Source organism: Hemiscyllium ocellatum, chromosome 37 (assembly GCF_020745735.1).
Source record: "Hemiscyllium ocellatum isolate sHemOce1 chromosome 37, sHemOce1.pat.X.cur, whole genome shotgun sequence".
Taxonomy (NCBI): domain Eukaryota; kingdom Metazoa; phylum Chordata; class Chondrichthyes; order Orectolobiformes; family Hemiscylliidae; genus Hemiscyllium; species Hemiscyllium ocellatum.
Genome location: NC_083437.1, coordinates 1695927 through 1768015, shown reverse-complemented (window position 1 = coordinate 1768015; position 72089 = coordinate 1695927). Strand labels below are relative to the sequence as shown.

Sequence of the window (72089 nt, the reverse complement as noted above, 5' to 3'; positions counted from 1 at the left end):
TATAGTCCCTTCCACATTATCCGACCTACTCTCCCACTCTTACGCGCACTCCCTCAGAATCTCCAACTTGCTCACAGTTACTCCCTCATGGTCAATCCTTGACTCTCACACTAACTCTCACCTCCTCACAGCCAAACTCACCCCCTCAAATCCACACTCACTCCCTCGCAGTCTCATTCACTCCTTCACTGTTAAACTTCCTCCCTCAGTCACACTCACTCACGCGCAGTTCCACTCACTCACATTCACACTCACTCCATTCACACTCACTCCATCACTGTCTCTCTCACTCCCTCAGTCACTCTCACTTCCTCATTCTCACTTCCTCACAGTTGCAATTCCCTCCTCACACTCAGCCCCTCACACTCACCCGCTAACAGTCACTCCCTCAGTCAAACTCACTGCATCATGTAACACAGGCACTCTCAATCTCCCTCCCGCACTTTCACACTCACTCTCTCATAGTCCTCTCTTAACTGTCTGATTTACTCTCCCAATCTCACACATACACTCTCTCAGCCTTTCTTAGAGTCATAGGTTCATAGCGATGTACAGCATGAAAGTAGACCCTTTGGTCCAACCCGTCCCTGCTGACCAGATATTCCAACCCTATCTAGTCCCACCTGCCAGCACCCGGCCCTTATCTGTCCAAACCCTTCCTATTCATATACCCAAGCAAACGTTGTAATTGTACCAGCCTCCACCACTTCCTCTGGCAGCTCATTCCATACGCATACCACCCTCTGCGTGAAAACGTTGCCCCTTAGGTCTCTTTTATATCTTTCCCCTCTCACCCTAAACCTATGCCCTTTAGTTCTGGACTCCCTGACCACAGACTTTGTCTATTTATCATATCCATGCCCCTCAATAAGGTCACCCCTCAACTTCCGATGCTCCAGGGAAAACAACCCCAACCTGTTCAGCCTCTCCCTGTAGCTCAAATCCTCCAATCCTGGCAACATCCTTGTAAATATTTTCTGAACCCTTTCAAGTTTCACAACATCTTTCTGATAGGAAGGAGACCAGAATTGCACACAATATTTCAATAGTGGCCTAAACAATGTCCTGTACAGCCACAACATGACCTCCCAATTCTTGTACTCAATACTCTGACCAATAAAGGAAAGCATACCAAACGCCTTCTTCACTATCCTATCTACCTGTGACTCCACTTTCAAGGAGCTATGAACCTGCACTCCATGGTCTCTTTGTTCAGCAACACTCCCGAGGACCTTACCATTAAGTGTATAAGTCCTGCTAAGATTTGCTTTCCCAAAATGCAGCACAACACATTTATCTGAATTAAACTCCATCTGCCACTTCTCAGCTCATTGGCCCATCTGGTCAAGATCCTGTTGTAATCTGAGGTAACCTTCTTCACTGTTCACTACACTTCCAATTTTGGTGTCATCTACAAAAATTCTAACTGTACCTCTTATGCTCGCATCCAAATCATTTACATAAATGACAAAAAGTAGAGGACACAGCACTGATCCTTGCAGCACTCCACTGGTCACAGGCCTCCAGACTGAAAAACACCACATTCTGTCTTCTATCTTTGAGCCAGTTCTGTATCCAAATGGCTAGTTCTCCTTGTATTCCGTGAGACCTAACTTTTCTAACCAATCTCCCATGGGGAACCTTGTCGAATATAGATCACATCTACCACTCTGCCCTCATCAATCCTCTTTGCTACTTCTTCAATTAATTCAATCAAGTTTGGGAGACATGATCTCCCACACACAAAACCATGTTGACTATCCCTAATCAGTCCTTACCTTTTCCAAATACATGTACATCCTGTCCCTCAGGATTCCCTCCAACAACTTTCCCACCATCGACGTCAGGCTCATTGGCCAATAGTTCCCTGGTTTGTATTTACCGCCTTTCTTAAACAGTGGCACCATGTTAGCCAACTTCCAGTTTTCTGCTACCTCAACTGTGACTATCGATGAAACAAATATCTCAGCAATAGGCCCAGCAATCACTTCTCTAGCTTTCCACAGAGATCTAGGGTACACCTGATCAGGTCCTGGGGTTTATCCACCTTTACACATTTCAAGACATCCAGCACTTCCTCCTCTGTAATATGGACATTTAGCAAGATGCCACCATCTATTTCCACAAAGTCTATATCTTCCATGTCCTTTTCCACAGTAAATATTGATGCAAAATACTCATTTCATATCTCCCCAATTTCCTGCAGCTCCACACAAAGGCCACCTTGCTGATCTTTGAGGGGCCCTAATCTCTCCATAGTTACCCTTTTGTACTTAATATACTTGTAAAAACCCTTTGGATTCTCCTTAATTCTACTTGCCAAAGCTTTCTCATGTCCCCTTTTTGCCCTCCCGATTTCCCTTTTAAGTATACTCCTACTGCCTTTATACACTTCGCAAGTTTCATTCGATCTATCCTGTCTATACCTTAAATATGCTACCTTCTTTTTCTTAACCAAACCCTCAATTTCTTCAGTCATCCAGCATTCCCTACACCTACCAGCCTTCCCTTTCACCCTGGCAGGAATATAATTTTTCTGGATTCTCGTTATCTCATTTTTGAAGGCTTCCCATTTTTCAGCTGTCCCTTTACCTGCGAACATCTGCCCCAATCAGTTTTTGAAAGTTCTTGCCTAATACCATCAAAATTTCTCCAATTTAGAACTTCAACTTTTAGATCCTTTTCCATCACTATTTTAAATCTGATAGAATTATGGTCATTGGCCCCAAAGTGCTCCCCCACTGACACCTCAGTCACCTGCCCTGTCTTATTTCCCAACAATAGGTCAAGTTTTGCACCTTCGCCAGTAGGTACTGATCCACATACTGAATCATAAAATTTTCTTGCACACACTTAACAAATTCCTCTCCATCTAAACCCTTAACACTATGGCAGTCCCAGTCTATGTTTGAAAAGTTAAAATCCCCTACCATAACCACCCTATTATTCTTACAGATAGCTGAGATCTCCTCACACGTTTGTTTCTCAATTTCCCTCTGACTGTTTGGGGTCTATAATACAATCCCTTTCTTATTTCTCAGTTCCACCCAAATAACTTCTTGGATGTATTTCCAGGAATATCCTCCTTCAGCACAGCTGTAATGCTATCTCTTGTCAAAAATGCCACTCCCCCATCTCTCTTGCCTCCCCTTCTATCCTTCCTGTTGCATTTGTATTCTGGAACAGTCCTGTCCTTCCCTGAGCTATGTTTCTGTAATTGCCATGATATCCCAGTCCCATGTTCCTAACCATGCCAAGAGTTCACCTGCCTCTCCATTAGGCCCCTTGCATTGAAATAAATGCAGTTTAATTTATTAGTCCTACCTTGTCCCTGCCTGCCTTGACTGCTTGACTCACTTCTGTTCTCTACTGTACCAGTCTCAGATTGATTTCTTTCCTCACTATCTCCCTGGGTCCCACCCTCACCTTACCAGTTAAAATCCTCCTGAGATCTCTAGCAAATCTCCCTGCAAGTATATTAGTCCCCTTACAATTTTAGTGCAATCTGTCCTTCTTGTACAGGTCACTTCTACCCCAAAACAGATTCCAATGATCCAAAAATGTGAATCCTTCTCCCATATACCAGCTCCTCAGCCGTGCATTCATCTGCTCTATCCTCCCATTCCTGCCCTCACTAGCTCATAGCACTGGGAGTAATCCAGATATTACTACTCTCAAGGACCTCTTTTTTTAAATTCCTGCCTAACTCTCTGTAATCTCCCTTCAGAATCTCAACCTTTTCCCTCCCTATGTCATTGGTTCCAATGTGGATAATGACTTCTTGCTGGCCCCTCTCCCTTTTGAGAACATTCTGCACCCTCTCTAAGAAATCTTTGATCCTTGCACCAGGGAAGCAACACATCATTCTGATTTTTCACTGCTGGCCACAGAAACATTTGTCTGTACCTCAGACTAGCGAATCCCCTTACACAATTGATCTCTTGGAACCCAATGTACCCATCGTTGCATTAGAGCCAGTTTCAATACCAGAAACTTGGTTGTTCGATCACCCCCTACATTTTTCCAAAACAGCATACTTATTTGAAATGGGTATAGGCACAGAGGACTCCTGCACTAGGTGCCTACCTCTCTTACCTTTCCTGGAGTTAACCCATCTATGTGACTGTATTTGAGACGTTTCCCCCTTCCTATAACAGCCATCCATCACATACTGTTGCTGTTACAAATTCCTCATTGCTTCTAAGTGTCTCTCCAACCGATCCATTCAATCTCATAAGATTCGCTCACACTGACTCCCTCATAGTCACTCCCTCACTCTTACACTAATTCTCATTCACCCCCTCACTGTTACACTTATTCCATCAGTCAAATTCACTCCCTCACTGTCTCTCTCATTCCTTCATAATCACTCTCACTTTCTCATGCTCACTCCCTCACAGTATGAATCACTCCATTACTCACCTCTCACACTCACCCCCTCACACTCACCCCGTCACACTCACTCCCTCACAGTAAAACTCACTCCACAAACTCACACCCTCGCTGTCTCCCTCACAGACACTCACACTCTCTCATGCACACTCCCTCAGTCATGCCCTCACTCTTGCTCACTCGCTATTGCACTACCTCCCACATTGTCACACTCACTTGCTCGCACTCTCTTCCTCACTGTCAGAATTACTCCCCCACTCTCTCATACACTACCTCAACCTCTCTCACTCACTCATATGCAGTCCCACATAGTTACTCCCTCCCTTTCCCTCACACTAAATCTCACCCCCTCAGTCACACACACTCCCTCTCACATTTTCCCTCAATCCCTCATACTCACTCCCTCACAGTATTAGCTCATTCCCTAATAATCACACTCATCTCCTCACAATCACCCTCTCACAGTCACACCCTCAAAGGCACATTCGCTCTCTCACAGTCACATTCACTCCCTCACTGTCACTGTTGCTCCCCCATGGTCATGCTCACTCCCTCACAGCCTGATATTCTTTCTCACACTTGCTCCCTCACAATCTCACTCACTCTCTCACTGTCACCATCATTCACTCACACTCACTCCCTCACAGTCTCACTTGCACCCTCACAGGCACTTTGAGTCTCATTGTTACTCTCATTCCCTCATAATTTGTGGGAGGTACTCATGCGACTCAGCCACTGCAGGCAAGGATGCCCTGAGACATGGTACATTGGTGAGACCAAGCAGAGGCTATGGTAATGGATGAATGGACACCACACAACAATGAACAGACAGGAGTGCTCCATCCCTGCTGGGGAACACTTCAGCGATCTGGGATATTCGACCTAGGACCTTCAGGTGACCATCATCCAAGATGGACTTCAGGACAGGCAACAATGAAAACTGGCCGAGCAAAGGCTGATAGCTACGTTCGGTACCCATGGGGATGGCTTCAACTGGGACCTTGGGTTCATATCACACTACAGGTGACTCCATTGCACTATACACACACACACAGACACATAGACACACAAACAAACACAAACACACGCACACTCCTACAGACACGCACACACTCCTTCAGACCCGTACACTCATGCAGACTCTCTTTCATATGCACACACATACACTCCCACACTCCCACATGCCCCCTCTCACAGACTTATACCCCTTTACACTCACACTCACACGCATGCACATACACACACACACACACATTCTGTAACAGACACTCATAACCAACCTCCCCCACCCTCCTACACACACCCCCACACCCACATTCACATATACGCATACAAGTTTGTGGGGTGAATTTGTATTTGCAGAATTACATTTTATTTTGCTCAAAAACTGCATGAATCCATGTAAGATTCTATAAATCCCTTTTTTAGATTAGAATCAGTCTGAACATTGGGGCCTTACACAGGGCACCTCACACCTTCAATGCGTTATCTGGGCCGTCATGTTAAAGTTCACTTGAGAATGTAACTTTTTAAAAAATTTCTGTGATATACATGCAAAAGAACTGAAAGCAACATGTTCATTCTAAAAGAGGAGAGACTTAACAAACAATCCAGGTCTTTTTCAATATATAATTTCAGTTACAATACACTGTAAACTTTTGCTATAAATTCTGTGTCTTGCAATCTTATACTCTACAGCCACCTGATGAAAGAGCAGCGCTCCAAAATGAACCTGTTGGACTATAATCTGGTTTGTGTGATTTTTAACTTCATTCCCTAATAGAACATAGAAAAGTACAGCACAGAACAGGCCCTTAGGCCCACGATGTTGTGCCAAGACTTAATCTGAATGTACAATATTGTAACTTAACGTATGTACCCCTCAACTCACTGCTATCTATGTGCATGTCCAGCAGTTGCTTAAATGTCTCCGATGACTTCGCTTCCACCACCTCAACTGACAACGCGTTCCATGCATTCACAACTCTCTGCGTAAAGAACCGGCCTCTGATGTCTCCTTTATACCTTCCACCTAATAACTTCAAACTTTGACTTCTCGTACCAGTCAATCCTGCCCTGGGGAAAAGTCTCTGGCTATTGACTCCATCTATTCCACTCATTATCTTGTATACCTCGATCAGGTCTCCTCTCTTCATCCTTCTCTGCAGAGAGAAAAGTCCGAACTTATTCAACCTTTCTTCATAAGGCAAGCCCTCCAGTCCAGGTAGCATCCTGGTAAACCTTCTTTGCACCCTCTCCAAAGCCTTTCCTATAGTAGGGCGACCAGAACTGGAGACAATATTCCAAGTGTGGTCTCACCAGGGACTTGTAGAGCTGCAGCAAAACCTCACGGCTCTTAAACTCGATACCTCTGTTAACGAATGCCAAAACACCATATGCTTTCTTAACAACCCGATCCACTTGGGTGACAACTTTGAGAGATCTATTTGAGAGATCTATGTACTTGCACACCCAGATCCCTCTGTTCCTCCACACTGCCAAGAATCCTGTCTTTAATCCTATATTCAGCATTTGCGTTCGACTTTCCAAAATGCATCACTTCGCATTTATCCAGGTTAAACTCCATCTGCCATTTCTCAGCCCAGCTCTGCATCCAGTCTGTGTCACGCTGCAGCCTGCAGTAGTCCTGTACACCATCGACGACACCTCCAACCTTTGTGTCATCTGCAAATTTACTAACCCATACCTCAACCTTCACATCCAAGTCATTTGTAAAGTCATTGTCACAATCATTCCCTCACAATCTCATTCCCTTCCTCACTACTTCAATTACTCCCTCACTGTCACTGTCGCTTCCTCACTGTCAAACACACTCCGTCACAGCTCATTCTCTCCCTCAAACGTCGTACCTCACAGTCCAACTCATCCCCTAACACTTCCTCAGTAACAGTCTCACTCACTCATTCTCTCCCTCGAAGGTCGTACCTCACAGTCACACTAATTCCCTCAAATTCACATTCACCCCCTCACTGTCACACTCACTCCATCACTCTCACGCTCACTCTCATTCCCTCATCACATTTAAAACCCCATGGTCTTATTCATTCACTCACAGTTTCATTCGCTCCTTCATGGTCTCTCCTTTACTGCCACGTTCAGTCTCTTGTCATCCCTCCCTTTCTGTCGCATACACTCCCACACCATCAGACTCTCACACTCACTTCCCCACTCCCACTCCTTCACTGTCACATTCCTTCACAGAATCTCTCACTCCCTCACAACCACACTCACCCCTCACAGTAACACACACTCCCTCACATTCTCACTCACTGCCTCAATGTCACATTCACCTACTCACACTCACTCCATCACAGTATCACTTCCTCCCTCACAATCTCACTCAGTCCCTCACAGTCGCACACACCCACATTCTCAAACTCACTCTACTCTCTCAGTCATACACAACCTCTCAGTCTGACTCACTCCCACAGATTTTCACTCACTCATCTCTTCATCACTACCAGACACACTGCATCACTGTCACACACACACACACACTGTAAGACTCACTCCCCCACTCTCACACTCACTGTCACTCCCTCAATCTCAATCACTCTCTCACTGTCACACTCACTCCTTCAAAGTGTGACACTCCCTCAGTCTCACTCAAATGCTCAGTCACACTCTCTCTCTCACACTGACTTCCTCACAGACTCACTCACTCCCTCACTGCCACACTCATTCCCTCATAGTCTCTTTCTCACTGTCACAAACACTACTTCACTGTCAGACTCACTACCCACTCTCACATATTCACTGTCAAACGTAAATCCTCTTAGTCTCTTTCACTCCTTCACACTCACTCCCTTGTAGTCACTTCCTCACTCTCGCACTCACTGTCACTCCCTCACAGTCACACTCACTCCCTCACAGTCACACTCACTCCCTCACAGTCATTCCCTGAAAGTCACATTCGCTCCCTCACTGTCACTCTCAATCTCCCGTCACATTCATACTCTCACAGACTCAATCACTTGCTCACAGTCTCACTCATTCCCTCACAAACACTCCCTCACAGTCTCAATCACACTCTCACAGTTAGTCGTAATCATTCACTGTCACTCATTCCCTCAAAGTCTTACTCACTTGCTCACACTCACTCTCTCTCACACTCACACTCACAGTCTCACTCAAATCCTCACTGCCTTACTCACATCTTCACAGTATCACTCACTGCCTCACTATCACTATTGCTCCCTCACTGTCACACACATTCCCTCACACTCTCACTCCCTCCCTCACAGTTGCACTCATCTCCTTACAGTGTCACTCACTTCCTCACTTTCACATCACTCCCCCACTGTGGCACACACTCTCCTACTATCATACCCAATCCCCCAAACTCACCCCTCACTATCACACCTACTCCATCACTGTCACACTCATGCATTCCCTCACAGTCACTCCCTCACAGCCACGCCCTCACAGTCACACACACTCCCCCACTGTCATTCTTACTCCACCACTGTCATACTCACAGTTACACTCATGTATTCACACTCAACGCCTCACTGTCACACTGAACCCCTTACAGTAACTCTCTCCCTATCATTATCACACCCTCCTTTTCACAAAAATTCCATCATAGTTACATTCACTCCCTCACATGGGCCTATATGTCCAGGAGATTTGTGAACTTGCAAATCCCATGTTGTTTTTTTTTGATGTGGAGATGCCAGTGTTGGACTGGTATGGATGAAGTTAAAAATCACACAACACCAAGTTATAGTCCAACAGGCTTATTTGGAAGTACAAGCTTTCAAAGCGCTGCTCCTTCATTAGGTAGCTGTGGAACAGGATCATAAGACACAGAATTTTTAGCAAAATATTATAGTGTCATGCAACTGACACGATAAATTGAGCAAACCTAGATTGCTGTTATGCTTTTCATCTTATAGAATAGGTTGCAGGTTTTGGTTCATTAATATGTAAATCCCAGAACTTCTTTTAAGTCAAATTCTGGAGATAACATAAGGTTTTATACATTTAAAAAAAAGTGACATTTCAGCTCAGACAATGCATTAAAGGTGTGAGGTTAGAGTCTGTCTATCTGTATCTCCATCTTGAGTCAGGCTGATTCCATTTGGATTTGATAATTTTTTGTTTCGTGATAAAACAAGTCTGACTGCAGGTCAAACTCTGAGACACATTCTAAACAAGGCTGTACACCTGCAAGACAAGAGCTGACTGTCATCCCACCTTTTGTATATTGCTGTTGATTTACCTCTTTGAAGTTTGGGAAATTAGATAGATACTGCTGGAAACATATAATTATCTAATGGTAATAGCTTTCCACAGATCCTGCAATTAGCATCTTAATCAATAGAAACTTGCAGATTCTTTCTAATAGAATTCTCCATATCCTGCTTCTACATAGCAAGCTGACATTTCTAAATTACAGCAATGTATGAAGAAAAAAAGCTTTTCATTTGAATTTACCCCTCTCCTGGGTTGACAGAACTCCTGAGTAAAATTGAGCTTTTTTCTGCTCCTGCACCCAGTTTAATATTTTACAATTTAGTTTATATTCTCTTCCGCAGCCTTACACCCAAATAGCACTGGTTCACATCCACTGTATTCTGTCCAAAGGAGGCTGAGTGACGATAATATACAAAGTGTGATGTGTGTTTTAAGCTGCAAAACCGAGATGAAAGATTCCAAAGGTGTCAGTAAGCTATTTCAGGTTTGGTCACGGCAGCCATTTCATATTTGCACTGCATTGACATTGATTTTATAAATAGGGAAATACAAGGAAAAGTGGGGACTTGAGAAATTGTGTATATCTGAGTGCAGCGTAGATTCATGAGAATGATAGCTGGATTGCAAGGGTTCAATGGTGAGGGAGTGAAATGCCTCAGACCCAGGCTTGTATTCCTGAAGGATCAGAGGGAATGGAAATCATTGCAATAGATAGAGAGGGAGGCCTCTTGCTGCTTCTGGATCTAGCATGAGGTTTATCTGTTGAAATATCTTGCAATACTCTGAATCACTTTAAAGACTAAAATGAAAGAACAAAGCCTCACATTTCTCTACACGTGAGGAGATAAGGCAAGAAAGGCGGAATTCCTCCCTAAAGGCCATTATTGAGTAAGATGGGTTCTTCCAACAATTGGGGAGTTATGTTACACTCTAAATTGTTCACGAGAAATGGAAGGCAAGTGAGGATTTGAAGAAGACAGGTGTGGGAATCGTGAGGGAAGTGGAAGAGAGGGAGGTGGATTGAGAAAAGGAGATGAATTGTGCCAGGGCCAAGTCCGGGTGGGTGACCCAGAGTTGAAAGTAAGGACAGAGTGACTTATACCCAACTCCTGAGCTCGGGCCTGGTCCCCTCCCCTTCCCTGAGGTGCTGAATCTGTTCCTCTCCACCTTCTTCAACAAAGACAAAGAACAATATAGTTCAATTTGCTGCTTGGCATTTCATAATTAACATTTTACTTATTTACAAATTGAAGTAGAATGATGCCTTTTTTCCCTGGCCACTGAGTTGAGAGAGACATTGAAATGTGTTCCTGTAACTGCCTGTGGGATATGGTTAGAGAAACCAGCACTACCTTCAGTTTATTACCATAACGACAGGCTGCTACATTGTTGAAACATTGAACTGAAATAAGAAAATCCTGGATGGATTGATTAATGAGTGAATTTGATTAATTGATTAATTTGGCTAAAGGGATACTCCAACACATTCTTTAGTTGCTGTCTGAATTTAGTCTGGGTCGTGGCATAAATTGCGGTGTTTGTGCAGCAACTGAGGAGCTGCAGCATGAAGCCCAATTCCCAAACAAACCAATCTAGATACACAGAGTGATATCCAATTCGCCACATCCGGTTCCATATAGAATACACCATTAAAGTTGACCATAACAGGATGAAATTGGCTGAGATCACAAACAGTAAAATGATGGATTTTTTTCGACTTTTCATTTCTGTGTCACACTGACCCTCCCCATTGGCATGAGCCCGGAGTCTTCTGCGGGCTCTGCTGGTCACTGAAATGTGTCTGACGGTAAAAACATTGAAAAGCAGAACCAGGAGAAATGGGAGAGTTGGGTTTAGAATATAATGAAGGAACTCGATTGTGACCCAGACACGAGAGAAAAGACCATTATATGTTATATCACAAAACAAGGGGTTGTTCGCCATCCAGTACCGAGCTGTGAGCATAAAATACCAGAAAATGTTTTTTAAACAGCTCAGTAAGGTCACTGTTCCCAGAACCACAGCCGTCATTTTCTCATTGCAATATTGACTTTTCAGTTTCTGGCAACAAATGGCCACAAATCGATCAAAGGTGAAAGCGACGGTGAACCATACGGAACAGTCAGTGGCTGCATAAAGCAGAACGGCGTGGATATTGCACAGGGGAATGGACTTCAGGAAATAAAACTGTTCCGGATAAACAATGGGAATGTGCCTCAATATCAAGTCGAGGATAATGACCAGTAGATCCGCCACTGCCATGGCCCCCAGGTAACGTCTGACACATGGAGATAATCCGCAATCTTTATAAAGCAGGACATAGATTGTCACTATGTTAACTGCGAGGAAGGAAAACAAACAAATTATACATCAACCTGGAGGCAAAGTTACCAGTTTGATTGATGCCTGAGTGAGATCTGCAAATGCATCACAGTATGCAGAGATTCACTGAAATAATTGGAGCTGAAACAATAAATGGTAAGCTCTGAATTGCTTAGAGAAATCTGACATAAAACACAAGAAACACTCAACCTCCAAACACGCAGACACATTCTGGACAGATGGTTCTAGAACATACCCACACACTCGATGACTCGAGAGCAGATACAGGACACTTCTTTACAGTTCCTACTATGGAGGGTGAAATCGTTACCATCCTGAAAGATTCTCTCCTAGTTCCTTGAAGACAAATGCAGGTCGGAAATTCTGTCTTGTGGTCTAAATTGTGGTTGATCCTCTGTCATAAAGAAATGTAGACAGAGAGAAAGCATATTGATCCCTTTAGCTACTTGAAGGGATTTTGAAATTGTGTCTCCTTCAAAGAACGTGATTTCTTCCCTCGAGATATTCCCTCGATATTAAATGCTGAATGTAGAATGTTCTGGAGAACTTCGGTTTGGGATATTCTTGGGAGTGTCAGTTATAAAATGTTGTGGAGAAGGTCTAGAATTTGATCGAGTCATAAAAATCCACATCACAAAGACCTTTCTGTCTATTGCAGTTGGTGAGATCCACTCAGTCTCACGGTGAAAATCTATCCCCAAACTTGACTCACCTGGCAGTTTACATGCAGATACAATAAGATTAAGAAAATATCTTGATTTGATATAAGATCCTCTTTTATGATCACATTGATACCATCCCTTTTTGGAATTCTCCCCCACTTCCTTTTCATTTTTGTATAACACTCTCAACTGTAAAATATTCTAGATATTCAGTTCCCAATATCGGTAACCCTGCTGCCTTCTCTCTCGAATGTATTAAATAATATTCATTTCCCTCAATATATGTACTAAATTCTTCAAACATATTTGAGAATACACATTGAAATGGAATTCCTTTCATTCAGTTCTTTAAGCCATCATTCTCTGCTCCTTGACGTCTTCTGTATTTTGACCGATCAGGAAAAAGTCCAACATCATCATACTCAAGATTCATATCAGGTGGGTAATGTTTCAGGAGCACCATCCGCATTCCCGAGGATATCCTGTCCCACTGGCAGACAGACCCACCAGTGGTGATGGCACTGTAGAATACAGTCAGGAAAGGAGTTACCCTGGAATATTTGAGTGGCACCGTGGCTCAGTGGTTAACACTGCTGCTTCACAGCACCAGGGTCCCAGATTCGATTCCAGCCTTGGGTGGAGATTGCACATTCTCCCAGTGTCTGTGTGGGTTTCCCCTGGGTGCTCCGGTTTCCTCCCACAGTCCAAAGATGTGCAGGTCAGGTGAATTGGCCATGCCAAATTGCCCACAGTGTTAGGGGCATTAGTCAGAGGGAAATGGATCTGAGTGGGTTACTCTTCAGAAGGTTGGTGTTGATTGAAGGCCCTATTTCCACACTGTAGGGAATCTAATTGAATTGAATAGAATATTACAGTGCAATCCTTTTATCCTTGATGCTGCACCAACCTGTAGAACCAATCTGAAGCCCATCTTTACTACTCTATTCTATTTTCATACATATGTCTTCTCAATGACCATTTAAATGCCCTTAAAGTTGGCGAGTCTACTACTGTTGCAGGCAGTGCATTCCATGTCTCACTACTCGCTGAGTAAAGGAACTACCTCTGACATCTGTCCTATATCTATCACTCCTCAATTTAAAGCTATGTCCTCTCGTGCTAGCCATCACTATGCGTGGAAAAAGGTTCTCACTGTCCATGTAATTATCTTGTATATCTCAATTATGTCACCTCTAATGAAAACAGCCTCAAGTCCCTCAGCCTTTCCTTATTAGACCTTCCCATTATACGAGGCAACATGCTAGTAAATCTGATCTGAACCCTCTCCAAAGTTTCCACATACTTCCAATAATGTGGTGACCAGAATTGTACGCAATACTCCAGGAGTGGCTGCACCAGAGATTTGTACAGCTGCAACATGACATCCAGGCTCTGAAACTCAATCCTGTACTAATATAAGTTCATGTGCCTTCTTAACAACCCTATCAACCTGGATGGCAGCTTTCAGTGATCTATGTTCATGGACATGGAGATCTCTCTGCTCTTCCACACTACCAAGAACCTTATCATTATCCCAGTACTCTTTATTCCTGTTACTCCTTCCAAAGTGAATAACCTCACACTTTTCCACATTTGCCACCATTCAGCCCAGCTCTGCAGCTTATCTACGTCTCTTTGTATCCTGCAACGTTCTTCAGCACTGTCCACAACTCCACTGAACTTAGTGTCATCCACAAATTTACTAATCCCATCCTTCTATGCTCTCATCCAGGTCATTTATACAAATGACAAACAGCAGTGGCCACAAAACAATACTTGCGGTACAGCACTAGTAACTGAATCCAGAATGAACATTTCCCATCAACTAACGCCAATTTCTGATCCAGACTGCTAAATCACCCTCAATCCCATGTCTCCTTATTTTCTGCAATAGCCTACCATGGCAAATCTTACCAAATGGAAATGGAAGGGATCATTCAACCTTTCAAAGCTACTGCACCAGAATACAGAGAGGACTGTTTACTGAGCCAGAAGCAGGAATAAATTAAAGATTAATTAGTCTTTTTCAGTTTAACAGAAATAACTGCTGCAGTGATGCAGTGCTGGATCCTCAATTATTTGCAACAAATATCAACAGTTTTGATAAAGAAATAAATGAATTTCACAAAATTTGTGTTAAACACTAACATAGGCAGGAAACAAAGTCCTCAAGAGGAGGTAGAGAATTTGCAAATGGATAGGCAATGGCAAAAATATTGGCAGCTGGAATATGTTGAATGTAACTATGAGCACGTCATTCTTTTTTCAAGAAGAATGGAAGATAGTATTTTACTGAATTTTTCAGAGAGATCACAGAACTTTATGATACAGTGTGTACCAGAGGGTTTGTGTTGACCATTCAGACATTTGGTGTGCTTCTCCATCTCCCTGATGGTCTGTTCCTTGTTGTTCTCAGTGGCTCCATTGCTCTTAGTACACATCGGATATTTTGATGTGATTGGTTGGCATTGGGGTGTGATGAGGAGAAGTGTGTTTTGAACCTTTATCTGAGAGGCCATCCTTTTTGTCTACATGGAGACCAGAATATGATGGGAATGGCTGACTACCTCTGAATGAAGAGGCTGTGACATCTGCTTGGACAACATGATATAACTGTACGTGGTCACACTCCATCATTAATGGAGTGAGCAAAGATGATCCAACCATAATGATAAGAACATAAAATAAAGATCAGCTGAAATGGTTAGTTACCTCACATTCTTGGAGTAAAAAATGAGGTCTGCAGATGCTGGAGATCACAGCTGCAAATGTGTTGCTGGTCAAAGCACAGCAGGCCAGGCAGCACCTCAGGAATAGAGAATTCGACGTTTCGAGCATAAGCCCTTCATCAGGAACATTCTTGATCCACCTCATAGAACCAGCCCGCACACGATAAACCCAGATGAGATATCTGTTTGGCATGGAGCCTTGTGCAGACCAGGCTAGTGTGTCGCTCAGTACAACCCAGCAATCCATTCAGAGTGGAACACTGTGCAAACAATTGAAGTGTTTTGATCAAAAAACCTGGACTAGATATCTTTGCAGTATGAATCACCACATGGACATTGCTTGGTAACACAGTGTTAGCTTGCTGCCCAGCATCGGGAAACTGTGTAGCTCCCATCCATTTACAGCTCCATATGTCCATTGTGCCATGACAAGGGATACTGGGAGTGTGAAAATTACTGCCAGAGAGAATTGATATAGGCAGAGGTGGGAGGTTGAGAAACAATGTAATGAAAGGATCTGTTTACAGATTTCAGAATGCTGAAATGAAGACATTTCGATAGCACATTCCAACATTAGCCAGTGTTTTCAGGAATGATGGAGATATTGGCCTGAATTTGGATGATAGAGAGCACATTTCTTCTGAAGCTTTGAAACTGGGAGTGGGGTCAGCAGAACCTTTGACTTATTGGGCTGAATCAAGCAACAATTTTTCTCAGTGTCATTTCCAAAGAGTTTGACAGAGGGAACATCTACACAAAGGTGACTTTTCTGATGAAGCATTTTGGAAAAGGTTGCGATGAATGTTATTGCACCTTCTCTAACTTAGAACATTTTTTGATGTCGTCTTCCAAATGATAGTGCAAATGGACTCAAAATTCTGGAAACAAACCCAGTGGCAGCATGCAGGCCAGCAATGTTCATCTCCTTTTGTGAATATCTCAGGAAGAAAATTGCAAGGAATCAGGCAAAATTACTCTGAATCTTCAAAGACATTTTTTGAACAATAAAACAAATCACAAAATATGAGGGATTCACAGTTAGATTACTTACAGTGTGGAAACAGGCCCTTCGGCCCAACAAGTCCACACCGACCCGCCGAAGCGCAATCCACCCATACCCCTACATATACCCCTTACCTAACACTACGGGCAATTTAGCATGGCCAATTCACCTGACCCGCACATCTTTGGACTGTGGGAGGAAACCGGAGCACCCGGAGGAAACCCACACAGACACGGGGAGAACGTGCAAGCTCCACACAGTCAGTCGCCTGAGGCGGGAATTGAACCCAGGTCCCTGGCGCTGTGAGGCAGCAGTGCTAACCACTGTGCCACCGTGCCACAGTCTTTGATGCCGTCTCAGAAAAATCATAATCTGGAGGTGCTGGTGTTGGACCAAGGTAGACACAATCAGAAATCACATGACACCAAGTTATGGTTCAACATTTTGACTGAAATCAGAGCGCTGCTCCTTCATCAGGTGAAAAGGCTGTCTTGTAACGTCTGACTTTCATATTAAAAAAAGTCTTGGAAAGTTTGTATTGTAACCGTTGACTTCCATTAAAAAAACGCTTCATTCCTGAAGAAGGGCTCTGGCCTGAAACATCAATTATCCTGCTCCTTGGATGCTGCCTGACCTGCTGTGCTTTTCCAACCCACACTCAACTCTGACCTCCAGCATCTGCAGACCTCACTGTCTCCATATATAAAAAAGACTGCTGCTTTTGCAGTGACGTACGCTTTTACAGCCAGCACAAAGTGGCATTGCGTTGTTTCAAACACAAAAGGGAAAACAGATTTATCCCGTTTTTAATGGCTTCAATTCAAACAACAGAGACCTAACTGCCCTGAGATACAGACACAGAGATGCACACATTGATACACTAAAACACAGAAAAGTCAGACAGATAGACACACAAATGCTCACAGGGATATTTACAGGCAAACACAGGAAAAAGCACACAAAAAAAAGATGCATGCACACAGACAGAAACAAATATACACACATAGGCTTAAGACATAGACAAACACAGACACACATACGCACAACCATAAACACATGGACATGTGCGCACACATGCATAGTGATAGCAGTGTCTTATGGATAGAGGTTGAGAAGTTGTTGATTTCTGAGTGGATCAAGTGTTGAGGAAAAGGCAGGAGAATGATCCTGAGAAACATATTAGCCATGATCGAATAGCAGACCAGACTTGATGCGCCAAACGACCAAATTCTGATTCCATTTATTATGTTGTTAAGGAATCTTGAAATGTGTCCCAAAAATCCATTTCAGGGTCAGGTTGCTGAATATTTGTTTAGAGAATCAATGGTAAGTTGGAATAGATTTCGGGGCCTGAATTCTCTATGTCTGTTACTAATTGTTGTGTCCTTGTGTTTCAAAAGAGGTGCTGATTTGGTGTGAGATTGGCACACTTTGAACATCAGGGCTCCCCCTTTGAGATAAGGATGTCCATTTCTTCTTCAGGCTGTGCTATCTGTGATGTCCTCATCCCAATGGAACAATGAAGACTGTGTCATTGAAGATATTCAAGGCTAAAGTCGACTGATCTTTGATGAATAACAGAACATCCAGAAAAGGGATGTTTAGCCACAATCAGATCAACCATGAGCATTCTGAATGGTGCAGCAGGCTCAAGGGGCAGAATGGCCATTTGATTCTCTCAACCCATGTGTTGTGCTCTCACTCAACCCCTTGAGGCTGTTACAGAGTTAGAGGAGGATCCCAATCAGCCACTCAGGATCATTACAATGAGACAGGAGGAGACCATTATGCCGCTCGATGGAAGCCATTTAGCCCTTGGTGTAATTGCACAGCACAGGATAAGACCATTTGAACTTTTTAGGCTGCTGGACAGGAATTAAGGATTAATGGAGTATCTCTGGGATCTTTGTGACGTCATCGATGATTAAAATTTTTGTTAATGTTGTCGATGAATGGGCCAAATTGATTGGAGCTAATTTAGCTTATCCACCAAGATAGTCATTCAATAAGTTGTTAGACAAAGGTAGAGAGAATGCAATGGGATATAGACAGTGGCGGTGCATGAGCAAACTTTCATCAGAAACAATATAATGTGGATTCTGGGGAATTTGTACTTTGACAGAATGATAAAGTGACAGTAACATGGAGAGAGATTGCATAACTTGGCACAGGAGGGATTTATGTGTCATGGCACATGGTTCACAAAACATTGGTCCGCATCTGCAATAAGTAATTAGATAAGTATCTGGAATGATTTTCTTTTTGCAAAGTTTATCTGATATAATCATTTGAGCATTTTACTCCACCTATACTCCATCTACTCCACGCTTAATACAAATAACAAGAACAAAGAAAAGTTACAGTCCAGGAACAGGCCCTTCGGCCCTCCAAATCTACTGACTAAACCTGAGCCGATCCGAATCTACTGTCTAAACCTGTTGCCCAATTCCTAAGCGTCTGTATCCCTTTGCTCCCCACCTACTCATGCATCTGTCTAGACACATCTTAAATGAATCCATCGTGCCTGCCTCCATCACCCCTGCTGGCAACATGTTCCAAACACCCATCACCCTCTGTGTGAAGTACTTGCCGCATGTATCCCCCTTAAACTTTCCTCCTCTCACCTTGAAAGCATGGCCTCTTGTTATTGAATCCTTCACCCTGGGAAAAAAGCTTGTCTCTATCCACCATGTGTACACCCTTCATGATTTTGTAAATTAGGGAAATGGGTCTTGGTGGGTTACTCTTCGAAGGGTTGGTATGGACTGGTTGGGCCGAAGGACCTGATTCCACACTGTAGGTAATCTAATCTAATCTAATCTAAACCTCAATCAGGTCCCCCCTCGAATCCCCTTTATTCTAATGAAAATAAACCCAACCTACTCAACCTCTCTTCATAGCTAGCACCTTCCATACCAGGCAACACCCTCAGAAACCTTCTCTGCACCCTCTCCAAAGCGTCCATATCCTTTTGATAATGTGGCAACCAGAACCGTACACAGTATTCCAAATGCGGCCAAACAATGTCTTGTATAATTTTAACATGACTTGCCAGCTCTTATACTCAATACCCCGTCCAATGAAGGCAAGCATACGATATGCCTTCTTGACCAGTCTATCCACCTGTGCAGCAAACGTCAGGGTACAATGGACCTGCACTCCCAGATCCCTCTGCCCATCAACTTTTCCCAAGGCTCTTCCATTTATTGTATAATTCGCTCTAGAATTAGTCTTGTCTAAATGCATCACCTCACATTTGTCTGGATTGAAAATCATCTGCCACTTTTCTGCCCAACTCTCCAGTCTGTCTATATCCTTCTGTATTCTCTAACAGTCTTGTATGCCTTCTGCTATTCCACCAATCTTCGTGTCATCTGCAAACTTGCTGATCATACCAAAAGTGCCCTCTTCCAGATCATTTATGTATATTACAAACAACAATGGCCCCAACACTGACCCCTGTGGAACACCACTGGTCACCTTTCTCCATTTTGAGAAACTCCCTTCAACTACTACTCTCTGTCTCCTGTTGCTCAACCAGTTCTTTATCCACCTAGCTAGAACACCCTGCACACCATGTGACTTCACTTTCTCCATTAGTCTACTTATCAAATGCCTTAGTAAAGTCCATGTATATTCCATCTACAAACCCTTCCTTTATCTATCAACTTGGTCACTTCCTCGAAGAACTCTACTAAGTCGGTAAGGCACGATCTCTCCCGCACAAAACCATGTTGCCTATTATTTGCCTGATAAGCCCATTCTTTTCTAAATATAAATAGATCCTATCCCTCAGCACTTTCTCCAGCAACTTTCCCACCAATGACATCTGGCTCACTGGTCTGTAGGTACCCAGAATATCCCTACTACCCCTCTTGTAAAGGGGGACAGTATGAGAAACTTTCCTGTCCTCCAGCACCTCACCTGTATTTAAAGATGCCACAAAGCTATTTCCTCTCTCACCTTCCTCAGCATCTTGGGATAGATCCCATCTGGTCTTGGGGATTTCTCCACTTTAATAACCTCTAGCCTACCCAACACATCTTCACTACTTCTGTCAATGTGATCCGGACTAATCAAACTTCTATCTCTAATCTCAACACTCATCATGCTCCTCTCAAGCTTGCTTTGCCCTTCACTAAAATCATGGTTGATCTGATCTCAGCCTCCATTTTATTTCCTGAAGGTAGGATGTTAGTGAGGGAGCACTTTGGGACCAGTGACCATACTGCTTTTTTAAAAAAAATAGTTACAGAAAAGGTTACATGATCCAAAAGTTAAAGGTTTGAATTGTGGCAAGGCTAATTTTGGTGGTAATAAGCATACATTTTCAAGATTTGATTGTGGGAGGTGGTTTGCAGGTGAAGAGAGGTCTGGCAAGTGGGAAGCTTTCAACAGCGAGATAATGAGAGTTCAAGGTTGGTATGTTTCTGTTAGTGTAAGGGGCAACGCTGGCAGGAGGAGGGAACACTGTATGACTAGAAATATTGTGGCTCTGGTCAAGAAATATAAGGAAGCATATGTCAGGTATAGACTGTAGGATCAGTCAATCCCTTGAGGAGTGTAGCGGATGTAGGAATACACGTAAAGGGAAATGAGGAGGTCAGAAAGGAGACATGAGATACTTTTGTCAGATAAGTTAAAGGAAAATCCAAAATGATTCTACGAGTATGTTACAGGTAAACGTGTTGCTGGGGAAAAGTTATTCCATCAATGTGTGGAACCAAAGGAGATGGTGAGATCAGAGGAGATGTGTTGAATATTTACATATTACATCAGTTTTTACAGGAGAGAAAGACATGGAAATCTGGGAACTTCAGGAAAATAAATATTGATGTTTTGAAAAGAGTTCACATTATGGAAGAGGAGGTGTTGTATATCTTAAAATGCATAAAGGTAAATTGATCTCGGACAACCTGATCAAGTGTATCTCATAACATTGTGAGTAGATTGGGAAGGAATTATGGGGTCCCTAGTAGAAATACTTATATCATTGACAGTCACAGGTGATGTGCTGCAAAGGTGGAGGGTAGCTTATGTTGGACCATTATCCAAGAAAGACTGTGACAGAAAGCAGAGAACAGCAGACAGATAAACCTCATGGTGGGTAAGTTATTGGAGGCAATTTTGAGAGACAGGATTTGTATGCATTTGGAAAGGCAAAGACTGATTTTGAATTGTTAGCATGGCTTTGTGCATGGGAAGTCAGTTTGTGCAAACCCGATTAAATTTTTGGGGAGGTGATCAAGAGTTAGATGAAAGTAACACAGCAGACATTGTCTACATGGATTTTAGCGAGGCCTTGCCACAGCAACCAATGATAGGTCCACGTTTGTTCTCTACTTGGATGAGATTATAGGAAGCATGGGTGGTCAGATGACAACAAAAGCGTTGGCATTGTTAACAGCAGAGTCTGATGGGTGACCTAATTGAGATCTTGATCATCTGGACTAGGGAACGGAGGAATGGCAAATGGAGTTTAATGCAAATAATTGTGATGTGTTGCATTTTATTACACAAACCAGGGCAGAATTTACACTGCTGGTAGGCAACTGGAATTGTGTCATCGAACAGAGACCCAGGAATGCAGGGTGATAGTTCCTTGAAAATTGAGTCACAGGTAAACAGGGCAGTGAAGAAGGTGTTTGCAACGCTTGTCTTTATCCATCAGGCATTGAGATGTCAAGTTACGGCTTCACAAGACAAAGGCAATGTGACATTTGGAGTATTGTGTATAATTCTTGTCACCGTGCTTTGGGAAGGATGTTATTAAACTGCAAATGGTGCAAAAATATTGAAAATGATGTTGGGGATGAGACTAAAACTTTTGAATTACAAGCATAGATGGGGACTGTTTTCCCTGTTACACTGGAGTCTGATGGGTGACCTTATCGAGGTTTATAAGATCATGAGGAGCATGGATAAGATGAATAGCTAAATCTTTTGCTTTGGTAGAGAAATTTAAAACTAGACCCCATGGGATTAAGGTGAGAGCAAGAGATTTCAAATGGACCTGAGCGGCAAATCTTTCACATAGAGGGTAGTGCATATATTGAACAAATTGTCAAAGGAAGTGGTAGAGGCAAGTACAATTACAATATTTAAGTCTTTTGGACAGGTACATGAGTAGGAAAGGTTTAGAGGTAAATTGAGCAAACACAGTCACAGGAGAAATCTGTTGAGCATGGACCAAAGGGTTAGTTTTCAGATGATATGACTGCAGAACTCTGAGACTGTCACTGTTCTTCCATGATCAATTATTTGTGTCCCTCAATTCATTTTCAAGTCCGAGATTCTCTTTAAATACTTTCAGTGATCGAGCTCTCCAACTTCTTGAATATTGAAAACCTGACATTAATGTGATGCCCCCTCGACCACCCCCCATCACCAAACCATCATTTCCCAGACCATACAGAACCTCATCACCTCAGGAGATCTCCCACCCACAGCTTCCAACCTCATAGTTTAGGAACCTCGCACTGCCCGGTTCTACCATCTTTCCAAGATCCACAAGCCTGACCACCCTGGCTGACCCATTGTCTCAGCATGCTCCTGCCCCACTGAGCACATCTCTACCTACCTCAACACTGTCCTATCCCCCCTAGTCCAGGAACTCCCCACATACGTTTGAGACACCACCCACGCCCTCCACCTCCTCCAAGACTTCCGTTTCCCCGGCCCCCAACGCTTCATCTTCACCATGGATATCCAATCCCTCTACATTCCATGCACCATGACCAGAGGGCCTCCTCCAAGCCCTCCATTTTTTTTCTCTCCCGACGTCCCCAACAGTACCCTTCCACTGACACTCTCATTCATTTGGCTGAACTGGTCCTCACTCTGAACAATTTCTCCTTCGAATCCTCCCACTTCCTCCAGACCAAAGGGGTAGCCATAGGCACATGCATGGGCCCCAGCTATGCCTGTCTCTTTGTTGGCTACGTAGAACAATCAATCTTCCGTAATTACACCGGTACCACTCCCCATCTCTTCCTCCGCTACATTGATGACTGCATTGGCGCCACCTCGTGCTTCCGCGAGGAGGTTGACCAATTCATCAACTTCACCAACACATTCCACCTGACCTTAAATTTACTTGAACCATCTCTGAAACCTCCCTCCCCTTCCTGGACCTCTCCATCTTCATTAATGACGACCGATTTGACACTGACATTTTTCACAAACCCACGAACTCCCACAGCTACGTGGATTACACCTCTTCCCACCCTACCTCCTGCAAAAATGCCATCCCGTATTCCCAATTCCTCCGCCTCCACCGTATCTGCTCCCAAGAGGACCAGTTCCACCACAGAACACACCAGATGGCCTCCTTCTTTAGAGACCGCAATTTCCCTTCCCATGTGGTTAAAGATGCCCTCCAACGCATCTCGTCCACATCCCGCACCTCCGCCCTCAGACCCCACCCCTCCAACTGTAACAAGGACAGAACGCCCTTGGTGCTCACCTTCCACCCTACCAACCTTCACATAAACCAAATCATCCGCCGACATTTCCGCCACCTCCAAAAAGACACCACCACCTCCCCACCCCTTTCCGCGTTCCGCAAAGACTGTTCTGATTAGATTAGATTACTTACAGTGTGGAAACAGGCCCTTCGGCCCAACAAGTCCACACCGACCCGCCGAAGCGCAACCCATCCATACCCCTACATATACCCCTTACCTAACACTACGGGCAATTTAGCATGGCCAATTCACCTGACCTGCACATCTTTGGACTGTGGGAGGAAACTGGAGCACCCGGAGGAAACCCACGCAGACACGGGGAGAACGTGCAAACTCCACACAGTCAGTCGCCTGAGGCGGGAATCGAACCCAGGTCCCTGGCGCTGTGAGGCAGCAGTGCTGACCACTGTGCCACCGTGCCGCCCCTCTCCGTGACTACCTGGTCAGGTCCATGTCCCCTCTACAACCCACCCTCCCATCCTGGCACCTTCCCCTGCCACCGCAGGAATTGCAAACCCGGTGCCCACACCTCCTCCCTCACCTCCATCCAAGACCCTAAAGGAGCCTTCCACATCCATCAAAGTTTTACCTGTACATCCACCAATATCACTTATTGTATCCGTTGCTCCCAATGCGGTCTCCTCTACATTGGGGAGACTTGACGCCTCCTAGCAGAGCGCTTTAGGGAACATCACCGGAACACCTGCACCAATCAACCACACCGCTCTGTGGCCCAACATTTCAACTCCCCCTCCCACTCTGCCGAGGACATGGAGGTCCTGGGCCTCCTTCACCACCGCTCCTTCACCACCAGACACCTGGAGGAAGAACGCCTCATCTTCCGCCTCGGAACACTTCAACCCCAGGGCATCAATGTGGGCTTCAACAGTTTCCTCATTTCCCCTTCCCCCACCTCACCATAGTTCCAAACTTCCAGCTCAGCACTGTCCCTATGACTTGTCCTACCTGCCTATCTTCTTTTCCACCTATCCATTCTAACCTCCCCCGCCCCCAACCTATCACCTTTATCCCCTCCCCCACTCACCTATTGTACTTTATGCTACTTTCTCCCCACCCTCCTCTAGCTTATCTCTCCACCCTTCAGGCTCTCTGCCTTAATTCCTGATGAAGGGCTTTTGCCTGAAACGTTGATTTTACTGCTCCTTGGATGCTGCCTGAACTGCTGTGCTCTTCCAGCACCACTAATCCAGAGATTAATGTGATGCTGTAGACCACAGCAGCAGCAGAAGCAGAATTGTATCTCTACACAACCTGTAACTTTTTGCCCAGGATGATCCCTCAATTTACCATTACCATAAAGCCGATCCACGTTTCAGTGACGACTAGGGAGGAGCATGCCAGGGCCAGAACCATGTGTACCTTAACACTGATGACAGTCTGTAAAGTTATGGGCTTGACTGCTTGCATTGCAAACAATGGACCTAACAGCTGATCGAAGTTAATTAAGAGAGAGTAGTGAATCTGGTTTATCTGGATTTTCAGAAGATTTTTCACATCCAGTTTTAGCACAGATGTAAGACAGAAGTGTAAAATTGAAATGCCTGGTCCATTTTAAAAATTCAGAGGGAACTTCCGCATGTGGCTGAATACATGATCAGTTGTCATTCTCTCTGCCTTGAAGATCTTCAGTTTTTACCCAGTTGAGAGTGACTCCATTCTCTCAGTTTCTTCATCTCTGTCATTGCTGTTCCAGTTATGTCATATTCCAGGGGGAAGCCGCTAATATGACCACCTTTTCCCACAAAAAAAGAAAACTGCAATTGTGGTGGACAGGGCCTTCAGCTTTAACAGACCCATCTCCCATGCTTCTGCCTATACTCCTTTCCCTCCTTTCAGAAAAATGTTACCGATCCCTTTGTCTTCATTTTCCTCTACACTAGACTCCACATTCAAAGAATCATCCTCCACCACGTTGACCAACTCCAGCAAGGCAGCATCATCAAACTCATCTTCTCTTTCCATCCAATGTCAGCATTTCACAGGGACTGTGTCCTCTGTGACACCCTCCATCATCTTAAATCCTTCCCCTCTCCCCCATGGCACTTTCCCATACATTTGCAGAAGCTGCAACACTTGCCTATTCACCTCTTCCCTCCTCACTGTCCAAGAGTCCAAAGACACCTTCCAGGTGAAGCAGCATTTCACTTGTACTCTTTCAATACAATCTGCTCTCTTTGCTGCTCGCAATGCAGTCTTCTTTACATTGGCGAGGCCAAATATAAATTGTTTTGAGGAGCACTTCCACTCTATTTGTAGGAATAACCTAGACCTTCTCAGTGCTTCCCATTTCAATAAACTGCTTTGCACTCATGCTAACATTTCAGTCCTGGGCTGCTGCAATGTTCCAATGAAGCACAACCCAAGCTCAAGTAACACCTCACTTTATGCTTTGGTGTGTTACAGCCTATATTCAATTCCATAACTTCACAGCCTAACCTCATTCTGGTTGGTCTCTAACTTTCATACATTCTTCCTCCTGGGTTCCCTATGATCTTGTCATGTTTGTATCTTGTTTATCTTGCAGTCAGTAGGGAGAACCATTTCCCCCATTCATACCTTAATTGTGGTCATTTTACATTTGTTTCCCTTTCACCATAATTAAAAGCCTATTTGTCTTTTGCATTAGGCCAACACTCCCTTTGTTTCTCGTCATGCTTCCCCTAACCCTGCCAAGGGATTAAAAAGCTCTTTTTTTTAGTCCTTATCAGTTCTCAAGAAGGGTAATGCTGGGTTTGAAACATTAACTTTGTGTCTCCATCTCTCCAAATGCTGCCAGTCCTACTGAATTTCTTCAGAGCAAATTTTAAATAAAACACTGTGGACACTAGACATCTGAAACAGAAACAAAAATTATTGTAGTAACTGGGAACTTTGCAGAAGGGTCACTGGACCCGAAAGATTAACTCTTCAGATTCTGCCAGACACATTTAGTTTCTTCAGAAATTTCTGTTTTCTAACAAGTTTCAATTATGTGTGTCAAAGGTGCTCAAACATCCTATTCAACATGGAGAACCATACACGGGGAAGTAAACAATAGTACAAGATGCATACATTCATTGGTTCTGAAACTACGTGAGGCTGACATCACTGATAATACATGGCACAGGATGACACGATTGGAAGAGAAAAAATTCAGATGAATATGTTAAAGTGTTTTGAGGATTGTGACAAATTGGACGTGTGACATGTTGGAGAGACCATCAGAATACTAAAATTATTAAAATGGAAGCGTTACCACACCAGAAATGAGAGTAGCTCACTGGGTACAGGGGTGATGGCAGAATGGGTCACTGTGTGAATTGGAGGACAGTCATATAATTGCATTGCAGATATTGCAGCTCAAAATTGGGTATTCATGTGGTACTGTAGACCACAGCAGCAGCAGGAGTACAATCATACTCAAAAACAATCTAACTTTTTGCCCGGGAAATTTCCTCAGTCTATCATTGTCATCAGTTAATCTGTGGGTGCATATTGTCACGATTAGAACCATGTGTGCTTTGAACTGATGACAACCTGTTAAAGCTACTACATTTGATTGCTTACATTGCAAGCAGCAGAACTAATGTATTATAAACAGTGCAAGATGATCCCAAGACCAATAGATCTACTGTCTACTGTCCTGCCATATTCAGTCCTAAATGGCGATGGACTATCCAACATCTCACTGGACGAGAGATCTCTACAAATATCACAAACCTAAATAATGGAACAGCCTTGCACATCAGTGAAAACAGTGTCACTCCAAAAGCTAGTGTGCTTCCAATTAAACCTGTTGGACTGTAACCTGGTGTTGTGTGATTTTTAACTTTGTACACCCCAGTCCAACACTGGCATCTCCAAATCATGACTACTATTGACACCACTAACCGCCGGCTTAAAGTGGAGAGGATCTCCAAGAAGATTGCACACATCGACACAGACGTCAAGTTTATCACCTAATTAAGGAGCGTTGCTCTGAAAGCTAGTGTGCTTCCAATTAAACCTGTTGGACTATAACCTGGTGTTGTGTGATTTTTAATTCTGCAATCATAATTACTTATGCAAGGTAAATGAACTCACACCAGTGTATAATTGTTTCAACCAAGAGCTGAGTCAACAAGAATGAAAACTATGTGAAGGAAATATATAATTGTTTTTGTATTAGCTAAAATGTGCATACAAGAATGAAGTGTGCCTGCAAACAATGGTAGATGTTACAGACAAATAGATAAGGTGCTGTGAGGATGTAGGTTAAGCCAGATATGCTTGTACAAACAGTGGTTATAAGCAGCTGTTACCCACTTCTACAAAAACAAATCACAATTAAAAGGTCATAAGGCTCAATATGGATGAGGAATGGGAGGAAATGTTGCAAGTAAGGGAAACAGATGGTAGTGAAGGAGGATGTACCTAACAATGGACTACAGCAAGATGTGGTGAAATGGCCAAGTAAAACTTGTACTTTGTTATGCACAAGGCTGGATAAGGAGATAAACAATAGCAATGGGCACCGGGCTTAGAGTAGTGGGAGGAAGGAAGGAGAAATAAATCCTATATAAGATATGTACTTGCTGAACTCTGCGTGTCTATTTTAGGTACCATACTTGCAAGTGTATGATAAACGGAACTGCTACTTCAGATCTTGTCTCGGACTGAAATTATTGAAGTGAGTGGGTTCTATTTCCCGCAGCTGCAAACCAACAATCATCTTTACCACTCATGAAAGATTCCTGTTGAAGATTCAATGGAACCTCCCCATTGCCTAAAGCAAAAGGACAAAACCCATTTGCAAGGAGCATGTGTAAACGGAATAATTTCAGACGCAGACTAACATTTGATAAAAACTCTTTTTTTTGTTTGGCATGTATTTGACTGTTATTTGGACAAAGCTCTTTTGAGTTGATAATCAGCAGCATTTTTTCTGTTTGCCTTCAGCCATGCGTGTGCTGACGTGTGTGTTGAAGTGTGCAACTCTGCGTCTTTGAGTGTATCTGTGTATGTGTGTGGCTTTGTGTGTATCTATGCGTGTGTGCGTTTCTATGCTTGGGTGTTTCTGTGTGTCTCAGCATATTTTCAATGAAAAGTTTGTTTGTCTTTAATCTTTTCATTATAGTTTGAGTAACTTTGTTTTGGTAGCAGATTAGTTACTTTAGCAACTTTAAGACAACTGCCTGAATTGTTCCTAACACTGAACCTAACCCAGTCTGAGACCTGTATAATTGATTATATCAGCATACTGGTTACATGCAAAATTTGTCATCAGTTGAAACTCTCTTCACCAGAAATTTGTAGTACCTGTGAGTTTATATTTATTTAAAACTGAGTTAGTGAGTCAATGACAATGAACTACTGACAGGAAAGTGCAGCTGAGCCGACAACTGGATCAACCATGATATTGGTGCCTGGTGGAGCAGGGTCAATGCATCAAATGACTCACTCCTGCTCCTTAATCCTGTCTTCCAATGTTCTATTTGTCCCTTAAATCTGCTGCACAAGAGCACTTGGAAGCTACTTGCTCTTGGCACCTTGCACACAGAAACAGAGGAGATCATTCATTCCCTCAAGACTGTCACACATGGTTCAGTATGGGTTGGAATATGTTCTTGCAAAAGAAAATGGATACCATTGTGAACAAACCCCTCCTCTCTCTTTATTTAAGTTCCCTTATCTCTATTTTTTGGTCATGTTTTAGACCAAGATTCATGAGAAGATAAGAACATAAGTAAAATGATCAGGAGTCAACCATCTGGCCCTTAGACCCAGCTCCACCATTCAATAAGATCATGGCTGATCTTTTCGTGGCCTCAGCTCCACTGACCCACCCTCTCACCATAACCAGTAGTTCCTTTACTGTTCGAAAAATAGCTACCTCAGCTATTAAAACATTCAATGAGGAAGCCTCAATATTGTGCATGGAATTTCACCGATTCACAACCCTCTGAGTGAAGATTTTGAGTCTATGCACTGTTGCCCTAGTTTCATCATCCATCCACGTATGGAGTCAGATATTATGAGAGGGCATAGCTTTAAATTAAGGGGTGGTAGGTATAGGACTGATGTTAGGGGTAGATTCTTTACTCAGCGAGTCATGAGTTCATGGAATGCCCTGCCAGTAACAGTGGTGGACTCTCCCTCTTTATGGGCATTTAAACGGGCATAGGATAGGCATATGGAGGATAGTGGGCTAGTGTAGGTTAGGTGGGCTTGGATCGGCGCAACATCGAGGGCCGAAGGGCCTGTACTGTGCAGTATTTTTCTATGTTCTATATTCTCTACTTCTATCTTATCTATAAAATTCATAAATATATATATGTTTCTATAAAGTTCCCCTTCATTTTTCTAAGTTCCAATGAATATAATCCCAGTCTACTCAGTGTCTCCCATAAACCAATCCCATCAATGCCAGAATCAACCTAGTGAATGTCCTCTGTCTTCCCTCTAGTGCCAGTACATTCTTTCTCAAGTAAGGAGACAAACACTGCACACAGTATTTCAGGTGTGGCCTTAGCAGCACCCTTTACAGCTGCAACATAACCTCGCTGCTTTTAAACTCAATCCTTATAGCAAGAAAGGACAAAAGTCCATTTGCCTTCTGAATTACTGGAAAAAGACCGCTTCCACCTGCAGACCAACCATTTGTGATTTATGTACACGGACATCGTAGTCCCTCTGCACACAGAGGGGCCTGTGTTTTTTATTATTCAAATAATAATCCTTTGTCCTGTTATTCCTACCAAAGTGGGTGACTTCACATTTATTAATATTGTGCTCCCTCTATCAGAGTTTTGCTCACTCACTTAAAAAATCTATGCGATTCTGCAAAGTTTCTCAGTCCACACTTCGTTCTACCACTCATCTGTGTGTCAGCCACAAACTTTGACACATGACACATAGTCCTCAACTCCAAATCATTGATGGAAATTGTGATTAATTGCAGTCCAAACAGTGATCCCTGAGGCATAAAAATAATTCCTAATCGCCGATCAGAAAAAAAACTCATTTATCCCCATTCTTCGCTTCCTGTTAGTTAACAAAACTTCTATCCATGCTAATACATTGCACGTAAAGCCATGCATTTTATCTTATGCAACAGGGTTTAGTACGTCACCTTATCAAATGCTTTTTTGTAAATCTAGATATATCACATCTACCGGGTCTCCATTGTCCACCGTGCTTGTCTTGTCTTCATAGAATTCAAGTAAATTAGTTAAGCATGAGCTGCCTTTCATTCACTGTGGATACAGCGGCAGAGAAAAGGATGATGTTCTGAGAAGGGAATGTGGAAATTAGAGTGGAGGGTAGAAAGCATGTCCTCGAGGGTAGGAATATCTGCATGATTCCAGTGCAACATGCTAGTGAGAATAGGAATAGGAGGATAGGACAGATGACTTTGTGGCTAAGGAGTTAGTGCACGGAAGAAGGATACATATTTATGGATTATTGGAATCTCATCTGGGGTAGAAGTGACCTGTATAAGGAAGATAGATGCATCTGAATTCGGAGGGGACTAGTATACTGGTGGGGAGATTTGCTGGAGCCATCTGGGAGGATCAAACTAGTAAGTGGGTGGGACCCAGAGAGAGAAGGGATTAGCCTGAGGCTGGTGCAGCTAGGAAAAGAAGCAAGTCAAATAGTTATGACAATCTGGAGAAAAGCAGAGAATGAAATAGGACTGATAAATTAAACTGCATTTATAAGAGGTCTGACTGATCTGATGAACTCGAAGCATGATTGTGAATATAGGACTGGTAGATCATAACATGTGAAGCGATGTGGCTCTGGGATGGACAGGAGTGGCAGCTTAATGTTCCTGAGATCTGATGCAAAAGGAAAGATAAAGTCAGAAGACACAAGACATCAGGTCTATTTGAAACCATAAGTTTGACTTCATCAAAACAGGCACAATCACCTTGATAAATTGTTATGATCTCTCTACCTTAATTAGTTTGCATAGTTGTGAATTTCTTATAATTTTGGTTAGAACCTTGGCATGTCACTCTTATACCAATCATGTTATTCCAGTCATTTGGTTTGTCTCCAGCATCACATTATTTTTAGTTTTTGTAATTATCTCTCTGTCTCATTAAATCATATTATAGTGGTTATCCCCTTGCTTGTTATTCAGCTTGTTACGGACATTTTACTCACACCAACTAGCACTCTTTGTCACGTACAGAAACTGAGAATTCGACACTCCACTCACACCATTTGTATGATTTTTGATACTTCTGCCCTTGATCTCTCTCTGCCCATAAATTCTGTGCTTTTCTCTCATGTCACCTGATAAAGTTGCTTAGCTCCAAAAGCTTATGATTTCATATACACCTGTTAGACTATAACCTGGTGTTGTGTGATTTCTCACTTTGCCCACCCCAGTGCTACACTGGCACTTCCACATCGTAGGAAAGATAGAAAGGGGCACAAGAGAGGAGGGGAGTGGCTTTTTTGATGAGGGATAACATGACAGCTGTTCTGGGGAGTGAAGTTATTTGAGTAGAACTGACAAATATGAAAGGGATGCTCACCTCATTGGGATTGTACTGTAGCCACCCAACCCTAACAGTGGGGAATTGAGAAACAAATTTATAAAGACAACTCAGTTATGTGTAAGAATAATACAGTGGTCATGGTTGGAGATTTTAACTCCCCAAACATAGTTTGTGACTGCCATAGTATTAAGGTTTGGATGAAGAGGAATTTTCTCAGTGTGTACAAACAAAAACCTGATTCAGTATATGGATGTATCTCTGAGAGAAACTGGACCTTCTCTTGTGAAATAAGTCAAGGCAAATGATTCAGGTGTAAGTGGGGGGAGAACTTTGGGCCAGTGATCATATTTCTATTAATTGTAAAATGATTGTGGAAAGGATGGATCTGATCTAATAGCTGGAGCATTAATTAGATGAATGCCAATTTAAATGATATTAGGCAAGAAATGTCAAAAGTTTACTGGGCGGATGTTTGCAGGTAAGGGACGCCTGGAAAGTGGGAAGCCTGCTCTCCCCGAGGTCAGTGATACAGACACATTGGGCCAGTCTGCTCTCCCCAGGGTCAGTGATGCAGATACAGTGGAGACAGTCTGCTCTCCTCGGGGTCAGTGATACAGACACAGTGGGGTCAGTCTGCTCTCCCCAGGGTCAGTGATACAGACACAGTGGGGTCAGTCTGCTCTTCCTGGGGTCAGTGATACAGACACAGTGGGGTCAGTCTGCTCTCCCCGGGGTCAGTGATATAGACACAGTGGGGTCAGTCTCCTCCCTGCGGTCAGTGATACAGACACAGTGGGCTCAGTCCGCTCTCCCTGCGGTCAGTGATACAGACACAGTGGGGTCAGTCTGCTCTCCCCAGGATCTTTGATTCAGGCACAATGGGATCAGTCTGCTCTATCCGCCATCAGTGATTATGGTCATATGGAGTGACACAGTTCTCCTTGGGCTTAGTGATTACACACTGTGTGGAGTCAGACTGCTATCCCCGGGGTCAGTGATACAAAGTGGGGTCAGTCTGCTCTCCCTGGGATCAGTGATACAGACAGAGTGAGGTCATTCTGCTTTTCTTGAGGTCAGTGATACAGACACAATGGGATCTTTCTGCTCTCCCTGCGGTCAGTGATACTGATACAGTGGGGTCAGTCTGCCCCCCCGGGAAACAGTGAGGTCTGCAGATGCTGGAGATCAGAGTAGAGAGTGTGTTGCTGAAAAGTACAGCAGATCAGGCAGCATCCAAGGAGCAGGAAAATTAACAATATCTGATGAAGAGCTCCGACCTGACACATCAATTTTCCTGCTCCTCGGATGCTGTCTGACCTGCTGCGTTTTTCCAGCAGCACACTCTCTGCTCTGTTCCCCCTGGGGTCAGTGATACAGATATATTGAGATAAGTCTGCTCTCTCTGTGTCACTGATACAGGCACAGTGGGGTCAGTCTCTTACCCCAAGGGAAACAATACACACAGAGTAGGGTCAGTTAACACTCCTCAGGGACATTGATGCATATACCGTGGCATCTGTGAGCTCTGGCTGGGGCCAATGATACACATACCATGGGGTCAGTCTTTCTATCTGGGGCCTGTGATGCACTCACACTGCTGTCGATATGCTCTCCCTAGTGTCAGTGATATACACACAGTGTGGTCAGTCTGTCTCTTCAGAGTCAGTGATATACACAGTGGGGACAGGCTGCTCTCCCCAGAGTCAGTGATATGCACACACAGTGGTGTCAGTCTGCTTTCCCAAAGTCAGTGATACATACAGTGCGGGGTCAGTCTGCTCCCCCCAGATTCAGTGATACACCTAGAGTATGGTCGGTCTGCTCACTCCAGGTTCAGTGATACGTTTTGCAGTCAGTCTGCTCTCGCAACAGTCAGTGATACACCCATTGGTTTCAGTCTGCTCTCCCCGGCATCACTAATATACACCCACAGTCTGCTCTGCTCAGTGTCCGTAATTGAGACACAGTGGGCTCAGTGACGCAAACAGTAGGATCACTCCAGGGTTAGTGATACAGACATAGTGGTGTCTGTCTGCTCTCTCTGCAATTAGTGATACATCCACTGGGGTCAGTCTGCTGTCTCTGGGATGAATGATAAGCTCACAATGGGATCAGTCTGCTTTCCCTGGGATGAGTGATAAGCTCACAATGGGGTCAGTCTGCTGTCTCTGGGGTGAATAATAAGCTCACAATGCGATCAGTCTGCTGTCCCTGGGGTGAGTGATAAGCTCACAATGGGGTCAGTCTGCTGTCTCTGGGGTGAGTGATAAGCTCACAATGGGGTCAGTCTGCTGTCCCTGGGATGAGTGATAAGCTCACAATGGGGTCAGTCTGCTGTCTCTGGGGTGAATAATAAGCTCACAATGGGGTCAGTCTGCTGTCCCTGGGGTGAGTGATAAGCTCACAATGGGGTCAGTCTGCTGTCTCTGGGGTGAATAATAAGCTCACAATGGGGTCAGTCTGCTGTCCCTGGGGTGAGTGATAAGCTCACAATGGGGTCAGTCTGCTCTCACCAGTGAATTGATGCCATTCCAGCAGGGTGAGGTCTGCTTTCCAAATAGGGAGTGACAGAGAAAGAGTCGGGGACAGAGGAAGAGAGAGAGAAAGTGGGAGACAGACAGAGCAAGCAACCAGAGTATAGCCAGAGAGAGAGAGAGAGGGAGAGAGAGAGAGAGAGAGAGAGACATAGACAGGCAGAGAGAGCAGGGACAGAGAGATACAAAGAGAGATGGGGGCACAGTGAGAGGGAGACAGGGAATAGGCTAGGGCTGTTTTCCCTGGAGCATCGGAAGCTGAGGGGTGACTGTATGGAGGTTTATAAAATCATGTGGGGCAAGGATAGAGTAAATAGACAAGGTCTTTTCCCTGGGGTGGGGGACTCCAGAACTAGAGGGCATAGGTTTAGTGTGAGAGGGAAACGATATAAAAGAGGCCTCAGGAGCAATGTTTTCATGCAGGGTGTGGTGCGTATGCGGAGTGGGCTGTCAGAGGAAATGGTGGAGGCTGGTATAATTGCAATATTTAAATAGCATCTGGATGGGTATCTGAATAGGAAGGGTTTACAGGGATATCTGGTGCTGGCAGGTGGGACTAGATTGGGTTGCGATATTTGGTCGGCATAGAAGAATTGGACCAAAGGGTCTGTTTCCGCACTTTACATCTCTATGACAACCAGCACTACCCTTACTCTGCTACCAAAGCATTAGGCTGCTTCATTGCTGAAACATTGAATTGAAATGAGAAAATCATGGATGGAGTGATTAATGAGTGAATTTGATTTATTGATGAATTTGGATAAAGGGATATTTCAGCACATTCTTCAGCTGCTGTCTGAACTTAGTCTGGGTCATAACATAAATCGCGGTGTTTGTACAACAACTGAGGAGCTGCAGCATGAAACCCAATTCCCGTGCAAACCAATCCAGTTTCACAAAGCGATATACCAAGGCATGCATTCTGTACCATATAGAATATACCATTAACGTTGACCACAACAGAATGAAATTGATCGAGATCACAAACAGTAAAATGATGGATTTTTTTTCTGTTTTGTATTTCTGTGTCACACTGACCATCTCCATTAGTGTGAGTCCAGAGACTCCTGCGGATTTTGTTGGTCACTAAAATGTGTCTGACGGTGAAAACATTGAGCAGCAGAATCAGGAGAAATGGGAGACCCAGGGTTAGAATGTAATGGAGAAACTTGATAGTGACCCAGGTGCTAAAGAATAGGGTGTTGCTTTTTCCCTCACAAAACCAGGGGTCGTTCCCCAACCAATACTGAGATGTGAGCATAAAATACCAGAAAATGTTCTTTGAACAACTCAGCACAGTCACTGTCCCCAAAACGATAGCAGCCGTTTTCTCACTGCAATATTTACTTTTCAGCTTCTGGCAACAAATGGCCACATTTGTTGCAGCAACTTACCAAAATTCAATACAATGAGTTTTCCCAAGTGCCATCTCTTTCTTAATTTGAATTTCCTGCAGTTCTCATTTTCACTGCTCACCCTGTTCCCTAATATTTCTCGATGATATTCTCTTCCTTCCTCTGTGGAGACAGAATCAACATATTCATCTCACCAGACAGAGGTTGTCTCTGTCAACTCATGAATACATCAAAGGACAGCACTCTGGTACACGATGGGTATGTCACTCACTTCTGCCCAGAAGTTCCAGAATCAAACCAATTCGTTTTATGGCCAGTGACAACACAGTCCACTCCCTGGTGTGAGACTACACCTTATGCTGAAAAAGATGACAGAGGTCTTTGCCCTCATCATTGCTAATGCGACTGACTTCACACTTTGAATCTGGAATAGGGACAACAGTAGAAAACATTCATGGAAATCCCAGAGAGGAGAGTGCAGTATGCTGCTCCTCGTTGCTTACAGAGCTTCCCTTCTATGCATCCTCTGCTCCATTTATTAATCAAGTTGCAGATCCAGATACACAATAAATACAGTCCCCATTCCTCATCTAGAGTGGGGTCACCAGACCCACAGGAGTCCCGGAATGAATGCAACAACTCACGACTCAAAATTGAGAAAACCTTCCACTGAACCTTGTCTGACCTTCCAATGAGAGAAACAAGTCAAACTTGTATTTACATGGCATACCCACTCAATGTTGAAAATGACTTCCTCTCCTCAGTTTCTTTTCTTGTTTGATAAACCACTACATCTCTGAACAGTCCCAGTGATCGGAAATATTAACAGATCCATCCTCTGCAAAAGTAGTTAACAGTTTACATGCACAATTTTTGAACCTCAGTCACGATAACTTGCACATCCCATTACTGGATAAACAAAGATGACCACACTCAGATAAGAGCGACACAGGAGACATAGCTCATTTCAATCAAGGACTTAGATGGATACCAACATGGACATAATATTCAGGAATTTGGGAAAAGGCAAAAAATAAATTAGATTAATCTGACATTTTATTTTATTTCCAACTGGTCATCAACAATAACTTTGATTTTTTACTATGTCTCTCTTTCTCCATCTGTTCAACTCATTCCTTCTCCTCTTCAAAACAGACATCCCTGTCACCAGCATTGATCACACTATTTCCTAGCTGCTTTCAGTTCTGATGTATACTCAATGAACTCGAAATGCTGTTTTTCTCTATTCAGAGTCTGTCAAACCTGTTCAGTTTCCCAGCACTTTCTATTTTTTTTAATTTCAGATCTCCACCATCTTTCTTTGTTTGCTTTAACTTTTAATATTGCTATTTACGGGATGTCAGCATCACTGGCAAGGGCATAATTTGAAGACCGTCACTAATTGCCCTTGACTGTGACCATGCCACAAGGCAGCGTAGAGCCGATTACATTGACTCTTAATCCAGACCAGGTAATAATGTTAGATTTCTTAACCAATGGACATCAGTAAAACAGATAGGATTTCAGATAAAATGTTGCTGAAATTTGCTTTTTTTTCCAATTCTTTTCATTTGAACTTTTGTCTGCCATCAGCCGTAGCAGAATTTGAAACCGATACCGCCAATTAGCTGTCCAGCAGCATTAATACTCTGACACGGTGTCCATATCACTTTAGAGAAAAGAACAAGTTTGTAATCAAAATATTTGTAACTGGAAGAATGGTCAGAAGACAGCTAGAATAGTAAAGTCCAAATTTTATCAGGGCATGGATAATGGTTCATTCACCAACAGTGCTGATGCAGTGGTGGAGACGAAGTGGTATGGAGCTGGTAATAGACAGAGTTGGTGATGGAGACAATACTGAAATATCAATCAGTTCAGGACAAAAAGGGCCATCGAGGTTGTGAGCAGTATTGTTCTCAAATATTTGTGAGGGAGGTGTCTGAAATTCATGAATCATGATCAGAGTATGTAATTGAAACTGAAGACTGTATTTTCCATCTTTTGCCAAATATAGACAACAGAAATAGCAATTAAGTTCAACATAGTTTATGGAATTAAAACATGGATGCAGATAGAGAGACTTACCAGGAATGCCAATAATGGCAAGGATGGGATAGTAACCCGCCTGAATAATCAGCAGCACACCTAATATCCAATCTGCTAATGTTGCACCAGGCCAGTAAATGATGTAAAGACCCAAGGATAAAGCCCTGTCAATTGCTGAAACATTCCAATCTATTGTTCTCAGATTATGATCCATTTGTTTGAATATTTCAGTCCATTGTTCTCAGATTCTGATCTCTCCACTTCCTGCAACTGCTGATCCCTGTTAGTGTTCGAAGTGATGTATCTGCTGCTATAATGAGACAACACATTGGGAGAAGCACCTTCCTTATAGGAAAGGGAAAGCCTCTAGTGACATAATTAGAATCCATGGAGACTGACATCAATCACAGTCACTTCACAAACAGCTTCATTTAATCAGTCTACTCTCCCCGGGGTCAGTGATACAGACACAGTGGGGTTAGTCTGCTCTCAACTAGAGTAAGCAGCATCCCTACCAGTGAATCAGCAGTATCATTTGCAAGGACAAATTGTATTCCTGGAGCTGAGACTTTATCCAGTACTCCTACCACACATTCTCCACTCTTTTCTGGACTCTCTAACCTCACTTTACATTATTGAGTTCTTTTCATCTCACCGTGAATTCTTGTTACCAGTATCTTTTCTGGCAATTGTCCCTCAGGAGTACATAGCTCCTAATCTTCAGCATTACAGACTGAGAGTATCCTGTGTCCCCTAATATTATATCCTCTTCCTTGCTACTCCTGGTCTATGTAAATAAACGTTACCCTTGCATGTATATTTTTAAGCAGATCTGGCACTTTCTCTGTAATCAATCTCTAACGATCTTGTACACTCTGAGGCAGTTGCCTAATTTCCCCTGTGCTTTTTGTTATGAGTCCAACAAAACTCCCAGGCTTGTCCGGCTTTCTTCTAGCCCACCAACACTGATTTTGTGTGGCCCACTTTATTATAATGAAAACACTGGAGATTTTTAATTTCTTTGACACCCCTAAAGGTTTTATTTTTTATCCTGTTATCCTTATTACCTTCACTAAGTTATGCCTTTCCCTTTCCACCTGACGATTTCTCTTTGCCCCAATTTCTATCCGTCATAGAACTGAAATTGATTCTGGAAGCCAAACCACGTTTTATGGACCAGCTCATAATCATCAGCTATTTCAGCTGCTAACCTTGCTGTTTTAACTCTCTGCTCTTCCACATGAGTTCGCACTACTTCATGCAGTGAATTTTTGAATTCCTCCAAAAGAATTACCTCTAAGGGTTTGTTCTATTTGTTTGATTTTTAAGGCTCTTATGCATCTACCAAAATTGCTCTGTTTGATCCTTACGAACTGAATGTAGGTTTGAACTGAGTCCCTCCTTAGACTCCTGAAATGTTGTCTTCAGGCTTCTGGTACAAGTTCATATGCACTTAAATAGTGTCTTTTCACCTCCTCATACTTCCCAGTTACATCCTCTGACATTGATACAAATACCTCACCAGCCCGACCTACAAGCTTAGTTTGGATCAACAAAACCCACATTGCCATTGGTCACCGCATCTGCTCAAACTATTTTTAAAATGAGATGAAAAAGTCTTCCACATCCTTCTCATCAAATTTAGGCAATGCTTGAAAGTACTTAAACAGTTTCTTGTCAGGCATTTGCCCACTATGGGTTTGCTCATCCCCACTCTCTTCCTCAGTAGACTTGCCTTCAGCCTTCATTTCCATCCTTTAGCTGACTTTCCTTTTAAGTATCAGTTTCTGAAGTTCAAAAGCTTTTTCTTTATCTTTCTGTTCTGCTTTTAACCGTAACGCACACTGTTTCATTTCAGCTGCCATTTCCTTATCTCTTGCCTCGAACATATTCTGATGGTTTCTCCAGCAAGATTAAATGCTGAGCTAAAACAGAAATAAAAATTCCACAATGAAAAACAAAGAACAGAATAAAGAACCCCTATGGAATACAATCTACCCAAAATAGACTTAATTATGCTCTTCCGAATATACACAACAGTCCCATCAAGCAAATCCCCTTTAAAACACAGTACAAATGGAACAAATGCTTACAGGTTGAAGTTAGAAGGACAGAAGAAGAGACAGCCTGTTCACACAGTCCACTGCTGAACTCTCAACTAATGCTCGGCTGAACTGCTCAGCTAGAGAGCTAGCCACTCCCCTTTCATTACGGAGGTCCCTTCTAAAACATGACTATGTTTGCCTGAAGTGTCACCTATTTGCTTCTAAGCAAAACGCCTCTCAAAATCCTTTTCATTGCTGTGCCAAACTAGTGTAATTGGAGCCTGGCACATTTACGACCCCTCTGAAAAAATGTCAAGGATACAGCATCCTTGAGGAAAGGAACAGCTTTTAGCAAAAAGTGACCAACTTTGTGACAATATCAGACTGCATTAATTTAGTCAATGTATCAAACTTCCTTCATTAATTCAGTGATCCAAAGTGCATTCATTCAAAGTATCAATCTGCATTAATTTGTTTATTCAATGAATCCAACTTCATTCATTCATTCAACAAATCAAACTGAATTCATCATTTCAGCAAATAAACCTGTTCTAATTCATTCAATGAATCAAATTCATCATTAATATAATGAATAAACCTGCATACATTCATTGAATGAATCAAGCTACAATTATTCATTCAATGAATCAAACTTGATTCGCTCATTCAATGAATCAAACTTCATTCTTTCATTTAATGAACAAAACTGCATTAATTCATTAAATGAATCAAACTTGAGTAATTCTTGCAATGAAACAAACTTCATTCATTCATTGAACGAACAAACCAGATTGATTCAGTCGATGATTCAACTGGGAATAACTCACTAAACATACCAAATTGCCTTCATTTGTTCAATGAATGCGACTGTATTCATTCATTCAATGAATGAAACTCCAATGAATGAAACTGCAACGAACCAAAATGCATTCGTTCATTGAATTAATCAAGCTTCAATGATTCAACAAATCAAACTGCATTCATTCTTTAAATATATCAAACAGGATTCCTTCATTCATGGAACCAAACTGCATTCATACAATCAGTGAATCAAATTTCATTTCAAATGTCATGCATTCCTGCAATGAACGGACATGCATTCATTCATTGAATGAATCAAATTTCAAATATTTATTCAATTAATCAATGTTATTCATTGATACAATGAATCAAACTGCATTCATTCATTCAATTAATCAAACTGCAGTGATTAATTTAAATGAAATAAACTTCAGTCATTCATTCAATCAATCAAACCACATTGATTCTTTTAATGAATCAGTTTGCATTCATTCATTTAATAAATCAAATTTCATTCATCCATTCATTCAATCAATCAAACCACATTGATTCTTTTAATGAATCAGTTTACATTCATTCATTTAATAAATCAAACTTCATTCATCCATTCATTGAATCAAACCTCTGTCATTCAAAGAATCAAACTTCATTTATTCGTTCATTGTATCAAACTGCATTCATTCAATTAATCAAATGTCATTCAGTCTTTTAATGATGCAAGCTTCATTCATTCAATCAATCAAACTTTCTTCATTCGTTCCAAGAATCAAACTGCATTCAATCAACACATCATACTACATTCATTCATGCAATGATTCAAACTACATTGAATTGTTAAATTAATCAAACTTCAGTTATTCATTAAATGAATCAAACCTCATTCATTCATGCAAACGATAAAACTGCATTTTGTCACTCAAGCAATAACACTTCCTTCTTTCATCAATGATTCAATCTGCATTCATCTGTTCAAAGTGTCAAACTATAATCTTTCATTCCATGAATTACACTGCATTCAGGTAAAAACAAAGACTGCAGATGCTGGAAACCAAATTCTAGATTAGAGTGGTGCTGGAAAAGCACAGTAGTTCAGGCAGCATCCAAGGAGCAGGAAAATCAACTTTTCAGGTAAAAGCCCTTCATCTGGAATAGAGGCAGAGTGCCTGCAGGGTGGAGAGATAAATGAGAAGAGGGTGGGAGTGGGGAGAAAGTAGCATAGAGTACAATAGGTGGGGGTGAGTATGGAGGTGATAGATTAGATTAGATTAGATTAGATTAGATTACTTACAGTGTGGAAACAGGCCCTTCGGCCCAACTAGTCCACACCGACCCGCCGAAGCGCAACCCACCCATACCCCTACATATACCCCTTACCTAACACTACAGGAAACTTAGCATGGCCAATTCACATGACCCGCACATCTTTGGACTGTGGGAGGAAACCGGAGCACCCGGAGGAAACCCATGCAGACACGGGGAGAACGTGCAAACTCCACACAGTCAGTCGCCTGAGGCGGGAATTGAACCCAGGTCCCTGGCGCTGTGAGGCAGCAGTGCTAACCACTGGTACTTTCCCCCAGCCTCCTCTCTGACCCATAACCTCCATCCCCACCCCCATTAATGAAAATGCATTCAATCAGTCAACGAATTAACTTGTATTCATTCATTCAGTAAACCAAAGAGTAGTAATTCATTAAACAAATCAACCTTGATTCATTCCTGCAATGCAGCAAACTTAATTCATTGATTCATTCAATGATTCAATCTTAATTCATTCATTCTACGAATCAAACTGCATTCATTCATTCAGTATATCAAACTGCATTCATTCATTGAATCAAACCTCAATCATTTATTCAATGAATGTATTCCATGTATTCATTCAATGCATCAAGCTTCATTCATTCAATGAATACAGCTTAACTTAATCATTCATTGAATCAAACCTCATTCATTCATTCAACAAATCAAACTAAGTTCTTTCATTCAATGGAACAAACTGCATTCGTTCATTCAATAAATTGAACTGCAATCAGTCAATCAATGAATTAAACTGTATTCATTCATTCAATAAATTAAACTTCATTCATTCTTTCAACGAATCACATGGCATTCATTCATTCCATGTATAAAACTGTGTTCATCCATTCAATGAATCAAATTGCATTCATTCACTAAATGAATCAAACTTCTTTCATTTTTATAATGGAACAAACTTCATTCATTAATTCAATGAATCTAACCGAATTGATTCTTTCACATAATCAATTTGCATTCATTCATTAAATAAATCAAACATCACATCCAACTTCACTCATTCATTCAAATTTTCAAACTGCATTTACTCTTTCAATGAATCTAACTTCATGCACTTCTGCAATGAACCAAAGTGAATTCATTCAATTAATGAATCAAACGTCATTCATTCATTTAGTAAATCAAACATAATTTGTTCATTCATTGAATCACATGATATTAATTCATTCCACGAATTCAACTGCATTCATTTAATCAATGAATCAAACTTCATTCATCATTCAATGAACTAAGCTTCATTCATACTTGCAATGAATCATCGTCGAATCAAACGGCATTCGTTCATGAGGAGAATCAACCTTTGTTCATTCATTTAGGGATTCAAATTGCCTTCATTTATTCAAGGAATTACCTTGATTTGTTTAATGAATTACTGCTCTTTGGTTTACTGAATGAATGAATACAAGTTAATTCGTTGACTGATTGAATCAAACTTTTTCATTCATTCAATGGATCAAAGTGCTCCTGATCATTCAATGAAACGCGGTGTATTCAGTCAATTAATGAATCAAAGTGTGTTCATTCATTCAACGAATCAAACTACATTTGTTCAATCAACGAATTAACTTTGATTCATTCATTCAATTGTTTTTTCCTCTGATTGTCCAGATTGGGAGGGGAATTTGTTTTGTTGTGGCAGCATATTGGAACTAGCAGCAAGAGAAGTTAGCCTGGTTGTGAGGGAAGTGATGTCAAAGCGAACCCGATCATGGCTCCGAGATGGAAAAATATGGTAAGGGTAACGCTGTGGGAAGTAGGGCAGGTATGTTTAGGTTCTGTTCAGCATCATGGAGACAACCCTTGGGCGAGTAAAAAGTGACTCCACATTTCATCAGACCATGTTCATGCCTGAACAAAAAAAGGCGAAGACCACAACTGCTAATCTCTTTCTGCATTTGTTGTCTATTCTGGACTAAACATATTCCTAAAGGCATTTCCACAATACTGAGGTGCTATCCCTTTCACACTACGGGATTGATTATAAATATGTAATCTTCAAACATATTTTTTAAAGCACTGTACTTGTATGAGAATGTTAACTAGTGCTACTCATAAACACCAAGAAGGACTTAATAACCAAAAGAACTGTAAATGCTGTAAATTGTAAGCAAAACAGAAATTGCTGGAAACGCTCAGCAGATATGGCAGAGTTAATGTTTCGGGTCGAGTGACCCTTTGTCAGAACCGGGACTGACCAGGACTAATTTTCTCATTTTAAGATCATAGGAACATAAAGGATACATTCGAGCTTGAATGAGGATTGAAAGAGGAAAAACAAAGTCAGAAGCTGCAGCTCATCAATCCCTCAGGATTCACCAAGACATTCATTTAATTTGCTCTGTATAACGTGTTGGTGATGTAAAGCACCCTAAAGTGCATTGTGTTTTCTCCAGACGAGAAAATGTTTTGACAAAGGATTTAAAAAAAACATCGACAGGATGAGGAACTATTGGCTCGGACAATAGTCATTGTCTATTCCTTCATTGCCAGAATCAACCACACTGCTGCGAATCTGGACTCGGCATGTCGGCCAAACCGGGTAAGGATGACTAGAACATGACTGAAGCAGGTGGATTATTCCGACAATCGACAATGGTCTCTATTGAATTCAAATTCCAAAATCTGCTGCAGCAGGATTCGAACCCGGTCCCACGAACATTAGATTAGATTACTTACAGTGTGGAAACAGGCCCTTCGGCCCAACAAGTCCACACCGACCCGCCGAAGCGCAACCCACCCATACCCCTACATATACCCCTTACCTAACACTACGGGCAATTTAGCATGACCAATTCACCTGACCCGCACATCTTTGGACTGTGGGAGGAAACCGGAGCACCCGGAGGAAACCCACGCAGACACAGGGAGAACGTGCAAACCCCACACAGTCAATCGCCTGAGTCGGGAATTGAACCCGGGTCTCAGGCGCTGTGAGGCAGCAGTGCTAACCACTGTGCCACCGTGCCGCCCTAATTACCTAGGTCTCTAAATTGATCGTCCACCAAAAATACCACCACCTCCCCTCAAGGTATCCCTCAAGAGACGTTTCCGTAACACCAAGAAACTGAGAAAACAAAGGCACACGGCGCAGCAACTGGGCACAGTCCGCGGGGCTCCGTCTGTCTTCTGTCTGCAGCACGGGGAGCAATGCGCATGCGCAAGATGGCACGCGTAGGGAGCATGCGCGAAGTCAGAGTTGGCGGCGGACGGAGGGTTTGTTTTCGGCTCCGGAATTGGTGAAAATGAAGTGGCTTGCAGAGAGCAGGAGATCTCGTAGGTGGAGCCGGAGTCTTTGTAAATATCTTGTCCAAATCTCGAAACCCGAAGATTAAACTCCTGGTGCCCCGTTTGTGCCAAATGCGGCGAGAGGTCCAGGATTTCCCGCTGAGACAGGCCGCGGACCGGGGTGGGCGGTGGTGGGGTGGGGGGTGTTGGCGCCATCTCTGTCAGGGTCAATGTTTGAAAAGACCGGGAGGAGCTTCAAGCTCACTTTTAGAATGGAGAGGACTTGTCCATCAAGTTGTATGAGTCTTTAAACCCCATGTCTTATTGATGAGGCAGAGGAGCAGCAGACAAAAGAAAGAGAAGGAAGCAAATCCTGTCATCGAGATCCCATTACCTCATGAGACATCCTGTCTCATGTTTCTCAAGATTCCTGGCTCTGGTCAGTCACCTGAAGACCCAAAGTAGCCAGGCAGCAGGTGGAGACGTTGATGTTTCCGGTGTACACCTAAAAAGTCGACGTCTCCAAGTCCAGATGGTGCCTGGCCTGCTGCCTGTCTACTTTGGATTCTAGGATCTGCAGCTTTTTTGTCTCTAATCTGAAGATCCAGGGCAGTTGCTGATCACCGTGATTAGACTTCACCATCAACTCAAGGGACTGCTGATCACATGGAGTCATAGATTGAGGGGCAGTGTGCAGCATGGAGCATACATGAACTATGAGGAATGGATTTTGTGAATTTCTGAAGAAAAACAAAGTGCTGCAGAAACCCAGTAGGACTAGCAGCTTTGATGGAGAGAGAAACTATGTTAACACTTACAAAATAATACTGCTGTATTCTATCCTGGACTGCTAGTGATTGATTTTAGAAATTTCTTTCACTGTGATTTGAAAGGACACACACACACGCTGAAAAATCAAAGAAATGGAATATATTTTCTGAATTGTAACCTTGCTTGACAATGTCTTTTCTAAACTTCTTTTGCAGAAAATTTGAAGGGGACAGAAAGCTCCAACCAAACATCACATACAAATCCGACAGAATTAGTAGCTTCATCAGCTACTGGATATGATTGGTGTTTGAGTGTAAGTGTTGTCTTCACAGTCATTACCAGGAATTGTATATGATTTCTCTATCACAGACTCTCTCCCACAAATGTCCAAGATCTTAAATTTATATCCCATTGGCTACTTCCTATCAGCTGACAGGAATATGTGCCTTGCCTAAAGCAATCATAAACTCTTACAGCTCTGTCAAATCTCCCTTTAGCTTCACATCACAAATCCCTCAGTCCTGAAACATTCTGATGAATGTACCAGTCTGCCCCCTTTCAGGGACCCTGCCGTCTTTCCTGATGTGTGGGGATCTCTGATTTACAGTGACCCATATGCTTTGTGTTCCTGTAGATAATATCATCACGCAGCAATAACTACACTGTGACATCACTCTCACCCAGGGGATTTTCACAATTTTTCTCTGACCCCAGTGTTTCGGATATCATTCCAGCTGTAGGCTCCAGGATGAGAGTTTCAGATTGAATATAGTGAAACTGTTGATATTTTTTGATTATTCATCAACAGTGTTGACCTGTTAGTACTGTGCCTGTTATCTGCAGGGGTTCCTGTGGCTCTGGTGTTAGTGTGGATCTGAATTCATTTCAATATATTGTTCTATTTTACTTTCGCCCTCCCTCAGCCCATGTTAGTTTTGCGATCTGTGTCAGATGAGGTTTCTACCATATCTTTAGAGTCATACAGCTTGGAAACAAACACTTCAGTTCAACCCATCTTCACTGACCAGATCGAGTCCCATTTCCCAGATTTTGGCCTATATCCCTCTTTGGCGTTAATTTTCATGTATCCATCTATATGATTTTTAAATGTTCGTAGTTTTATCAGCCTGCACCATTTCCTCTGGCAGCTTATTCCATATATATACTACCATCTCCTCCTTTTTATATCTTTCCCCTCTCACTTTATCCTGTGCCCTCAAGTTGACTCCCCTACCCTGGGAAAAAGGCCTGAGTTATTCACCCAATCCACGTGCTTCATAATTTTACAAGACCTCTACAAGGTCAACCCGTAGGTACCAATGTTTCAGGGTAAATTGCCCTAGTCTATTCAGCCTCTAGCTCAAATCCTCCAAGCACAGCAACATCTTTGTAAGTCTTTTCTGCACCCTCTCAAGTTTGTGTTCTGATGATCTCCTGACCATAAACTGTGGACTTAAAAGCTTTACCTTCCCACAATTTCTTCCTTCCTGTACTGCAGTCCTTTTCCATTAACTCACTCTCTCATTCTCTCTCACTCTCTCATTCTCTCTCTCTCCTCACCCTCCCTCCCTCCATTCATGTTAGTAAATATTGTCAATCCCCAGTTACTCATGCAAAAGATGGTGTTTGACCCTCTTGAACCACAGCAGTCCCTGTGGTGACTGTGCTGTTCGGTAAATAGTTACCAAATGATCGTGAAGGACCAGGGTTTATGTCCAGATTAAGAGTTTTATTTTTGGTCATTTGTGATGTAATAAAATGATGCAATATTACACAAGGTATTCATAAAATAATGTTTGACATCAGATCACGTGGAGATATGAGGGTAGATAATGAGAAATTAGGCTAAAGAAGTCGGTTTTAAGGAGCAAAGTGAATGAAAGAAAGTAAGGATGAAAATCAGTGGTTTAAGGAGTAATGCAAGAGGTATAGCCTTGGAAATTGAAAGTATGGTGATAAAGATGGGACTCTTAAAATCAAGAATGCTTAGAATATTGGAATTTAAGGTAAACTGTATCTCAGAGTTGTGAGGCTGGAGTGGGAGGTGCTGTGTAGAAATTTGAAAATAAGGATAAGGATTTCAGTATCCTTCATGCTTTGCCATCCAGAGAATGGGGAGGTCAGGTGAAGGCAGGGTGTGAGTAAGCACATGGGAGATTTGCATGACCTTAAGCTGAATGGGATGTTGAATGTGCCAGGAGTGTGCAAGGCTAGTTATTTTTAGAGCTAAAAAAGAAATGGATGAGAGTTTCAGTATTAGGTGAACTTAGACAAAGGTGAAGTCGGGTGATGTTACTGAGGTGGACAGAGGCAATATTGGTAATGATGGGGATATGTGGTTGGATGCTCAACATAGGATGAAATATTTCATGGTGCTAGAGAACAGAGTGGTTCAGCTTTAGACACTTATCAGGGAGAGGGAAGGGTCCAGTGAGGTGGGTGTGGGGTTTGTAACAGAAAGTGAAGCCAATGCCTTCAGTCTTCACAAAATCTAAATAAAGGTGATTTCTGCTCACTCAATACTGGGTGTTAGATAAGTGAGGGTGATGTGTGACTGAGTTATGATAGTTGTCACATAACACCTGATAGTGTGGTCCTTTAAATGGTGGAGGTTGAGATTTTGGAAGAGTAGGGCTGGGAAATTCTGACACAGTTCTGGATGAATTGTAAATATTTAAAATCCCTTTCCTTCCTGTCTCTTCCACTTCTTGCTCTGTTCTCCTATAGAAACCAGAGCCTTGTAAAGGCCCAGATCCACTAGCAAGGTCCCTCCCTCAAGGACCTTAGTGAATCAGTTTACCTTAATACACTCATACAGCATAGTACCAGGCCCTTCAGCCCACCATATTTATACTGACCAACAAACACCAGATTGCACTCCTATTTACCTTCTCTATCCATAGCCAACTATGGCCTGGCATTTTAAGCACTCATCCAGATATGTCTTAAATGTTCTGATAGTACCTATGTCCACTAGTCTCTCGGGCAGCACAATGTCTACATCTACCTCCTCCTGAGTGAAGCTTTTACTCAAATCTTGCTCCTTTCCACAATGCCCTCTGGTCTTAGCACATTTGACATGGCAAAGAGATTGTCATGATCGATACTGTCTAATGCAGGTCAAAATATTGGATACCTCAATCAAACCCCTTATCAATTTCTTCTGCTCCAGGGCAAACAAACCCAACCTGTCCAGTCACTCTTCATAATTGAGACTTCCCATCCCAGGCAACATCCTGGTGAACCTCCTCTGCACCCTCTCCAGTGCAATCACATCCTTCCAATAGTGTGACAACCAGAACTGCGCATCGTATTCCACCTGTGGCCTAACCATTGGTTCATAAATTTGTAACATGACTTCCTTGCCCCTATATTCTACACCACCCTGTCTACTTGTGTTACCATCAGGGATCGATGGACCTCTCCACTACAGCCCCTTTATTCCTCAGTACTCCCTCAGGACTGGCCATTTATGCTGCATATTATTTGTAAACCACCAAAAATACATCTCTTCACACCTATTGGGATTAAATTCTATCTGCTTTGCTCTGCCCAATTTACCAGCTGATCATTTTCAGACTGTAGCCTAAGACCATCCTCCTCGCTATCAACAGCACTAATTTTTTTGTCATCTGCAAACTTACTAATTGTACCTTCTACATTCACATCTAAGTCATGCATGTACACACAAACAACAAGGGTCCCAGCACAATCCCCATGGTACACCACTGTTCACAGCTTTCATCACAGACTTCCAAATCCAAAAACTCCCTCCACCACCGTCCTTTCCCTCCTATTTGTAAGCTAGTTTGGGATCCAGTTTGCTGCCTTGTTCTTGCATTTCATGGGCTCCTCAGTGAAGACCACATCAACAACACAACCTTTACCAATATATGTTGTCCCCTTTTCAAAAATATCAATTCAGTTAGTCAAACAGGATGACTAACAAATCCTTGCTGACTACCTCTGACCAATCCTTGCCTTTCCATAATCTTGTCCTTCAGAGTTTTTAGGAGAAAGTGAGGACTGCAGATGCTGGAGATCAGAGCTGAAAATGTGTTGCTGGAAAAGCACAGCAGGTCAGGCAGCATCCAAGGAGCAGGAGAATCGATGAATCCTGAAGAAGGGTTCATGCCCGAAACGTCGATTCTCCTGCTCCTTGGATGCTGCCTGACCTACTGCGCTTTTCCAGCAACACATTTTCAGCCCTTCAGAGTTTTTCCCAATAATTTCCCTGCCACTGACTAACTGGTCTGGAATTATCTGGCTGATCCCTTCTGCCTCCTTGAACAAAGGAACCACACTAGTTATCTTCCAGCCATCTGGCACTTCACCTATGAACCATGAGATATCGCTGCCAAGGCCCCAGCAATCTCCTCCCTTGCCTCCCATTGCACTTTGAGAGAGTTTGCTCCATTAGATATCATGGAATCAAAGGTGAGCTAGCCATTTGGATACAGCATTGACTTGAAGGGAGGAGACAGACGATTACTTTTCAGACTTGTAACCAGTGATGTGCTGCAAGGATTGGTGCTGGGTCCACTGCTTTTTGTCATTTATAGAAATATTTGGATGGGAATATAGGAGGGATACTGAATAAGTTAGCAGATGATGGCATCAAAATTGGTGATGTACTAGATAGTGAAGAAGGCTTCATTAGAGACATTGATCAAATGGGAGGATGAGCCAAGGTTAGAAGATGGAGTTTAATTTAAGACAAGTGTGAAGTGCTGCATGTTGGAAAGGCAAATCAGGCCAGGACTTATAAAGTCAGGGGAGTTTTGCTGACCAAAGAAACCTTGGAGTGCAGGTTCATTGTTCCTTGAAAGTGGAATTGCCGGGAGACAGAATGGTGAAGAAGGTGGTTGGTATGCTTGCCTTAATTGGTCAGTGCATTAAGTGGATCATTGGACCCTCTTCTTTGAGTATAGGAAATAGGACATCATATTGAGGTTGTACAGGACGTTAGTGAGGTCACTTTTAGAGTCCTGTGTAAAGTTCTAGTTGTCCTATAGTAGGAAAGATATTATTAAGTTGGAGCGGGTTCAGAAAAGATTTATTATAATGTTGCCGGGACTGGAGGATTTGAGTTATAGTGAGAGGCTGGTTAGGCTGGGACTTCTTTCACTGGAACATAGGAGGTTGAGGGGTGACCTTACAGAAGTTTATAAAATCATGAGGGGCATAGATGATAACAAGGTGAATAACAAAGGACTTTTCCATAAGATAGGGAAGTTCAAAACTAGTGGGCATATTTTAAAGGTAGAAGGAGAAAGATTTAAGAGGGATTTGAGCGGCACCTTTTTCAAACAGATGGTAATTCATATGTGGAATGAACTGCCAGAGGAAGTGACAGATGCAGGTACAGTTACAATGTTTAAAACACATTTGGACAGTCACATGAATAGGAAAGGTGTAGAATGATATGGACCAAATGCAGGCAAATGGAACTAGTTTAATTGGGAAACTTGGTTGGCATGGACAAGTTGGACCAAAGGGTCGGGTTTCCATGCTGTATGACTCTGACTATGAGGTGAAAGGGGAAAGTTTTAAAAGGGAGCAAAGGGGGCAACATTTTCATGCAGAGGGTGGCCCCTGTATGTAATTAACTGCCAGAGGAAGTGGTAGAGGCTGGTTCAATTACAAAATTTAAAAATAATCTGGAGGAGTACAAGAATAGAAAGGGTTTAGAGGGATATGGGCCAAATCCTGGTAAATGGGACAGGATTAATTTAGGATACCTGGTTGGAATGGGCAAGTTGGACCAAACGGTCTGCTTCCATGTTGTTTATCTTTATGACTATATCTCTATAACTCATCAGTTCCTGGGGTTTATACACTTTGATGCCTGCTAAAATTTGTGATACCGCCTTTTTAATCTGAACATTTTCTAAAACCTTGACGTTTTGACTGGAATGTTCAGCTACATTGTTACAGTTGAGATTTGAGACGGCCCAGGGAATCCCTTATGAGCTCAGACCTGTAAACCTCTCTCTTGGTTCATCCTGGAGATCGTAATCTTTGGAAGTCTGGAATAAAAACCTCTTACAGACAGTTTATTTAATTTTAGTCATCCTCTTTTATTCACCAATAGCATGACTGTTACAACATAACACTGATTACTACAAGTTAAATTAACTAGGTTCTAATAACCTAGGAGAGTAGGGTACCAGCTCTTCCAGTGCCCCAGCAGGCTACTCCGATGTACTGATACAAAGTGGCTTCCTATATACAAAACTTTACAAAAATATTGCATGTTCTTAATTAGACCAATAATAGTGAAAGACCATAATTGAAAGGAATTCCTGATGAAGGGCTTTTGCCCGAAACGTCAATTTTACTGCTCCTCGGATGCTGCCTGAACTGCTGTGCTTTTCCAGCACCATTCTGTTGAAAGGAAGAAAAGTTAATTTTAGGTTTGTATACGCTAGACTAATCACTCCTACAGGCCCTAAGCCAGGTGGGAAAAACATACCCAGCCAAGTTAGGCCCCTGTTGGCGAGATAAATTCCTATCATAAAAAAGTACCATTCTGAGCTAATTGGAGAATTCATAAGGTAACCTTGCACAGCTCACATGTCAGATACAATTGTTTTACAAAATAGCTTCTTAGCAAGGAGGGCAAACTTTTGATCATAAAATGGCTCCTGACACATTTGTGCCAGAATTTCTTCAATGTTAGGCTTAGAATAGTTTCTAAGCTCGGAGCAGACTCCTGCTTTTTATGCACTGCATCATTCTGTACCTGAGGCTGAGATGTTACCATAAGGTTGCATTTAAACTGACTCATTAGTCTTTGAATTAACATGCTTTCTTTTCAGGGATTGATTCAAATTCAAATAAGACATAAGATCTGATTAGTTAGACAGTGTGCAATCTATAAGGTCTGTAAAATGGTCTGCAAGAACAACCAGTAAGTTAAAGCTTCACTAATATTACCTTTTACAGAGTTTGTATTTAATAACTGGTAATGGATGTCCAATATCATCATAAAATCCCAAAATGCAATTAAATTCAATCCATAGCAGATAACCACTAAGAGTTAATTTTCTACTGGCTCCAACACTAAACTGGTCTCTCTCTGTCTCTAGTGTCCTTTTGAACTTTCAAGTCAGCAAAGGTTTTTTTTCTCTGTGTCTGCCCTACTTGCAAGGGGTAATAAGGATACATTATAATTGGCAGCATCTAATTGTTAATTACAAAGCTTTTGATAGTACCAAATTTCATTTACAGAATCAATTTCACAAGGGAAAGGTTGTGAATGTCGATGCTAAGGCAAACGTTCTTAATTGCCTATCAGCATCCTGTTATGACTTGGTGAGCCCAGACGTCCCTATCTTCTGAATTCTTCAAGTTCTCCCCTTTTTCTGAGCCTTCTTGCCTGTCTATTTTCTAGTGTTCTATAATTCAGCATTATATTTTAGTCTAAATGTTTAAAGACCAGTTTTAAAGCTATCAACTTTCTCAACATAGACAATAGACACAGACATAGATTTCACATCTTGCCCACAAACTCTGACTCAACACACAGATTGTCCCTCTGGTTTCTAATAGGTCCCACTCCTTTACTTACAATACCCTTATTCTAAATATACCCATAAAATGCTATGATTGTATCTGCCAAAGATATTTCGTGGCCACTCTTTATCCATCTAATTTATTTTTTAAGCATTGTGCCCCTCACACAAACTGTGCTTCTGAAAGACCTCCCCTGTTTTTATTGCGCTGTATCAAACATATGCACTTTTGTTTTTCAAATTCTCGATAACCCTTGACATCCGGAGTTCCCTGGGCTTACTGCCCTTGCCCTTCACTGATTTGATGACAAACCTGCAGCCTTCGTGGTCACTTTTATAGGCACCCCATGCATTCATACAAAGCTTTAGTAGAATCTCACCAAGTCAATTCCCCAATTTTGTGTTTGCAACTTTTTCATTATCTTTATTCTGTTTTAAATCAGTTTCACAGGGTATTGGAGGGGGAGGCTTTGCAGTTGGGAAATTACATCAAACATCTCATCAGGATCTGATGGTGTCACACAATTTATTCTAACTTGACTATCATCAATTTTGAACATGGAAGGTAAAATCACCAATTACTGTGGGGAGAAAACATGCACATGTTCTGCGTTTGGAGCAGGATTCAGACAATCATCTGGATTCTCAGAACATAAATGCAGTCACATTGGAGAGAAACCATGGAAATGTGGAGACTGTGAGAAAAATTTCAAATCCCCCTCTGATCTGGAAAGACATCGGCGAAGTCACACCGGGGAGAGACCATTCCCCTGTTCCAAATGTGGAAAGGGATTCATTCAGTTATCCCACCTTCTAAAACACCAGCAAATTCATACTGGGGAGATGGCACTTGAATGTCCAAACTGTGAGAAATGCTTTACACGTTCCAAGGAACTAATGTCTCATCAACGTGTTCACACTGACCAGAGACCATTCAAGTGCTCTCACTGTGGGACTGGGTTCAGATACTCCTCTCGACTCATTGTACACCAGAGAGTGCATACTGGAGAGAGACCATTCATCTGCTCCGAGTGTGGGAAGGGGTTCACTCGATCATCCAGCTTACTTACACACAAGCGAGTTCACACTGTGGATGTATGTTTTAAATGCCCAGACTGTCAGAATTGCTTTGAAAGTTCCAGAGAGCTGATGTCCCATCAATGTGTTCACACTGAGGAGAGACTGTTCAGATGCTCTCAGTGTGGGAGCGGCTTCAGGCACTCATCTCGACTAATTGTACACCAGCAAATTCACACTGGTGAGAGACCGTTCACCTGCTCTCAGTGTGGGAAGGGATTCAGTCAGTCACGTTATCTGTTGAGACACCAGCGAATTCACACTGAGGATAGACCATTCTCCTGCTCTGAGTGTGAGATGAGATTCACTGATTCATCTGCTCTACTGAGACATCAGCAAGTTCACACTGGGGAAAGACCATTCACCTGCTCTGAGTGTGGGAAAGGATTCATTTTGTCATCCCACCTGTTAATACACCAGCGAGTTCACACTGGAGAGAGACCTTTCAAATGCCCAGACTGTGGGAAGTGCTATAAAACTTCCTGGGAACTGATGACCCATCAACGAATTCACACTGGTGAGAGACCATTCAGGTGCTCTCACTGTGGGACTGGGTTCAAGCGATCATCTCAACTCACTGTCCACCAGCGAGTTCATACTGGGGAGAAGCCATTCACCTGTTCTGAGTGTGGGAAAGGATTTGCTCACTCATCCAATCTGATGAGACACCAACGAGTTCACAAGTAAATGAGTTTTGCTGTTAATGTCCTCCAGAAGTGAATCATGTTTATTGGTCTGTTTCTGCAGATTTTAGGAAACTAGGATCTTCTGAGTATGGCTCAGTGTGGCTGTTTGTATGATGCTATTAAAGAGGAAAAGGTATTGTGCATCTTAAACAGTATTACGTAAATAGGTCCCCAGATCCTGTTGGAATCTATTCTAGAATTTTAGCGGGGCTACAGAACAAATTGCTGGAGCGTTGACAGACATCTTTGTATCCTATTTGGCCACAGATGAGGCCTCAGCGGACTGGAGAAAAAGCCAATTTTGTCCCATTGTTTAAGAAGGGTAACAGAGATAATCCTGGAAATTGCAGGCTTGTGAATTTTATATTAGTGGTAGAGAAATTATTGGAAAAGTTTCTCCGAATCAAGTTTCTTTGTTCTCTGGCCTTGCTCTTTGTAGTTTTTATAAATGATTTGGATGAGGAGGTCGAGGAGTGGGTTAGTAAATTTTCGGCTGACACAAAGGTTGGAGATGCCATTGGTAGTATTGAGGGCTGTTGTAGGCTGCAGCGTGCCATTGATAGGATGCAGAGCTGGGCTGAGAAATGGCAGATGGAGTTCAACCTGGATAAATGGGCGGCACGGTGGCACAGTGGTTAGCACTGCTGCCTCACAGCGCCTGTAGACCCGGGTTCAATTCCCGACTCAGGCGACTGACTGTGTGGAGTTTGCACGTTCTCCCCGTGTCTGCGTGGGTTTCCTCCGGGTGCTCCGGTTTCCTCCCACAGTCACAAAGATGTGCGGGTCAGGTGAATTGGCCATGCTAAATTGCCCATAGTGTTAGGTAAGGGGTAAATGTAGGGGTATAGGTGGGTTGCGCTTCGGCGGGTCGGTGTGGACTTGTTGGGCCGAAGGGCCTGTTTCCACACTGTAAGTCTAATCTAAGTCTAATCTAATCTAATCAAAATGAGAAATGATGCATTTTGGGAGGTCGAACTTGAAAGCTGAATATAGGAATAAAGACAGGATTCTTGGTAATGTGGAGGGATCTTGGTGTTCAAGTGCATTGATCCCTCAAAGTTGCCACCCAATTGGATAGGGTTGTTAAGACATCACATGGTGTTTTGGCTTTCATTAATAGGGGAATCAAGTTTAAGAGCTGCAAGGTTTTTCCGCAGCTCTACAAAACCCCAGTGAGGCCACGCTTGGAATATTGTGTCCAGTTCTGGTTGCCCTATTGAAGGGAAAAAGCGGAGGCTTTGGAAAGGGTGCAAGGAAGGTTTACCAGGATGCTGCCTGGACTGGAAAGCTTGTCTTATGAAGAGAGATTGACTAAGTTCGGACTTTTCTCTCCGGAGAGGTGATGGAGAGGTGACCCGATCGAGGTGTACATGGTATTGATGGAGTCAAAAAACAGAGACTTTTCCCTAGGGCAGGATTGACTGCCATGAGGGGGTCACAGTTTTAAGGTGTTAGGAGGAAGGCAGAGAGGAGACGTTGGAGGTAGGTTCTTTACACAGAGAGTTGTGAACGCATGGAATATGTTGCCAGTGGTGGTGGAAGCAGAGTCATTATGGACATTGAAGCGACTGCTGGGCATGCACATGGACAGCAGTGAATTGAGTAGGTTAAGTTATTTGATTTTAGATTAGGATTAATCCTTGGCACAACCTCGTGGGCCAAATGGCCTGTTCTGTGCTGTACTTTTCTATTCTATGAACTAGGAACAAGATCTATCTGCATTTTGAAGCAAATGGACTCATTAGTGATAGACAGCATGGTTTTGTGCAGGGAGGTTGTGCCTCACTAACTTGATTGGGTTTTTCGAGGATGTGACGAAGAGGATAGATGAGAGAAAAGTGGTTGATGTTATCTACGTGGACTTGAGTAAAGCCTTTGACAATGTCCCTCATGACAGACTGGTACAAAAGGTGAAGTCACATGGTGTCAGGGGTGAGTTGACAAAATGGATAGAGAGCTGGCTTAGTCATAGGAGGCAGAGAATAGCAGTGGAAGGGTGCCTTTCAGAATGGAGGGCTGTGACTAGTGATTAGTGCTGGAACCTCTGCTGTTTGTGATCATCACAATGCTGGTCTGGTACAAAGTTACTTTGCCTTTGAGTATTTTTTCAGAGAGGGGGCAGTTGGCCAGGGTCCATTGTGTCTGAAGTTTGAATGGTTCATTGGGACCTTATTGTTTATCCTAACAAGCCAAAAGCTTGAAAGGTCTTTTGAAAGACTAGTATAGTCAAACGGGCATGGCCAGCTCCCCAGCAGTGCAGTTCAATTCAGTTCAGGAGTGAGTTGAGTAAGAGTCACAGGGGAAACTGGAAGCTTTCTCTCTGTCCTTCTGCCATTATGATTTTGAAGTGTAAGTTGCCTGTGCCATTGTTTACTGTTTGTGCTAAGGGATGTGTGCATTGGGACTGTTGCAAGCTTTTTTCGGAACAGCATCTTTAACGTGGATTTGGATAGGATAAGTTATCCGGTATTCTGTTTTCATTTATTCGTGTTTCAGTCTGTAATTTGGAAATATATTTTGTTTATTTAAAACTTGGCAGTCAACCCAGCTAATTTACTCCGGGAATATCCACTGTACACCCAGCTAAATAAGTAGTAAAGTTACGGTCTGGGCTACCTGCTTAAAAATGTTTTGAGGGGTCTGGTTTAGACCATAACAGTGATCTACATAAATGATTTGGAGGAAAATGTAGGTGATCTAATTATTATTAAATTTGCAGACAATATAAAGACTGGTGAAGTTGCCAATAGTGAGAAGGATTGTCAGAGGATGCACTGGGATATGTATCAGTTGGAGGCATGGGCAGAAATATGGCAGATGGAGCTTAATCCAGGCAAATATGAGGTGATGCATTTTGGAAGGTCAAATGCAAGTGGAAATTATACAGTAAATGGTAGAACCTTTACGAGTAATAATATGCAGAGTGATCTGGGTGTGCAGGTCCACAGACACCGAAGGTGGCAGCGTGACTAGACAAGGTAGTAAAAAAGGCTCACTGCATACTTGCCTTCATTGGAAGAGGTATAGAGTATAAGGATAGATAAGTTAGATTGCAGCTTTATAGAACTTTATTTAAAGTGGACATATATGGAGTATTGTGTACAGTTCTGATCACCACACTGCCAGAAGGATGCGGATGCTTCGAAGAGGTTACACAAAAGTTTACCGGGATGTCGTTTGGTATGGGGGTTTTTAGCTATGAAGGAAGGTTGGATTGACTGGATTTGTTTTCACTGGAACGCAGTAGTTTGAGGGGTGACGTGATAGAAATTTCTAAGATTGTAAATGGCACGAAAAGAGTGGAAAATAGAGGCTTTTTCCCAGGGTGGAGGAATCAGTTGCTCGAGGACACAGGTTCAGGGTGCAAGCGGGGGGGGGGGGGGGATGTTTAAAAGAGATCTGCAAGACAAGTTTTTCACACAGAATGTGGTGAGTATGTGGAACATGCTGCCAGAGAACGGCAAACACGAGGGGACACCACTTTAAAATGAGGGGAGATAGGTATAAGACAGATGTCAGAGGTAGTTTCTTTACTCAGAGAGTAGTAAGGGTATGGAATGCTTTGCCTGCAACAGTAGTAGATTTGCCAAGTTTAAGTCCATTTAAGTCGTCATTGGACAGGCATTTGGACGTACATGGAATAGTGTAGGTTAGACGGGCTTCAGATTAGTATGACAGGGTGGTGCAACATCGAGGTCCGAAGGGCCTGTACTGCGCTGTAATGTTCTATGTTCTATGTGTCAGTGTAAGCTTGGAGGGCTAAAGGACCTGTTCCTGTGCTGCATTGTTCTTTGTTACTTGTTGTCCAAAAAAGGGGCTCACTGGGCCATTTTAGAGGGCAGTTAAGAGTCACACACATTACTGTAGGTTTAGAATCATATGTAGGCCAAACAAGGTATGAATGACAGATTTCTTTCTGTCAAGGACTTGCTGAACCAGATTAGTTGTTCCCGTTGTCATTGGTAGTCTTATGGCTTGACCAGAGAGTCTAGCTTTCAAATCCTGTCTTATGAATGGTATCTAAATTCCACCAGCCACTGTGGTGTTTTGATCCTGTATCCCTTGAGCATTAACATTTGGATCAGTTGTCCAGTGATATTCTCATCACAATTCTTAACTCGAGGTCAGTTTTAGATGTTAATCTTCCGTATAAAATTCCAATCAATCATCTTTCTATAAACCAGCACACTGAATGTTTTTCAAATTCCAACCAGTTTAGTCCTTCTGAAATGCTCTCCCTTTCCCATGTATTCTTCATCCTCCCCTTCAACGATCAGTGTGAAGAACTCCTGGAGTATCTTTCTCACTGATTGACAAAATCTGATTGGCTGCTACCCTTTTCCTGTCTACCGACAAAACTGTCTCTCATTGTCTCCCATGCTGGAGGTATGAATTTTCACCTTTCACCCTCCAGACTCTGTAGACACCAGCAAGTTGATACTGAAGAGAGGGGGTGGCAATACTTTGCCTATGTCATTTATTAAACCTACTGTCATGGTTCCCTTCCATTGAGCTGTAGCAACACTAGTGAGTTCACTCTGGGGAGAGGTCACTCGCCCGGATTCACTAATTCATCAGATGTACTTGCACATTCCTGAATTCTCACACACTGTCCACCAGAGCACTCACACTGAGGAGAGGCCATTCAGCAGCTCCCAATGTGGGAGGAAATTCAGTCACTCCTTCCCATTTCAGCACACAGCAACATATTCACAGTGATAAAAACCTGTTTCAAAGCTCTTCATGATTTTAAAGCAAAATAGATCTGCAGCATGAACTGATTCACCTCGATGGAGGGATCGTTCACTACTCTCTGTAGGGGGAAAGGATTCGTCTTGATCATCTCACCATTAACACTGAGCCACCAGTGTGTTCACAAGTGACTCCAGTCTGTTATGACTATTACTGTTGTCACATCTAGGTGTGAATCATATTTATTCTGATGGTTGGTGTTTCTATCAGCTTGTATTAATAATCCCAGTAACTGGGCTGGTGTGTAATAAGTTAGACAGGTATCAAATAAATCAGCCTTGGATGACACCACTGTTGGCTTCTGATTTTTTTTTCCACCTGAATATTGTTCATCACCTGACTGCAGCTCAGACCAATCTGGGGACAGTACAACAGAAATAGAATGTCAGCCTGAACACAAGGATGACATTAAGAATGACAAACAATCTTTCTCCTCTCTGTTCACTAACAGGAAGGTTCTTCTGAGAGTTCACCTTGAAATGGGGAACAAAGTGTCTGAGTTGCTCCCCTCCATGGTTCACAGCTCCTAGACCCTGGACACAAGCTCCGTTACAACTGGGTTCAGATTCAGAAAGTACAGGCCACCTACGTGCGGAACATTTCAGGGAACACCTCTGGGACACCCGGACCAACCAACCCAACCACCCCGTGGCTCAACACTTCAACTCCCCCTCCCACTCTGCCAAGGACATGCAGGTCCTTGGACTCCTCCATCGCCAGAGCATAGCAACACGACAGCTGGAGGAAGAGCGCCTCATCTTCCGCCTAGGAACCCGTCAACCACAAGGGATGAACCTCGATTTCTCCAGTTTCCTCATTTCCCCTCCCCCCACCTTGTCTCAATCAAATCCCTCGAACTTAGCACTGCCTTCTTAACCTGCAATCTTTTTCCTGACCTCTCCGCCCCCACCCCCACTCTGGCCTATCACCCTCACCTTGACCTCCTTCCACCTATCGTATTTCCAACACCCCGCCCCCAAGTCCCTCCTCCCTACTTTTTATCTTAGCCTGCTGGACACACTTTCCTCATTCCTGAAGGGCTCATGCCCGAAACGTCGATTCTCCTGCTCTTTGGATGCTGCCTGACCTGCTGCGCTTTTCCAGCAACACATTTTCAGCTCTGATCTCCAGCATCTGCAGTCCTCACTTTCTCCTTGAGTGAAACAAAATCTGTTTCTTTGACAGGTCCCTTAATGTTAAATCTGAGCTCAGTTACTGGATTAGTAACATCAGAATGAGCACACTCAATTTGTCAGCATAACCATGACTCAGTCTTGACATGACTGACAGCAACAAAAGCAACAGAATCCAATATTGGTCATCACCTGTGAACCCGCTGGAGTCTCAAAATATGGGATGAGTGAATGAATGCCTTCCCACACTGACAGCAGGTGAATGGTCTTTTCCCACTGTGAACATGCTAGGGTGTCACTAGGGTAGATGACATGATGAATCCCTTCCCACACACATAGCATCTGAATGGCCTCTCCTGATGGTGAACCCACAGGTCACTTGTGGTCTTATAACTTTTCTTTCATTCACAACATTTGAAAAACCTTTTATTAGAATGAATGATTTGGTGTTTAGAGAAGTTGGAGGATCAAGTTAAAATTTTTACACACAATGAGCAGGTGAACAGTGTGTGAACTCACTGGTCTCTTACTAGTTCACTCCTGGTTTTATAAAACATTGAACATTGCAGCGCAGAACAGGTCCTTCGACCCTCAATGCTGCGCCGACCTGTGAACTATTCTCAGCTCATCCCTATCTCATCATCATCCATGTGCTTATCCAAGGATTGGTTAAATTTCCATAATGTGGCTGAGTTAACTAATGTGGCAGGTAGGGCATTCCACGCCCTTACCACTCTCTGAGTAAAGAACCTGCCTCTGACAACTGTCTTAAGTCTATCACCCCTTGGTTTGTAGTAATGCCCCCTCATACAAGCTGATGTCGTCATTCTAGGAAAAAGACTCTCACTGTCTACCCTATCTAATCCTCTGATCATCTTGTGTGTCTCTATCAAATCCCCTCTTAGCTGCCTTCTTTCCAGTGAGAACAGACCCAAGTCTCTCAGTCTTTCCTCATAAGACCTTCCCGCCAGGCCAGGCATCCTGGTAAATTTCCTCTGCACCTTTTCCAATGCTTCCACGTCCTTGCTGAAATATGGAGACCAGAACTGTACACAATATTCCACAATATTGATGTTTTGGGCAAAAGCCCTTCATCAGGAATAGAGGAATCCTCTGTTCCTGATGAAGGGTTTTTGCTCGAAACATCAATTTTCTTGCTCCTCAGATGCTGCCTGACCTGCTGTGCTTTTCCAGCACCACTCTAATCTAGACTCTGGTTTCCAGCATCTGCAGTCCTTGTTTTTACCTATCCTTGTGTCACTTCAGGTTGAATATCAATTGAAACCTTAAGCAAACATACAGAATGGGTACATTATTTTTCCCTGTTTCGAATAGGACTGCTATTTTATTTTCTACTGACTCTGAAAGTGCTTAAAACTCATTTCACTACCATTTCACTTAAACACTTACTCAGTCCATGTAACTGTTTGATGTTCTATCCACAGCCAATTCATTGCAACACACTCAATCACGCTCTATAACTAGTTAAAGCTCTTCACTGGAACACTGAATCAGTCACACTTTCACCCAGATGTGACTATGTTTTGATGTATTTCTAGTCCTAGTGATGTTTGATTATGTTTTCCCTTAGACAGAACAGATAATTATTTCTGCTTCAACAGTAAAAGGCTAATAATGTTCTGGCCTTAATGAACTGATGGTATCTATCAGATCTTGTTGTCTGATTTAAATTTCCCATCTGTCTAGATAATGAAGTTCAGAAAATTATAATTGAAAGTGCAAGACAGACATTCAGACTGAATTTGTTTTATTTTGCTGGAACATTCTGATCTTGCTGGTTTCCCCAAACACAAGGTGAACTCCAACTAAAAAGAGAACCAATAAGTAAAGCAAAGAGAACATTCCCAGCTAAAGCAAAAAACTGTTCTTCATGTTTATATGAGACTGTGCCATCTCAAATATTAACTGATGTGGAAGAGATTAAGCGTAAAGGTGCACATCACTTGCTCCCTCTCCAAAGCCATCTCGGCATAGACAAGGGTACAGAAGATAGACAGATATGCAGAAAAGGACACTTAGTGGAACATCTAACAGCCACAATGATGAATGCACACCACTCGAGTCTGTGACACCAACTCTCTGTTTCAGGACATAAACAAATATATAAACTTGGAGGAAAATAAGAAGTGAACAGTGGCTGGCTGAATAGAAGTTTATGAAACTTAGTTGTCAAAAACTCTGACAAATGGTCACTGGAATTTATACGTTAACTTTTTTTCTCTCTATGAATGTGGCCAGACCTGCTTAATTTCTGCAGCATTTTATAACCTTTGTTTCAGAATCGGTCTTTTCTTTTACATGTCATTATTGTCAGTTGGAGTGTGAAACCTCAGAAGAGTCATTTCTCTTCTCTACCTTTTCAATAACATATGCAGCTCAATGAACAAGTTGTCTCCATTCTGAAGCAAGCTCCTTCCAGCCATTCTAATAATTTCCTTTTCCAACGTGGAGTCCATCCATGCATCCTGCTGCGCTGCGCGTCCAATGAGAATCTGTCTCAGGACCTACCACTAGAAACCTTTGTCCGTGTGGTGCAAATAGTAGATTATGAGGTTATTGGTTTACACAAGGTGACCACGAAGCCTCCTTCTCCAACCTGCAAATCCATCATTCCATCCGCCCCCGCATCATCTCACCGTTTGCGATCTGAGAAAAGATGGTTGGTGCGTCACCATTAGCCATTCAGCGCATGCTCCCTACAGCAATCGGCACTGCGCTTGCCCACGAACTCTCCTGTTGTGTGGATAGGAGACATACCGAACCATGGTGAATGCTTGGTAATCAGTTGGTGGTTGTTACTTTTCAGTGACGGTTTGGGCGAGATTCTCAAATTTAAAAACAAACTGTGCAAATCCCTACAAGAAGGAGAATCAGAACTGCTGTAGAATTAAGCATTTTCAACAGAACAGAATCTACAATCTTGAGTCTTTGATAAAATCAGTGTCCTAGGGTTTGACAAGAACGAAGGAACCGCAGCAACACAGAACACTGGAAACGTGTGTAATATACATTCAACTAATTTAAACTTGCCAAGTTGGTGTATTTGAAGCTGTAAAATGTAATACTTTCACACATATATCTGAGTGGTCACTGTGCTACTTCTTCAGTTGATAGGATGTCAGAATGCCTTTCCACAATCAGCAGGTGGAAATCGTCTCCCTGATGGCACTGCACACATTGCTTTCAGGTTAATCGAAGACAAAATGCTGTTGATGTTGGAAATATGTGTTAAAGAGACGAAATACTGGAGAAACTCAGCAGGTATCTTTGGGGACAAAAATAAAGTTAACATTTTTAGTCCGATGTAACTCTGTCCGACCTATGGAGTTTCACTAGCATTTTCTCTTTATATTGGAGTTTAGTATGGCATAGCAAAGGTGTCATGCCACAGCTAGGATCAATAACAACGGTGTACAAGTATACAATGTCTTTAATACTATAAAAAAACTTCCTCAATGTTCACATGCCATTGGCACACCTTATTTGCAAAGATCTTTAGGGGTGATAGGACAGATTAACGGAGTTGTTGAGTAAAGTAATCTAAATCGTGGGTTTCATAAACAGTTGTTTTGAGAATAACAGCAAGAAGACTTAGCTGAACATTTAGAAATCTCTGATTTGGCCAAAGCTCAATTGGATCCACTTCTGACCCCAAATAATCAGGAAATATGTGAAGGTTTTTGTGTAGTGACGGAAGAGATTTATCAGTATAGATACAGCAAGGAATGTCAGAAAAATTTGACTGATGTGAATGACATTTATGATACATTGAAATAATGTAGAAAAAAAGTTCCCATTCACTCATTGGATAAGAGCTAAGAGCGCTGCTACTGAACCGCAAAGGCTTAACTCCTCATTACCTATTTTCTTATCAGTCTGTTCACATGCATTATTGCCCACCACTGGAGCAGGGTAGGGATTGAACTGGGGCTCCTTGTAACACTTAACTATAAGTAAATAATAAAAATTTAGAACAAGCGATCCTCAGTGTTGTGGAATATCCTTTTTCCTCTTTTATTCTCCCAAGCTGCAATTTCTTGTCTCACACTACACTAACAACAGTGACCACTTTTTAAAATGAGTTTGTAGTTCCACGTGTGTGTGTGTTGAGAGGGACGGGGAGAAGGGGGGAATTCATTTCAAGCTGTGGGACTTTTGCCTAAGTTTCGATTTACGTTGAAATTGTAAAACATGCTACCAGAGCTGCAGTATTGTTTCCAGTTCTGGGGTTAACATTTGGATATAATTAATGTTGACCTAGTTACAGGTCAGGCTAGTGTGTGGTTTGTCGGAAAGTTTACATGTTTATTGCCATTGTCCTTGTGGTGGAGTCACGGTTTGGAGATTTGATTTCTTACAGTGCAGCTTGTTTTTGTGACAAATTTGCCATTTTTGCAACAAAGGCAAATACTTAAGGACAGTAACCAGTTTAATTTCTTTAAAATTTAAAAACGGAGCTACTCTGAGGAATATTGCTGAAATGTAATTTATAATCTGCTGGTTTGACAAAAGGAAGTTTATTTCCTGCAGAAAGCACGCCAGTTCAGTTCAGAACAGAGTTATGCGACAAAATTGTTTGGTTTGACGAAGGACGAGTGCTGGGAAAGCTGTTGATTGTCGATAAACTGCTGGGACCAGAACGTGCGGTCACGTACTCTTCTGGCTGACTAGGAACGGGGCGGTTCCGTCCTGCAGCCAGTGGGAATGAACTAAGGGGCGCGGTGGGACTGGTAGTCAATGGGAGTGAATGAGGGTCGGATCTGTCCAACAACCAATGGGAATCAATAAGGTGGTGGGTTTGTTCAGCATGCAATGGGAATGAAAAAGGGGTGGGTGCGTCCAGCAATTAATAGAAGTGAATTTTGGGCCTTGCAAACAATGGGAGTGAACGAGGGGCGGAAATGTTCAGAAACCAATGTGGGGGCGGGCCTCTCCAGCATCCAATGGGGGTGAGGGGGTGGGTCTGTTCTTCAACCAATGGGAGTGAGTGAGGAACGGGCTTCACAGCCAATTGGCGTGAGAGAGGGGTGGACATAACTATCATGTGTCCTAGGTAAAAACAAGGACCGAAGATGCTCGAAACCAGAGTCTAGAATGGTGCTGGAAAAGCACAGCAGGTCAGGCAGCATCCGAGGAGCAGGAAAATCGACGTTTTGGGCAAAAGCCGTGGTTCAGTGGTTAGCACAGGGACCCCGGTTCGATTCCAGCCCCGGGTGACTGTGTGTAGTTTGCACATTGTTCATGTAGAGTGGTGGCGTAAAGTTATTATCGCTGGATCCTTAACCGAGAAACCCAGGCAATGTTCCGGGGACCCAGGTTCAAATCCTGCTACGACAGATGGTGGAATTTGAATTGAATAAATGTTGCTCTATTCCTAATGAAGGGCTCCATCTCAGGTACTGTCTCAAAATGTTAACATTGTGGTCCCACATTTACAGCATACGGGAACATGGTTACGGGCCATGTCATCTCCTGGAGACAATGTTCTGCAGGAAGCATGCTGCCAGGTGCCTATTGGAGGCATGTTACTGCAGAAAAACATTTGCACACAGCAAACTCAAACCAAGGGGAATATCATACCCCTTTGGTTTTGTAATCTGCACTGACAGTAATGGATTTTTTTAATACAAATTGTTTGCAGCACATTAAAAGCGGAAGATTTGCAAACAGGAAACTCAGAAACACATCTCATTCGGGGACCACTCGATTCATCACTTTCGAATATCATCGACCTTTTGTGTAGAAGTTTTAGGTTTGTTTCCCCATTTCTTTGTGTAAGATTTTTTTTCACACATGCAGATGGAGAAGGCAAAATCGTGAAGGGATTAGAAAACTACAAGAGAAAACTCCAAAACTCTGCTTCCCCCTCTGTAACTGGATCCTTTGATTTCCTGACAACACCTCATCCACACTAATCCTGAACACTGGAACCCTGCAAGGCTGTGTGTCATGCCCTTTACTATAGTCCTTTTGCACTCCTAACTGTGTCGCCAAATTCAGCCTTAACTCCATTTCCAAATTTGCTGACGACACCACCATGGTGGGATGGATCTCAAACAAAAATGACAGAGAGTACTGAAAGGGCATAAAGTTTTATTGTCTTTACACAATGCCACTATATTTCCCTCTATGTCAGCAAAATGAAGAAGCTAGTCTTTGATTCAGGAAAGGGAGTAGATGACACACCCCCATCGGTATCAATTGTGCTGATGCGGAGGTGTAGGTACAGAAGTTTGAGGACTTGTACCAACAGATTTAAAAACAGATTCCCCACTGTTACCAGACTACTGAATCAATCTCTCATATATTCGAGTTTGCATTTATTTGCATCTTTTCTGTACCTGTAATGCTATTATACATTCTGTTTTTTTACCCCGACCCTGATGTACTTATGTACTATTTGTCTGGTTAGCATGTGATACAATACTTTTGCTGTATCTCAGTACATGTGACAATTATTAACAGATCAAAGATTTGCCTTAAAGTGCAGGTGGGTATACCAGGAACAACACTGAGCATTCCTAAAAATGAGGTGTCAACCTGGTGAAGTGACAAAACCCATTAAGCTATCCCTCTCTCAATGAAACAGACCTAAGCTCATCAGACCAGTCACATCTAGTCGTGAATTGTGATGGACAATTTAAACAACTTAGTTCACCAATATCCTTATCCTCAATGATGAGGCTGTCCAGTAAAACAATGCAAGAGATAAAGCTGAAGACTGAGGAAGAAGAGGTTTGTATGACTCCAAGATTACACAGCAGTTAAAAGGGGGAGGTGAGCCAGGACTGTGTTATAATATTAATGTGTAGAGATAACATGGGAATGAATGAGAGTTTCAGCAGCAGGTGAGCTGAGATGAAGTTACTGAGGTGAAAATAGTCGGTCTTGGTGATGATGAAGTTATGTGATTGGATGCTTGACTTTGTTGAAAAACTTTGCCACGGTTATGAACAGTCTGATTCAACTTCGACATTTATTAGGGAGAGAGAGATGGAGGCAGTGGCAGGGCCCTGTCTATGTCAAACGGCAGTGTCCCAGTTGGATATTCTGATAATCAAGCCACTTCCGTGGTTGCTTTTTGAAAGTATCAGCCCCATACATTTTAAGATTCACTTACCTCAATTTCACAACCTGCCACCCATGTTTTTGTAGTTTCACATTCATTCATATTTTTTCTGTTTGGTATCAATTCCACAGGAATTTAGAATGAGAGGATTGACAGTCAAAAATCTCCAAACCAAGCATCACATCGATATCTGACGGAATCAGGAAGCATATTGAGATGTGAACATCATTGGGTTTTGAACGTGGTAAGAAAGAGCATGTTCACAGTGGAGAGAAACTGTACGCATTCCATGGGGAAAAAGCTCCAGCCAATCATCTGACCTCTCAGGCACTAAAATGGAGAAGCCATGGAAATGTAAGGACTGTGAGAAGGGATTCACTTCCCCATCGAAGCTGGAAATTCACCGGCGCAGTCACACTGGGGAGAGGCCATTCACCTGCCCCAAGTGTGGGAAGGGGTTTACCCAGTTACCTCACCTACTGACACATCAGCGAGTTCACACTGGGGAGAGACCTTTTAAATGCTCCCATTGTTGGAAAGGATTCACTCAGTTAGGTCATCTACTGACACACCAGCGAGTTCACACAGATGAGAAACCGTTCATCTGCAGTGAGTGTGGAAAGAATTTCAGGCATTCTGACAGCCTGATTACACACCAGCGTGTTCACACTGGAGAGAGGCCATTCTCTTGCTCTGACTGTGGAAAGGGATTCAGTCAGTTAGGTACCTTGCTGACACACCAACGAGTCCACACTGGGGAGAGGCCATTCATCTGCTCCAGGTGTTGGAAGGGATTCGCTACTTCATCCCACCTGCGGAGACACCAGCGAGCTCACCAGTGACACTCAGCACTGGATCCTGCTGTTGATAGGAGGGTAAGATACCACATGGAATTGCTCACCATGAAGATGATAGTACTGTATATAAAAGATGCATAAAATACTTACAATTGTCAAATCCTGCAAACATGTCAAGACCTATCAAGAAGTGTTTCTATCAATGAGAGCACTTTCCTCAACAGTGTGCCATCTGCAATGTTGAACCTTGAGTAATTGAACTGAATCTGTTTTCTGTTGTATGCATTAGGGTATTTGTGAATACTGGATGAGCTGACATGGTAGGTGATGGGGAAATGATGCTAAATGGATGTAAGCATTACATTGGTGTAGCAGATGAGGGTGAATGTGGGTAGAGAGAGGGTTAAAATCAACTAGGTATTGCATGAGATGGATAGAGTGCAGGCAAAATGATGGGGTGAGTGATGGAGCATGATTTCTGTTTTATTGCTTCATTTAATTTTTGGTCATGGTGTTGGAATGCAAGACATGCTGTATGCCCCAGGTCTCCTTGGGAGCTGGTGACCTCCTCCATTGTTCCTGAGTCACTTTCCTATTGATCCTACTGTCTCCAGACTGACAATGGACAGTGCGATGGCCAGAATTAACAGGCAGATTCACAGTGCCAGGAATTCTCCCCGTATGCTAGGCATGACAATATGAATCCCGGCTGTGGGGGGTTACTTTCTACTGATGCTAATGATTCCTATCACTTTGCTGGAGTTTAATCTCCTGGATCTGTAGCAGTTTAAAATCTCCTGTCAGAAAATGCTGATGAAATTCCTTGTAATTCCCCTTTCTGTCTGTTTGTAGGTACTGACTTTGTCAGGACTGCAATGACACTTGTAAAGTTAACGTAGAAATGTGGTTCATGCAGCACACTCTTAGATACTCAAGGAATTGTTTAAGTTGAAGGTACACACATATATGTGCCAGAATAAATACAAATCTAAAGAATGAAACCATTATTCAATTTGCAAGACCATTAGTTTCAAAACATCTGTGCTTTTGATGTAGTGTTCAAAATTACAAAACTGGAGTTAGCAGTCCGGAATTCCTTTGTAGGAGTCCCATTAAATTTCCCTCAAATGACATCTGAGAAATATGCATTCAATTTCACTGTTTCCATGAAAGAATGTTGATTGCTTGTACAGATTTCCTGCTTCTGTTTACAGGCAAGAAGCTTCATGATCATTGCTTAGAGTTAGAGATTAAGATTTCAACTGCAGATGTTGTTTGAAGTCTCACTGTCCACTTAACCACGAGCTATTTCAAAATTGTTGAAGGGAGTTGAGGTCAACACTATTGGAGTTGTGAAAAAGTTTGCTTTTTGGTTGGTGTGGTGGAAGGAATGGAGCCATTAAAACTTGACCATCTGTCTGTGGCAGCTTATAACAAATAATTCAACATTCCAGTCCCTTTGGCAGGTACATGAGATGTAGGTATTCCAGTTAACTTTAACTTCAGAAAACATTTCTGAAAAGTTGTCATTAGGTCCAGTCCTATAATTATAGAAGACGTGTATGATGATATAATGTTCAACAATCACTGAGTATCTCTGTATTAATTTTTTTTACAATCTATTTTTGACAGTGTATATGCAGAAAGAAACTGCACCAATGCTGATTTCCAGAAGACTCCATGATAAATATTCTTCCACCTGTAAAACATCAATTTTTGACTTCTTCCCTGTCATTCAGTCACTTCTATATTTATGTTGTTGCTGTCTCTTTTGTTTCAGGAATTCTGACCTTGATCACAAGTCTGTTGTGTGGCACTGTCTCATGCTTTTTGGAAGTTGGTATGTGCCACATTAGCACTCACTGCAACACTTTTTGTTAGCTCTTCAAAGCGCTCAAGCAAATTAGATGAAATTGATTTTGCCGAAATAAATTCCCTTAATTAAACTGCAATTGTCCATGTGGGTGTTAATAATATTTGGAATTATTGTGTGTTTCTAAAAGTTTCTCAACCAAGTGAACCTGACTGGCTTGTAGCAGCGAGGTTAATCTTTGCACTATTATTTCACAACTAAGGCATCGTGTTTTTCAATCCTTCAATCCTCCAGCACCACCCTGAAATTAAAGAACATTGATATATTATGACAAACATAATGTGCAATTTCAGCTCCCCTTTCCTCAATTGGGCTGCATCTCAACCAGTCAGTGCCTTATTAAAGGATGGACAACCTATCCAATACCTCCTAATAATAAATGATAAATGTACAATTAAGTGTACAATCACTGTGGTTATTTGTGAATTTGCAGGTGGGCTGACTAAGTATGTCCCTTCCCATATGAGGAGCAGTTGAATGGCCACTCCCCAGTGTGATCCCTCAGGTTTGTAGTGTAGAACCCAGTGTCACAGTGAGAGCACTTGAGTGCTGTATCCTCAGTGTGAATATGCTGGTGTGCCCATTAGGGTGGATGCCTGAGTGAATCTCTTCCCACACTTGGAGTGGGTAAATGGTCTCTCCTCAGTGTGAATACACAGATGAATTTCTGGATTCAATGGGAATTTAATCCATTTCCACAGTCCCTGCTTTTCCATGGATTTTCCAGTTGGTGATTGAGTTTGTGTTTTGACAGATCAGA

General features: G+C 42.6%; 1 protein-coding gene across 1 annotated transcript; it reads left to right on the top strand.

Moving 5' to 3' along the window:
• The first annotated feature begins 45589 nt into the window (after positions 1 to 45589).
• LOC132833544 (gastrula zinc finger protein XlCGF26.1-like) lies at positions 45590 to 71071 on the top strand. Its single transcript, XM_060851906.1, has 5 exons — positions 45590 to 45681; positions 46620 to 46717; positions 54365 to 55681; positions 64778 to 64851; positions 68909 to 71071. Exons 3-5 carry the CDS (start codon positions 54480 to 54482, stop codon positions 69499 to 69501), a joined length of 1869 nt encoding a protein of 622 aa, XP_060707889.1. The 5' UTR covers positions 45590 to 45681; positions 46620 to 46717; positions 54365 to 54479; the 3' UTR covers positions 69502 to 71071.
• Positions 71072 to 72089: the final 1018 nt, after the last annotated feature.

What these genes read in the sequence shown, in the direction of transcription:
- LOC132833544 (XM_060851906.1), top strand. Translation starts at nt 54,480, where the DNA reads ATGGAAGGTAAAATCACCAATTACTGTGGGGAGAAAACATGCACATGT. An exon ending in AGACACCAACGAGTTCACAA is followed by an intron (nt 55,682 to 64,777) that starts GTAAATGAGTTT and finishes CATTGCTTTCAG; the next exon opens with GTTAATCGAAGACAAAATGC. An exon ending in ATACTGGAGAAACTCAGCAG is followed by an intron (nt 64,852 to 68,908) that starts GTATCTTTGGGG and finishes GAACGTGGTAAG; the next exon opens with AAAGAGCATGTTCACAGTGG.